General features: G+C 44.8%; 2 protein-coding genes and 1 pseudogene across 4 annotated transcripts; 1 reads left to right on the plus strand and 2 right to left on the minus strand.

Moving 5' to 3' along the window:
* The first annotated feature begins 6,473 nt into the window (after positions 1-6,473).
* On the plus strand, positions 6,474-18,302 carry BRD2 (bromodomain containing 2). 3 transcript variants are annotated; one of them, XM_033098045.1, is made up of 14 exons: positions 8,793-9,051; positions 9,454-10,756; positions 12,317-12,620; positions 12,870-12,961; positions 13,227-13,364; positions 13,853-13,991; positions 14,074-14,288; positions 14,384-14,758; positions 15,275-15,403; positions 15,596-15,841; positions 15,985-16,250; positions 16,883-17,187; positions 17,370-17,492; positions 17,587-18,302. In XM_033098045.1, exons 5-14 carry the CDS (start codon positions 13,254-13,256, stop codon positions 17,721-17,723), a joined length of 2,046 nt encoding a protein of 681 aa, XP_032953936.1. In that variant the 5' UTR covers positions 8,793-9,051; positions 9,454-10,756; positions 12,317-12,620; positions 12,870-12,961; positions 13,227-13,253; the 3' UTR covers positions 17,724-18,302. The 3 variants fall into 3 exon arrangements, with proteins under 3 accessions (XP_032953926.1, XP_032953920.1, XP_032953936.1); XM_033098035.1 differs by lacking the exons at positions 8,793-9,051; positions 12,870-12,961 and adding an exon at positions 6,474-6,918; XM_033098029.1 differs by lacking the exon at positions 12,870-12,961 and having other exon boundaries at positions 8,753-9,051.
* Positions 18,303-34,897: 16,595 nt separating this feature from the next.
* Positions 34,898-38,267, minus strand: LOC117015119 (HLA class II histocompatibility antigen, DO alpha chain). The gene is made up of 5 exons (XM_033093505.1): positions 38,142-38,267; positions 36,451-36,699; positions 35,750-36,031; positions 35,521-35,656; positions 34,898-35,296 (listed from the first exon to the last, which is right to left on the minus strand). Exons 1-5 carry the CDS (start codon positions 38,221-38,223, stop codon positions 35,290-35,292), a joined length of 756 nt encoding a protein of 251 aa, XP_032949396.1. The 5' UTR covers positions 38,224-38,267; the 3' UTR covers positions 34,898-35,289.
* Positions 38,268-52,632: 14,365 nt separating this feature from the next.
* On the minus strand, positions 52,633-53,406 carry LOC117018636 (immunoglobulin alpha Fc receptor-like; annotated as a pseudogene).
* Positions 53,407-64,119: the final 10,713 nt, after the last annotated feature.

Below are 64,119 nucleotides of genomic sequence, written 5' to 3' on the forward strand. Positions count from 1 at the left end.
ATGCTTCGCCTTCAAAGGCCTCCAGCCTCCATCTTTCAAGTTGCACACTGCTGGGAGAGACAACCCGACTGGCTCAGCTGGTATTATTAGGTGTGTAGCTCCAGATCAATTAGCTGTGGCCGGGCACAATATCTCTTCCATGCATTAGAGCTATTTCCAGAGAAGGGAGAATCAGCATGAACCCAAATCCACCTCAGTGCAGGTCTCTTCAACTTACGGCATTCCCGGCAACTACATATTATGCATATTTGGTCACATCTTAGGTACTTTGTATAAAAACCTTCAATGGTTCTCTGTACTCTGCTTTCCTTGGCATGACCCTGAACGATCTGAACGCTACTTAACCTACTTCTATTTTGCTTTGAGATGAAATCTCACCTCTCTCAGGAAGGCTTCTTGGAACTGAGCAGAGGTTAGCACGGAGCCCTTCGGCATACTTCCACAGCACCCGGTGTCTGCCATTACCGTCACTTTTATCATTCTCTGCTATTTATGTGTCTGCTTCACAGTCATCCCATCCCCACTGCGGGGTACTTAAGGGATCACGTCCTGTTCTTTTTTACATTCTCAGCATCCACCAAGAAGGCCTACCAGCAAATGACTGCTCACTGGACAAATAAACGGGCTGCTAGTTAGTGAAGGTGTTGAGGCAGAGCTGGGAAGACTTCAAGCTTTAGATGAATAATACATCATCCCGTCTAACAGATTTCAACAGTAAATCTTACCAAGCATGTCTGTGGGCTACTCTACAAACACCTTCACCCCCACTGCCTGCCCTGTGCACCCCACCACTCTTCCCATTGCATTCTAGGCCCCTCCCTATTACCACCTTCTTCCTACTCCCGGCCACCTCCCACTTCAGAAAGCAACGCCAGCCACCCAGCTCCCACATTTACCCTCATTCCCAGCTCAGTGTGTCTCAACATATCCATACTCATCCTTCCCTTTTAGCTACATTACTAGGATGTAGCAATCCTCTCAACTGCTCTACAAGGTTGGAATTTATTCTCCCACTATATAAACAAGAAAACTGGCTCAAAGAGGTTCATTCATTTACCTGGTGAATATTATTGACCACCCTCTATGTACCTGGCTGTATGCTGGGCACCAGACACCTATCATCATCAAACTTACAATCTAATGAAAATAAAGAGACGTTAAACAAGTAAACATACAAATCTATAAAAGCAAATTATAGAAGATACTATGAAGGAAAGAACTAAGATTTCCTAAGAGAGACTAACTGGAGTTGGGAACCTACTGATATTGAGATGGGATATGAAGAGTGAGAAGTTAGCGAAGCAGAGTGAGAAGAAGAGGGAATAGCATATGTAAGACCCTAAGGCAGGAAAGGGGTGGCTCCTTCAAGGAAGTGAGGGAGACCAGTGTGGCTGGAGCATAATTAGTGAGTAGGAGAGGACACCAGATGCGGCCAGAGGCAGGCAGAAGCAAAACCATGTGGGACCTTGTGGACCACAGAGAGTGCGGGGTTCTCTTCTAAGTGCAATTAGTTCTGATGCTGCCACTATTTTATTTCTTCTCATCTCATGTGTGAATGTGTCCTAAGCTTCTAGCTGACCAGCCTCCAGTCTCGCCAAAGTCAATCCATGGTGCTCACTGTTGCCAAGTAAATCTTCCTACAAAGGAAGCTCTCACTTCTCCAATCACAAAACTTAAGTAGCCCCTCCTTTCCACTATATTTAGTCTGAATTACTTGGGCTGGGTCCCCCATACTGTTGAGTTCCATCCCCTGATGACAGAAACTGCTCTTCGATATGAACAGCGAAACCCCCACACCAACCAGTGAGTGTTTCCCCTTTCCTCATTCTCACACCTACCTGTGGGACCTCACTTCCTCCTCCATCAGAACAGGGATTCTTAACCTGCAGTTCACGTGCCATAAAATTCAAGGATCTATGAACTTGGATGGAATAAAAAAAAAGTGACCTTATTTTCATTAACATCTGACTAACAGAAATTTAGTTTTATGAATGTTAGAAAATAAATCTTTGTAGTACTAGCAGTACCTTACTGTTGTCATCAATAGAAATCATCATCAATTCATATTTTTATACCACATATACAGACATCTCAAAGTATCTCTACAATTATGGGACTTGTTAGACCTGCCAATAAATCATTGTATTTAATGTGTTAGTTAAGAATCACAAGTACGAGGTGGGATCGAAACATATGGTGAATGTTTAAATAAAAATTATTACAGTAAAAGACACATTGCCATTAATCCCCCTCAAAATACTCCCCACCCCCACCCCTGCCTGCTTCCAACACACTTATCCCATCGTTCTTGCCACTTTCTGAAGCAGTTCTGGGAATCCTCTTTTGTGTCTTATTCTCCCACTATATAAATGCTGTCGTGGCTGCCTCAATGTCCTGAATAGATTCAAAACATTTACCTTTCATGGTCATTTTGACTTTGGGGAAGAGCCAGAAGTTGCTCGACACCAGATCGGGTGAATAAGGTGGATGAGGACACACTGTAATATTTTTATTTGACAGAAATTGCTGTACCAGAAGTGATGTGTGACATGGAGCATCGTCATGATGGAGAATGAAACCATTTGCCCATTTCATGTTGCTTGTGACCCATGACTTATGGCACACTTTAAAACACACCTTCTCTGAACTGTAGCTCACACCCAACTGCACAGAACAAGTTGAAACTTGTCACACACTGTTACTAAGGTTTGATGTGCCGCTTCCCATATTGAAAATCCCCACCTTTCCATTGGATGGCACTCAGCCGCAGCAGTCACCGTAACTTTTTTTTATCACACGTCATATTGTATTAATAATGAAACACATATTAGTAGACCATCATACATTTCTTTAAATATTTTGATAATTGTATATTTTGGTTATGCATTTACAAATATGTTGGACAAGGTCCACAGGCACCACCAAACTGCCATTCATTTAACTACCATGTCACTGGAGCTTTCTCTGGTGCTGGCTTACTCATGTTACGTTGTTCTGCTTTTCCTTCTCGTTCGATGCTCTCTGTTGGTTCCACTTCCCATTCTTGCTCTCTGTATGGGGATCTAACCCAAAGCAATCCATGACCCACAACTAAATTGTTTTATACTTCCTCCTTTATAAATAGCACCTCCCTGCATGAATGATTCAAACACTGCCTCAAAGATGACTCCCAAACCTACCTCTCCTAATCTTTTTCACTCCATCTTCAATTCCAGATCTTAAACTACCTGGTGTGCTTAGCAACCAGAATGACATATCATCCAAAGGCAGACTGCCTGGGCTCAAATTCCAGCTTTGGTCACTTACTAAAAGCACGCCCATGGGCAAATTATTTAACATCTCTTGCTCAGTTGCTTCATTTGAAAAATGGCGGTGATAACAGTATCTACTTTGTAGGGTTATGATTAAGAGAGTTAATACATGTAAAGTATTTGTAACAGGGCCTGACACATTTTAAGTACTCAATAAATGTCAGCTATCACCGGCCTCATCTCTTTCCAACCTAACATTTTTATTTGGTGTTTACGAACAGGTACAGTGCTAGCCATTAGGGATATGAAGATGGAGTTCCTATCAAATGACATAATCCTGATCAAGTCATTGTTCAAACACGCTCAGTGGCTCCCCACTGAGCCCAAACTTAACAGTACTAGAAATCCTTCACAACATTGCCCCAAATAAATCCACCTTCCAGTCTCCTCTCCTCTTGCTCTACTTCTTGTAGCTTATATTCTATTCTGGCCAGACTGGACGGCACTGCTCTTTGTAAACATGACCTGTGCTGTTCTGCTTATCCTTTCTCACCACTCCAATGTCTCAGACATGTACTTGACAGCAATGATTGTCTTATTATGGTTATGTCCCCAGTACTATGAATGGTGCTCTGTAAATGTATACATTACAATCTTACCTAAGTCACATACTTACTTAAGCATCAATTTCCTTCAACATTTGCTCGCTTTGTGAGCACCCCCTATTGGCCAGGTACTGTGCCAGGAGCTGGGATACATATTTTTTTAAAAAAGACTACAACTGGGCCCTGTTCTCAAGATCAAAGTCTAATAAGGGAGAGAAACATGTAGTCACATAAGTGCCATTCACTGTGAAATGTGTAATCATAAGAGGGACACCCAGGAGCGAGCAGTCCGCTCAATTTGGGAAGCAAGAGTAGGCTTTTCAGATGATGCTTTGGGAGCTCAGATGGACTGGGGAAAAGTCTATTCCGTGTTAGACTGCAGTATGTGTAAAATACAGAGGCACAATGCAATAGGAACAGTTCATTATGGCTGGATCACAGGACACAAGAAGGGGCTACACAGGCTGGAGGGGTAGGCAGACTCTTCTGTCAAGCACAGGAATTTGGACTTTATCACACAAGCAAGGAGGAATTCACATAAGGCTTAAACAGCAGCACACAGCCAGAGTTGTATTTTGGAAAGCTCACTCCTGACAGTAGTGTGGCAGAGGCAGAGAGGAAAATCTAGAGCAGCAGTGTTCAACAGAACTTTCTGCAATGATGGAATGTGCTGTAATTTGTGCCGTCTAATATGACAGCCATTAGCTATATGTGGCTAACAAGAACTTGAAATGTGGCTAATGCAACTGAGGAACTAAACTTAAAATTGCATTTAATGTTACTTTGAATAGCCACATGTGGCTAGTGGCTACTGTATTGGACAGTGCAGCTTTAGTGATAGGGAATATCAGTTAGGAAGAAGCTGTTGATGTAGCTCAGGTGACAGCACAAGGATTCCAGGCTTTGTCACTGAGTAGCTGCCATTAGCCAGGATAATACAGCAGCAAGTCTAGTGTGCATACATATCAATTTTTTTATATATGAGTCTGTTTGAACCAAACTGACAACATATGCTGGGTAGCCAGATCTCAAATGCTCCCCAGATTGCATCAATTTTGAACAGGTTGAAACGTCTGAGGGTTATCCAAGTGGTAATATTTGCTAGCAAGTTTAGCTCAGGAGAGTTTTCTGAATTAAAGATACAGATTTGAGAGGCTTTGAGTCATTGAGTAAGATTAGTTAGAGAAGATGAACAGAACTAGAGGCAAACTGAGGCAAAATCCTGGAAAACATCAACGCTTAGGAAGGAACTAAAGGAAAGAGCATGAAAGGCACTGGAGAGGAACAGCTGGACTAGTAGGAAGAGAAACAAGTGAGACTGGTCACAGAAATCAAGGGTGTAGAGAATTTCAAGAAGGAAGCGTGATCAAGTGTCAAATGCCTCACAGAGGTCAAATAAAGTGAGAACTGAAAAGCGTTTCCTGCTCTTGCCAATTAGGAGGCCCCTAGTGACATTGGCCAGAACAGTTTCAGTAGTGCAAGAAATGGACTGAGGAGTGGGGATGGGGCAGAGATAGGAAAATTTCATAATTTCAGGTCTTGACTGCACAGTGTAGCTGAGAGGTGAATGCGTCTATAAGGGGATACAGTATTAATAAGGTTTTCTTTCTTTCCTTTTTTTTCTTCCTGGACCAGGAAACTCGTAGAAAGGAGTTAAAAATACCAACTGGTAGAAAATGGAGGATAGCTTCAGAGTATAGATAAGGCTGACCAGGTCAAAAGAAAAAGGATTTCCTTGAACAGAAGAGAGGACTTCTGGTACAACGGTAAAGGGATCCAGACATGGCCCAGTTTATGAGAGAGAAAGCGGAGTGCTGCAAGTTGGCCTTTCTGTTCTGTTCTGATAGCGGGGGGTGGCGGCAGTGGGGGGTTTGTGGACTACAGAATGAAAATTCATACTCTGAGGGTCAAGGGATATTCCTGGCTGCCAAGTAAAAGGTCTGTTTCAGGTGGCAACTTAATCTCCGTAACATCCCTAAGTTAGATCTTTATGGGACTGATTCAAGATCGAGAGAGGGCAAAGCCTTAGGAAAAACGATTAGAATTTTAATTTAAATGGTCCAGCCCGAGTTGAGTAAAGTAAACGTGATCAGAAGGCCGGTAAATTTTGTAGAAAGCCGGAGTCCAGGAACTAGCAGGTCTCAATGAAGTACTGAAATTTGGGTAGTAGGTGCAAGAATTGAGAGGTTGTAAAACTGCTTAAGACAAAGCTGCGAAACAACGCCCACATTCTGCGTCCGCACCTCATCTCCCTGCGCGCGGCAGGCACCAAGAGGGTAATGAACTTCCTCTCCCGTGGTCGAACAACAGTACTAACAGTTCGGTGGTGCACATTTCCGGTGGACCCCAGCCAGAACGTGCAAAGCTGCACCTTACACCTGCGGAAAATGAATACAGTGCACCGCCGTGCGACTCCCCGCGAGACCGCAGACAGCACAGAAAAGGCCACCACAACAGGTCGGCGCACCGCGCCCGCTTCCGCCCCACCCACAGCGCGCGCTCCCGGACGCGCCGCGGGAGGTGAGGTGCCCGCCTGGACGCCTGCGCACTGCTGTTCTGCCCGCGGCCTCCTTTCCCCTCCCCCAATCCGGTCGCACCTTGCGCCTGCGCAGTGCACGTTCCCGGGCTGCGGCAGCCATGCTGAACCCATACGGAGAGGCGAGTTGGGGGGGGACAGGGTCGTTGACAGAGGGATAGGGAGCCGGGATATGGAGAAGCAGCTGAATTAGATTGCTCCGGGTCTCTGGAAATAGGCCTGGGCCAGGCAGTTCCCTTGGCCCCTTGCGCGACCCCCAAGAACCTTCGGAAAACTGGACCCGTTGGGGGGAGGGGGACGGCTGGCACGTGACCCGGGTCAGCCAATCTCGGTGTTGCTGACGTGGCCGCGCGGCCCCGATGATCTCCCCACCCCCCCAGCTCTGTCGAGAAGGGAGGGGCTGGGGGCTACGCCCCCTCCCCCAACACAGTTTCAGTTTCCGGGGGGGTGACACCCCGGATTACATCCTCCCCCCGCACCAAGCCGAGGGGAACATTGGATCCCCCCTGAAGGTTCCACCATCCAGGTAAGAAGGGGACCTTGGACGGGAATGTTGCCAGTCATCCAATGGGGGGGAGCTCGGGAGGGAAATTCTTGGGGTTCAGAGTAGAATCCTGAGGGTGGGTTTGTCCTTCTAATAGTTCACAGCCAATGGGAGCGTGAAGGGGGGCGAGCGGGAGAGGGCACTGCTGATGGGGGAGGGGAATGGCCAACCTCAAGCCTCCATACCAAGTGGAGGGCAAAGGGGCGGGGGCGGTGTGTACCCCCATTCCTTTCGTCCCCTGGGGGGTACAGGAGTCCGGAGCCAGGTGAGGTTTCCATTCGGCGGTCGGAGGGAAGGGTGACTTAGTGGGCTGAGGAGTGGGAATGGTGACTAGTTCCTACTTTTTGGGATGTGATGGTTTAGGGTTGAGTGGACAATCCGGGGTGTGAACTGAGATTGTTCCCTGGTGCCCACTCCCTTTCTCCCCGGACTCTGTCAGGAGCGTTTCTGTGCTTCCTTTGTGTCAGCATTAGGAAGCTCGGTTATCACATGGCATGCTGGAGGTTACTCTTGGAGTCGCTTATCGAATTGGGTGCATTCACGTGGACACGGCCTGTGGAACCTTGTGCACAAAACTTTGTTGCCCCGTTGGGGTCTTAGCTGAGCATGTGCCTACCCCTGGTTGAGGCGGGCTTACAGGCTGAAAGCTAGGGGTAAATTTAAGAGCAGAAACCAGGCCCAAAGTCGGTGCTGGGAGGGCGGTAAAAAGCGTGGTCTGAGACTTGAGGGAGTGAGGCTTAGGATCTGGAATCATTTCGCAAATCACAAGGTTTCGGGTTTCTCCAGGGTGGCGGGTTTCTCCAGGGTGGCGTTTTTTGCCTCCATCCCCTCCCCCATTCCTGAACAGTTCTCTCCTTGTGTACTGCGGGGGAGGGAACGGAAAGGAGGGAAGAGTTACTCTTCCAAATTACTGAGTAGCAGTAGCCTCCTCTGTGACTCATGTGGGGGAAGGGAGGACTGGGAGGGAGAGGGGAGCAGTGACTTTCCGGAATGCAGGGAAATAAGCCAGAGTAATGCCTGGCTGCCCTTTCGCTTTCTAAGGCCCACTATTTTCTAGCCCTCCTAAATTTTTCTTTCCTGGCCGGCCTTTGTGCAGACTTGCAAGGCCCCGGGTGGAGAAAAACAGATTTGGGAGGCTGAGCCACTGGGGAATGCAATGGGGGAGGGGAGAAGGCCCTTGCAAAGTTGCTGTGTCATTGCCCTCCGCGCGGCTGCCCGGCGGACCCGCTTGTACTTTTCGGGCCGCAGCCTGATATCTTGCGGAAGGGGTGGGGTACGAATCTACTTTCCCAGGCGCACTTCCCCCCTGCAGGGTTTGCACGACTAGGGAGGTGGTGGAGACGGGAGAATGACGGCCATTTTAGACGCACTAACCGAGGTTAGGGCTCAAGAGCTATTGAAGGAGGGTGATGTGGTAGGAGCTCGAGGATCTTCTAGGCCCTCACGAGCGCTTCCAGAGGGAGGACGTTCTTATATTCGTTGACTTGCATTAATTTTTTTTCTGATAGGCATAGTATATCTTCCCTTGGTGTCCAGAAAAAAGGAAATGGGGGGGAGCCTCCCGCTGAAACCCGGATGGGGGAAATTCTTTATGTCTCCCATTTGGGGTGGGGGGAAGCCCCAGAGGTGGCTTTAGAGATCCAGACCTTGTGTTCTGGTTCTTCATTCGTAGTTTAACCCTATTCAGATCAGATTGTGGGGAAGACATAGATAAGTGGGTTGGAGGGGAGGGGGCGAAACTGAGCTCCCAAAATGGCTCCTGCCCCTCCTCGGAGGCGGACGGCCCGGGGGGAGGGGAGAAGGGGAGAGAAGGAGGGGGAGGGCTAGTGAGCCGCAGCCGCCGCCTCCTCCGCTCGCCCTCCTCCCTGGCGCTGACCGATGGACCAGCTGCTCCGTGGGGAGGACTCCGGACCCTGGTGGGGGGTGGGGGGTCCCTTCCGCCCCCCACGGTGGAAGGGACCCTGAGGGGGTTGTGGGTATGCCCTCTGGGAGGAGGAGGCGGGGAGCGTGAGGAAAAGTCTGAGCTCTCTTGGTGGGGGGGGGGGGTTGTTCGCCCCTCGCAGTACTTGTTTTTTCCGCTCTGAGCCAGACACCGGAATGAAGTTTGGGGAGAAGGTGGGTTTCAGACACAGGTGTGTTTGGAGATTTTGCTCCCATTTTAAAGGGAAGCCGAGCTTTTGTTGAGCAGACAGATATTTGTATTAATAACTAAAGGTATGAGTGGGGAGAAATTGGAGAGGTCCTTGGTGTGCAAATTTTTGGAACGTCGTTTAGGTTTGGCTATTTTGCTGGTAGAGTTTCGGGGAGTTCAAAGATAGATTCAGAGGACAGTTTTGTCTTTTGGTTGTTTGACCTGGGGAAGGGCGGGGACGATTTTAAGACTCTGGCAAGCCTATATCTTTTATTGTGAAACATAGGGATGTTAGATCCCGTTTTCACTACAGTTGGGAGCCCTTAACTGTCTATCCAGAGAACCAGGCCGCGGCTTTTAAGATGGCGTCTTCTTCCTCGTTTCAGATTCTTCACTGCAGCGGCCTCACTGCCGAGAACCACCACCCTCCGGGCTCCTGCGGCCACACCCTGGCGGGCCGAGGTTGGCTACGCCCACACAGGCCCCTCCAGTCCTGCCGGTTTGGCCAATGGAGGAGCAACGAATGGTACGACCTGCCCGAGCTTGGCAGTCGCCAGTCGCACCCGGCCTGGACTCCTGGGAAGACTTTGTTGGAAGGGGAGTTGGGGAGAGGGTGCTGCGCCCCTGCCAACCTCCTTTCCCTGGAGTCGCGGAACCACAGCGCAGCCAATTGGCTTGGAGATATGGCGGGTTGCCGCTTCCCAATGGGTCTATGCGGCATTCTTCTGCCTGGTGACTGACGCCTTGGAAATGAAGTTTGTGACGTCATCCTTTCGGCTGACCAATAGAAAACGCTCCCGCGGAGAGGCGTACCTCCCCCTTCGACTCGGCATCTTGACGCGCGTGAGCGAGCGTGCGCGCGCGGAAAGGGTGGGGGAAATCTCGAGCACGGTGGCGCGCATGAGCGGCGAAGCTCCTCCCCCCTGCCTATATATAAAGGGCTGGCGCGGGGCTCGGCGGCGCCATTTCGCGCTGGAGTGGAGCAGCCTCTAGAACGGGCTGGAGGATTCTGCCTACCGATACAGCCTTCGGGTCGTCGGGGCCCGCCATTACAATCCACGTCCATCCGCTTGGAAATGGCCTTCGTCTCGGCCTATGACCGGTCCCGGCGGACAGTACAGACCCCGTAGAAGCCCCCGAAGCTCCCCTTTTTCGGGCCCCGCCCAATCCTCGGAATCTGTCCACCCCCTCTACTCCGCCCTCAAGAGGATTTCAAAGATGGAGGCGGCGGCTCCCTAAACCACTTTGCGTGTTCATCCGCCTCCATCGAGATCGAAACGGGACCTCGTCCACTCCGGACGGTCCCAGCAGGAAGAGGGGAGCCTTGCAGACCAACAGCAGGCAATATTGACGACGGTGTCTGGGATTGGGGGCCTTCCTAGGGTTTGAAGAGTCCGTTCCCCCCTTGCTCGCCCTCTTCTGAGGCCGCCGCCATTTTCTCGCTGTCCGCCTCCTGCAGAGCGCGCCAAGCTGCCGGGAGCTTTCCGAGAAGCAGCGGAGGAGACTGCATTCGTGCCAGCCCGGTGGGGGGGTTGTCGCCTGGAGGGCAAGGGCAGCGGGCCCCCCCACTTCCCGGGTTATGCTGGACCGGGCGGTAAGGGGAACCGAGGCCACCCGGACTTTCCGCGGTTGAGGGCAGCGCCGGTTCCCCACGGTCAAGATGCTGCAAAACGTGACTCCCCATAACAAGTACGTCGCCGTGAGTGGGAAAGGGGTGTTGGGGGATAGTGGCACCGGGGTGTAGGACGTTGGGTTCGGAGGGAATACGAAACGACGCGGGCGCGTTGCTGATCGGTGGCGCGACTGTTGGCTCTCGGGGCTCGCGGCAGGGATTGAGCGACGGTTTTGGAATCTTGGTAGCGTCCCAGACACTGCGTATGGAGGGAGTACAGGTTGTCAGTGTCTGTGTTACTTTCCCCGCGGTGGTGCAATTTTAACCGAGCCAGGGAGAGCTAGATCGGTGGCGGAACGTAATGGAGAAGGACGACATTGATTGGGCAGCGGATCCTGTGGGTCTAGTGTTTAAAGACGGTTTGTCATAGTCTTTTGCAGGTTCGTGGTCCTATTTTGTGCTTTATGGGGTTGCCATGGTGATAGAGCTTCAGGGACTGGCAACGGGAATTCCCAGAGTAGGGTAGAGGGATTACTGTTTCAGCCTGTGAGTTCCTACTGTCTAGGGTAGGTCGTTAAACGGCTTGTCTTTCAGTGACTGGATCGGTTTTGTGTTTGGGGGGGAGGGTGATTTGACAGCATTGAGAGTTTTTTTAAGGCGGGAAGGTGGAGCTAAGGATTCTTTCGTTCAGCTCTCTTGGCATGTAAACAATGAGATCTCAGGGTAGTGTCTTTAGTCTTAGGTCCTGGGGAAAACACCTGGTCCTGAGGAGCGCCAGAGAGAATGTAAACTTGAACTACTCTTGGCTTTTGATCTCTAGAGTCGATGCTACAGTGGGAACTGTTGTTGGAATCCTGTTTTTTTGGCAGGATTGGGGGGTGGTCTGTCTAACAAGGAACTTGCTGACCTTGACTGGGCAACTCTATTTTTTGAATCCCTTGGAAAGGAGACTGAATTTGCAGATCGCTTTTGGGGACTGGCAGTGGAGTTATTCCAGGCTGTGAAGTCTGACGTGCTCCTTGTCTGATTTTTTTTTTTTTGAGTTGTTGTGGTTTTCCGTTAGATTTGTTTGGTTTTTGGGTTTTTTTGCGCTTTGAAGTTAACTATGCAGAGCTTATGGATTGTGCTGATCTCTTCTACTCAGAGGGAGTCTTAGGCAGATCATTGGCATTCTACAGAATTCTCCGTTTTGTTCCCTTTTTTCACCTGCTACTCTCAGGCTCATCCACCATGGCAACCACCAAGCCCCTAGTGAGCTCAGGCTTGAGTTTCTCTGCTCCACCCATTTTAGTTAAGTCCCATCCCCATGAGCCTGTGGTTGTCAGATGCTGTGTGCTATAAGAAGCCGTCTTGGGGCTTTTTTTTCCCCCGAATACAAAAATAATAAGAGTTTATCAGACTCTGGAAGGTGGGAGATCTAGGTAGATACACTAAAAATAAACAAAAGCAATGGGAGGGGAGACTATAATAAAAGTTCTGGATGTTTGAATACTGCTTGTAGTTAATAATCCACTTCCATAAACTTGCCCACCTGTCACTAGTTCCCAAGCCTGGATTTATTGGGTGTATAGTGTAAATTGTTCTCTCCCTAATTTTTATGAGCTTACTACATCTAATTTTGTTTCCCGTTTTCACAGGCTCCCTGGGGAGGGGAATGCAGGGTTACTGGGTCTGGGCCCAGAGGCTGCAGCACCAGGGAAAAGGATTCGAAAGCCCTCCTTGTTGTATGAAGGATTTGAAAGCCCCACAATGGCTTCAGTGCCAGCTTTACAACTGACCCCTGCCAACCCACCGCCTCCAGAGGTGTCCAACCCCAAAAAGCCAGGACGGGTTACCAACCAGCTGCAGTACCTGCACAAGGTAGTGATGAAGGCTCTGTGGAAACATCAGTTTGCATGGCCTTTCCGGCAGCCTGTGGATGCCGTCAAACTGGGTCTGCCGGTGAGTAGAGAGGTTGGAGTAGGGGGTGTGGCAACGAACACGAATGTGTGTGAGTGGAGGTGGGTTGTCTATAGTGTAGCTGCTGCGGCCCCTAGGGATTCCCTATCTCTACTTTGTAGGGTAGATAACCACCGGATTTCTGCCTTCTTGGTCCTTTGTGATTAATCCAACCGTTTGCTACCTTGGCATCTCTCATTGTGCCCTCCATGTGTCCTTCCTTAACTTTTGTGCCCTGGCTCCATTTTACAGATTCCCACCCCGGGTTGGGAGAGGACCACGGTGGCCAAAATTCTTAGCTTCTTCCTCTCCCTCATGCAGCCAATGGATAGCCAGCCCCAGAGGTAATGTCACAGGATGGGAAACTTTCCAGAGCTGGGTGGGAGGTGGGTGGTTAGAGAAAGGCAGTAGGGGCCTCCTGCTGGGTGTTAAGAATTCTGTTCCATTTTTTTCTGTCCCGGAGTTTAATTGGGGCCGCAGTTTAGGGGACTGCTTACTCCTTTGACACATAGGGGGGTGTGTGTGTGCGTGAGTGTGTGTTGGGGTTAGTAGTTTGCCTGGGAGAACAGGCATTTTTCAGTGGCTCTGACCTGGTATTTCTTTTTTTAGGATTATCATAAAATTATAAAGCAGCCTATGGACATGGGTACTATTAAGAGGAGACTTGAAAACAACTACTATTGGGCTGCCTCAGAGTGTATGCAGGATTTTAACACCATGTTCACCAACTGTTACATTTACAACAAGGTGAGTTTTTCTGTATGTGTTCCTTAGTAGATGCGGAGAGCCAGTGAGTGCTCCTGTTGTTGCTAGATGTTTTGTCTACACAAAGTTGAAATTTTACTACAGAAGGTGTTCTCAGAGTAGTAAGGATCTAGAAAGTCTGAGCTCCAAAGGGTGCCACTGAACAGTGACGGGGCTTCAGAAATCCAGTGTTAAAGGTTATTTAAGTAGAACACGTTTCATACTTGGGGATGGCCCTGTTTCTCAGAAATTTCCAGAGACCTGAGTAGAACGGGATCTGTTCCCTTATTTTTTAATTTTTCTTGTATTCTGCCTGAGGGACAGAGTTGGAAGAGAAAATGGGGGTTAGTGGCCCAGTGGAGGTAGTTTTTAGTCCGAGGTGGTGGATTTATCTAAGGGAGTGGTGATGGTGCCTAGAGCTAGAAATTGCTTTTAAAAAAAATAGTTCCGTCTATCTTTTACTGACATTTGAACCTTTTTGTTTCTTGTAGCCCACTGATGATATTGTCTTGATGGCACAAACGCTGGAAAAAATATTCCTACAGAAAGTGGCATCGATGCCACAAGAGGAACAAGAGCTTGTGGTGACCATCCCTAAGAATAGCCACAAGAAGGGGGCCAAATTAGCAGGTAGGAAGAGTGGGACTTTTGCTAATGGAGACCAAAAGATGGGAAAGATGATCAAACTAATCTTTTTTTTTCTCTTTCCCAGCGCTCCAGGGCAGTATCACCAGTGCCCATCAGGTGCCTGCTGTCTCTTCCGTGTCTCACACAGCCCTGTATACTCCACCTCCTGAGATACCTACCACTGTCCTCAACATTCCCCACCCATCGGTCATCTCTTCTCCCCTTCTCAAGTCCTTGCATTCCGCCGGCCCCCCGCTCCTTGCCGTCTCTGCAGCTCCTCCAGCCCAGCCCCTTGCCAAGGTACAGATCTGTGGAATTCTTTGGGGCAGTGGGGCAAGAAAGCTTGAATGAAGTGAACCTGGAATAAAAGGCTCCCATCTTGTTTTTCTCTGCAGAAAAAAGGCGTAAAGCGGAAAGCAGATACTACCACCCCTACGCCTACAGCCATCCTGGCTCCTGGTTCCCCAGCTAGCCCCCCCGGGGGTCTCGAGCCCAAGGCAGCACGGCTTCCTCCAATGCGCAGAGAGAGTGGCCGCCCCATCAAGCCCCCACGCAAAGACTTGCCTGACTCTCAGCAACAACACCAGAGCTCCAAGAAAGGGAAGCTATCGGAACAGTTAAAACATTGCAATGGCATTTTGAAGGAGTTACTGTCTAAGAAGCATGCTGCCTATGCCTGGCCTTTCTATAAACCCGTGGACGCTTCTGCCCTTGGCCTGCATGACTACCATGACATCATTAAGCACCCCATGGACCTCAGCACTGTCAAGGTACCCACTGCATGGGGCAGCTGGGCTGCTTAGGCAGTGACTGGAGCCTGGGGAGCAATAAAAGCAGTCATTTCTCCTCGTGGGCACACAGCAGTCTTTGATTGTTGGTATTTTCCTTTTACAAAATAATAGTGGGGCAGGTCAGATGGTCAGGTACTAGTTAAGAGTCCCTAATTCTGGGAGTTTGAAACTATAGGGTTTTGTCTTCAGAGCAACACGACTCATCTACAGTTAAATCCTACTTATTGGGAGTGTTGGGTTTGGGGAGTCAGAGGGTGGGATGATAGTCAGGGCCACCCACCCTCCCTGTCACTTAGAAATGATTTTTTTCCCAAACATAGATATTTCTTCAACCTACCCAAATACCTTTGACTTCAAACTTGAACCTCAGGGCACAGATCCTTAAGGTCACCCCTACTGTGCTCTCAAAAGAGGGCTGCTCTTGCGGTGTCTGGGCTTGGCAGGGAAAGGTGAGTCTCCTGCCTGTGCAGCTTCTGATGCTGCCTCCTTCTGCAGCGGAAGATGGAGAATCGGGATTACCGGGATGCACAGGAGTTCGCTGCTGATGTGCGGCTTATGTTCTCCAACTGCTATAAGTACAACCCCCCAGACCATGATGTTGTGGCCATGGCACGAAAGCTACAGGTGAGTGCCAAGGTCGGAGTCTGAAAAATAAATAGGTCTGGGGAGATTTTTGTCATCTGGCTGTGTGCACAGTCTCAGTGTGAGGCTCTCCTAGGCTTTACAATCGTAAAGGAGCTAAAGCATCAGGTGGCTGGGTGTATGTAATAGGGGCACTGTCCCCCAGCATGGTTTTGAGTCTTGCCCCTCTTTTAGGATGTGTTTGAGTTCCGTTATGCCAAGATGCCAGATGAACCACTGGAACCAGGGCCGCTGCCAGTCTCTACTGCCTTGCCTGCTGGCCTGGCCAAGTCTTCTTCTGAGTCCTCGAGTGAGGAAAGCAGCAGTGAGAGCTCTTCCGAGGAGGAGGAGGAGGAAGAGGAAGACGAAGAGGAAGAAGAGAGTGAAAGCTCTGACTCGGAGGAAGAAAGGGCTCATCGCTTAGCTGAACTACAGGAACAGGTATTCTTTTGTCATTCTTCAGTTTACTGAGCAAGATGTTCGTGCGCTATCTTTGCCGTGACTTTTTTTCTCAGTCTTTTTTTATTAAATTGTCTGTTGATGTGTTTTTCCCATTTCACACCTTGGTTCCTTTTCCTCTCTAGCTTCGGGCAGTACATGAACAACTGGCTGCCCTGTCCCAAGGCCCAATATCTAAGCCCAAGCGGAAGAGAGAAAAAAAAGAAAAGAAGAAGAAACGGAAAGCAGAGAAGCACCGAGGCCGGGCTGGGGTAGATGAAGATGACAAGGGGCCTCGGGCACCCCGCCTCTCTCAGCCCAAGAAATCCAAGAAAGCCAGTGGCACTGGGGCTGGCAGTGCTGCTACACTAGGCCCCACTGGCTTTGGACCTTCTGGAGGAAGTGGCACCAAGTGAGTTCTAACAGGATAGGAAGCAGAGGCGAGCTTGGCTATTTCTGTAGTTTCTTCGGGGAAGGATGCTTTCTACCGTTCCTTGTATGGTTTTCTCTAAGCTAGGGGTTAGTTAGCAAATGTTTCCTTTAAGTGGCCAGGTGACAGACACGGACTTTGAAGACCGTAGGGTCTCAAAGCTGCTCTGTTCTGACAGGACAGTGCAAAAGTAGCCATAGGCAATAAAGATGTGAACGTGAATCTGTTTCAATAAAACTTTATTTACAAAAACAAGTGGTAGGCCAGATGTGGCCTAGGACCATAGTTTGCCCACCCGTTTCTCTAAACCAATCCGTTTTTTGTTTGTTTTTCATAGTGGGGTGGGTTAGTAGTGTTTTAGGAACAAAAAGATGCACTTCTGCCAGCATACCTATATTTAGTTCTTAAAGCCCAAAATAAATGTAAAATGGTTGGCATGTAAGAATCCTCTTCCCTAATAGTGCCCTAATAGCCCATCTTTGGCTCAGTCATTTGGATTTATGAAGAAAGCTCCACACCAAGCAGGAAATCCAAATTACTGGGTTGAACAGTGGGAACATGTTGGGGTGAGGGGTTGAGGATGCTTCTATAATTGAGTTTTCCTTTGCCCATAGACTGCCCAAAAAGACCACCAAGACGGCCCCACCTACCTTGCCTACAGGCTATGACTCAGAGGAGGAAGAAGAAAGCAGGCCCATGAGTTACGATGAGAAGCGGCAGTTGAGCCTAGACATCAACAAACTACCTGGGGAGAAGCTGGGTCGAGTTGTTCACATAATCCAAGCCAGGGAGCCGTCTTTACGTGACTCAAACCCAGAAGAGATTGAGATTGATTTTGAAACTCTCAAGCCATCCACGCTTAGAGAGCTTGAACGCTATGTCCTCTCTTGCCTACGAAAGAAACCTCGGAAGCCCTACAGTAAGTGTGAATGAGGCCCCCCGTGGCTGCAGCAGTCCTCACACCTCAGGACAGTTTAGAGGAGGCTGGTGGGGTGTGCAGACCTGATGCGCTCAGTCTGCAGAACTTGGTGACGCCAGGGTGCAATAAAACTTTCAGGGTGTTTACGGCAATCGCAGTCCTGATGTGTTTTCTTTTTCTAGCCATTAAAAAACCTGTGGGAAAGACAAAGGAGGAACTGGCTTTGGAGAAAAAGCGGGAACTAGAAAAGCGGTTACAGGATGTTAGTGGGCAGCTCAACTCCACCAAAAAGCCCCCCAAGAAAGGTGAGTGTCTTGGACACCACTGCAAATTCACTATCTTTTGCCCTTTTGACTGGCTTGACAAATGACATTTTTAACTTTCAACTTGATTCTGCAGCGAATGAGAAAACAGAGTCGTTGTCAGCACAGCAAGTAGCGGTGTCCCGCCTCAGCGCTTCCAGCTCCAGCTCAGACTCCAGCTCCTCTTCATCCTCTTCCTCCTCTTCAGACACCAGTGATTCCGACTCAGGCTGAGGGGCCAGGCCAGTTGGGGCAGGAGGCTCCGCAGGACCGGACCCTTAGACCGCTTTGCCCCACCCCTCCCCCTTGCTGTGACACTTCCTCATCTCACTCCCTCCCCCCACTGTAGGAGAGCTGGCTCTGCAGGGGGGAGGGATGCAGGGACATTACTGAAGGAGGGACATAATGGACAAAAGAAGATTGAGTTCCCAGCCCCATTGAGAGGGACCTCTTGGGCATAGAGCCCCCATTCAAAATGGGGCAGGGCAGGGGTACAGGGGGAGTGAGCAAAGGCGCCCCGATAGGGAGTTACCCGAGGCCATAGCTGCCCTGTTGACTTGTAAAGGCCCAGTTTTGAGGTTGGTTCTAATTTATTTTAAGCTAGGCAAGGCTGAGGGGTGTGTGGGGCCATGGTCCCCTCGGCCTCCATGGGGAGGGAAGAGGGAGCTCATTTTTTACGTTGACATTTTTTTTTCTACTCTGTTTTCCTTCTCCATTTGGGGCCCCTGGGGGTTTCTGTCATCTCCTCATTTGGTCCCCTGGATTGTCTGTCTTTGTTAATTCTAACTTGTAAATAAAGAAAATATTATTGAAGTTTTGAGTCAATATGTTTCTGTGGTGCTTCAGAAGGAACATGATAGAATTGTCTGAGAATTTTGAGGGAAGTATTCCTGAAGTGAGAAAAAGGCAGAGCCAGCTGAAGTTGGATTGGGTCTTAGCTTTTAAACCCAGTAGGTGGTTGCTATGGTGATAAATGCATCTGCCCCTTGTAAACTGAATTCTTCAAAATAACCTTAAGTTCATGATTTGCTTTGGTTTCGATTAAGCAAACCCCCTGGCTCGTTCATGCCACAAGAGTTTAGTAGGATTCAACATTTGAGATAGCCTCTGCAGTGCTGAGTGGGTGTTGAATACGCTGTGACAGAGGGGAGGCAGCCCACACACAGCCAGTACTCGGCACTGGGCAGCTGCCTTGAGAAGGTAACTAATTGGCTGTTGGGGCTTCAAATTGCAGATGGACAGCGCCCTGCATAGTTCATTAATAGAATGCCAGTTTAGAGCATTCCAGCAATTCTTAACCAAATTCAAATCACAATATCTCCACAAGTCAAACTCCCTTGTATTGCTAAGGAGAGGGGCCTCAGGGAGCTGAGACGGATGGGTTCTGGGATTTGGGGCTTACATATTTACCGTGTTTACCTGAAAAAAAGACATAGCCAGACCATCAGCTCTAATGCGTGTTTTGGAGCAAAATTTAATGTAAGACTCGGTATTGTAAGACTGGGTCTTACATTCATTTTTCCTCCAAAAGACGCGTTAGAGCTGATGGTTTGGTTAGATCTTTTCGGGGAAACACGGTAGCTTAGTATAGTGGGCCACAGAAGGAAGCCTGAAGTTGGAAATAAATGCTTCAAATTAATAACTCAAATAGTTTATTCTGCCATAAATGCTCGAAGAAACAAGGTATAGGGTAGTTCTGGTGGAGATAGTTGTGAAGATTTGAAAGGAGCAATAAATTAGGCTCTCGCAGTGCCTCTCCATCCCTCATTGCATATATGGACTCCCAGCACAGCTTTTAAAAACTGCATTGATTTCTGGATCCTATTGTTTAGGATTCTCAGCAAGTTGGGGCCTGGGCAACAATTATCAAAAGCTCAGGAAATGGTGATACACAGCGAGGTTTTGCAAAGCGCTTCACACTTAGTTGTGAAGGGGAAGAGGCCGGTGATTGGGGTTTTTTACCAATTTTAAGTGTGAAGCTCAGTGAACTCTGAACTGTGGTCCTTTTGAGAAGAGAAAATTTTGAAAACTCACAGGTACTTTACTAATAGTTTTGTTGTCGAGGTGAGATAGGAATTAAGTCTGGAAGGGAAGTACTACGGTTACTCCCTTTAGGTGCATGTCTATGTCTAGTAGTACTTCAGACATGTCATGAGAAGGCAGGGGGTTTTGGAAGAGAATATAATGTTGGGAAGAGAAGAAGGCAGCAGGAAACGGAGACGAAGTATGAGATGGACTGACTCCATAAAGAAGCCATAGGCCTGAGTGTCCAGGAGCTGAACAGGGCTGCTGAGGGAGGGGGGGGACAGGACATGGTTGCCTGGAGTCAGCTGACTCTGGCATATAACAGATCATTTCAGAAGGAATTTAGGTTTGAATTGGATTAGCTTAGGGAGAAGGCTAGTGACAAAATCTTAAATTAGAGCTGCATCCCCTTCTGTTTATATACTCTTTAAGATTTTTAAAAATTGTAGCGGGAAAATAAATTTCAGCCATCAAAAGGTGTGTTTCTGACATTGTGCTTTGGGAGGCACTGCAGAGTTTATAACCTGTACTTGGAACAATCTGAAATACTGTGAGGAGGAGGCCTGGCTCATCCCTGATTGCAGAATAGGCCGAGACTGGGAGTGGCTGGACCTGCGTTACACCTCCCTGCCCCTCCCCGCCCCCCCACCACACATTCGTAGGCAGTTGACATACATACATGGATTTCCTGACCTCCAGTCTTGAGTCCTTGCCCCGTTCCCTGACCCTTGAGGTTTCAGTGTGGGCCAGTCTGTGCTTTGATTAATCTTCTGCCTGAGTCCAAGCCACAGCTCTACCCTAACCCATCCCCTCTGGAGTCAGTGCCATCTTGGTTGGAATTACCTGCTTCCACAGTAACCAGTCCCCAGCACAGCTAGGAGTCCTGTGACTGCGACTCTGGAGCCCTGCCGTGGGCATCATTTCCTCCCATGCTCTTCCCAGCTCTTGGAATCGTGCTCCACTGCCTCTGCCTTTTTTCCCTTCATATGCCATTTGCACCTCTGAATAATTCAGTCAATGTATTTTACTGAGTTCCTTTGATTGCTTTTTATTTTTCAACACTATTAGGTCAATAGACCTAGATACTGCCAAGCTTTGTTAAGTCAGGAGGTGTGGGGATGAAGATAGAGGACGGGCCTCGTCCTCATGAAGCTTGCTTTATCAATAGTCCAATTATTAGCTATCATAGTTGCAGTGATTGTATTGACTGGCTCCAAGATAAACACATGACTTGGTCTACCCAGACTATTCATCCTTATTGAACCCCAATGTGTGGACCCCAGTCCCAGCCCTGCAAACCTTGCTCTTAGATTCTCTCAGGACTATCATTAGAAAGCCCTACTTCCCTGAGGGACCAGCATGAGGGGCTCCCAAGACAAGGACAGAGATTCTCTGGGACTCACCCAAAATAACCTTACCAGAGGTCTCCCTGAGCAACGAGAGAGGGACTGTGATAGAAAGCTGGGAAGGAGATGTGAGAATGGTAGCAGGGAACTGCTCTGATGTTTCCATCAGCTCACATCTTGGCTTCTTTGCCCATAACTGGTGCTGAAGCAGCAAGAATAAAAAGGGGAGTGCTTTCAGATAAAGGCCAGAAAGACAGCTAGAGCAAGGAGAACACTTTAGGCCACAATAAGGCTTTGAATTTTTATCCCAAAGACTTTAATAGTAGTTCACATGTATTGAGCATTTACTATGCCAAGCACTGTACTAAATAAGTAAAGAAATAAACAAACAAACTCTGTTAACTCATTTAATCCTCAAAGTTCTGTGAAGTGTTATTTATCTCCATTTAACAGGTGCAGAAATGAGGCACACAAAGAGGTTAAGGAATTTGCCCAAAGTTGCGACACAGCCAGTGGGTTCTGGAGGTGGGATTTGAACTTAGCCTTCTGTCTCCAGGAACTACTACACTAGAATCCCAATACCGTGGGCTGGAGGGGAGCTGGGAAACAATACTCCGAAGAAATTGCAGTAAGAATCATGTTGGGTTTGTGGGATGCCAAGAATGGATGTAGGGTGATAATTTAGAAAGTAGTTGCAGCGGTGGGTCCCAGCAGGTGGGGATGGTGGTTTGGAATGGAGAGGCAACGAGGTAAATGAAGAGACACAGATTTGAAAACTACGTAGGAGACAAAATTGGTGCGACTATCTGAAAGGTCTTATTTTCTCTCCACACACCAAAGGAAGGGCAGAGTTGTGTATATCTGTGGGATTCCTCAGTCCCAGAGCTTTGCAGTAGTGGACGTTTGATATAGTTTCTTGACTAAACGAGTGCCTTCTGGCTGACGCGCAGGTGTGAATGAAACTCCCGCAAGGCTGGTAGAAGGGGCGGGGTTTTGAAGCGCTAGTTGACGTAAGAGCCACAGAGGGTCTTTGGCGCCACCTGGTGAGCACGTTACCCACGACTTCCTCCTGAATCTATCCTAGGCATTTTTGTGCCCACCCTCCCATCTTTAGTTTCTATTATACTTTCCTTCTTACTTCCTTAAACTTCTACCTTTGAAACATGAGCTTCACTTCTCTGACGCAGAGGGCCTTATCGCCTTTGACCTCTGAAGCATCTCCTGTGCTCCTGGCTCCTCTGACACCACTTGCTCCCAGCTCTCATACTTTTCAGACAGCGCAGCTTAGTCTGCTTCTCAAATGTCTGCCTCAGCCTTCCATGAGCTGTGTTCCGTTGTGTTAACCTTCTTTGGTCCTCTTTTCCTTATTTGCAGTTATTTCTAAGCAATTTTACCCATTCCTCTGAAGGCAACTCCCACCACAAAATCTGTCTCTGTCCAGACCTTGCTCCAAAGTTCCAAGTCTGTTTTTCAGCTGCCTGATGGCAGTGTCCCATAGGCTCCTGGCACGCAGTGCATGTCCAGACAAGATCCTATCTTTTTCCCCAAATATGTCCCTCTGTGACTTATCTGTTTATGTAACAAGCACGCATACAGAACTCGCTAATGTACCAGACACGGATGAGTGCCTGTACAGTCCAGTCTTCACAATAAGGCCATGAGGTTGCCCATTCATCACCCTTTCACAGATGAGGAAACTGAGGCTCAGATATTCAGTAACAGTTCTACTATAGATAAGTGGTGGCAGAGCCAGGATTATTAATGTATCATTATTCTCCCAGTCATTTGGGCCAGAGCCTGGTCTGCCTAGAATCCTGCCCCTCGCCCTCTCACCCCCTCCCTGGTCATCCGTCAAGGCCTGTTGAGATTGCCTCTGTCGCTTCTCTCCTATCAGTGCCCCCCGCCCCCATCGAGCTGCACTGTCACAACTCTCTTCTTAGGAGTCTTCTATCCACCGTCTCATTTGCACCTGATTAATCCACCCCCCACACTGAAGCTGTCAGAGAGATCCTTTCAAAAATAAATCTGATCAATAAATCTTGATCATGTTGCTTATTACCCTTAAGGTTTAAAGTCCTTTGCAAAGCCTACAAGCCTCTGTCTAGCCCTTGTCACCTCTACAACATTATGTCCCTCATTCACCCTTCCCTGAATTCTATGCTCAACTCAGAGCAAAAGATGGGCCTTCTCATATGGCCACTCGGCCTTGGAACATGCTGCTCTCTACCTGGAATATCCTCTTTCTCCTACCAGCAAAGTCTACATAATCCCCAAGAACAGCTAGTTACCCCCACTATAAAGACTTTTCTAACTGTCCTCTATCCTTTGTGACACAGACACACACCTTCCAAGGGACCTCACTGAGCTGCTAACTCTGTACTGGGCCCTCCGTTCAACCACTCCGCTGTCTCCAGACTCCAGAGGAGGCTAGCACTGAGTTAACGTGGCCTCTCTGTCATGGCTGTCCACTCATCAGCCTTGGAGGACTCTCCCAGTGAATAAGTAGACTGAACTTCCATTTTTAGTTCACACTTAAACACTTCCTTCCTCCTCAATGTTGTCCCCTTGTGCATACATGTCTCCCACAGCTCCCTTGTGAGGTAGGGACCGTGTTTTGTTCTTTATAGCCTTAACCTGCCCAGTGCCTGGGGAAACAGTTCAAATATAAGCACAAATGATGGTTACACCACCTCTCAGCATTCGTATCCATCCAGGTACCCCAGCACAGGTTCCAACAGGAGGCTTGCCAGCCTTGCCCGAGGACTGGCAGGTCCGGGAGCTGAGGTTTGGACAGGTGTACCATCGCGATGTGGTAAATGTGGGGCAGCCAGCCATCTCTGGTTTGCCCCGGGCTGAGGCACTTTCCAGGACAAGGGACTTGTAGCAATAAAATCGGGAAAATCCCAGGCAAACTGAGCGAAGTGTTCATCTCATGAATGGGAGACATTGTCATCACTTTGGCCATGTAGGGAGACAGTGAGAACTAACTGTACTCTAGACTCTCACTAAATGTACTCTAGACATGTATTAGTTTCCAGGCCCTGTGCTTGTCACTTTACATATACCATCTCGTGATCATTAGATTCAATTCCTGATCATTAGATTTTATTACACCCACCTTATAGAAGAGGAAACTGAGGCTCACAGAGGTATATTAACTTGGCCTAAATCCAAAGTCCCTGTCTTTCTGCTGTGCCATGTTGTCTCGGGCGCCCATCAACCACCTTCTCTCATGCCCTGCCCCACCCCCACCTGGCCGTCCATAGCCCAAGGTGGCCAAGATAAGAATAACTCCTTGTGCAAGTAAGAGGAACCAATCTTCCGTGCCAAAGCTCATGTATTTTTGTGTCCTTGTATAACAAGTATTTATACATATTTCTCATATGCATTTGCCAAATGAGGGCATTGCTAATCTTGTCAGTTAAGCTAATGTTTGATTTAAGGTTGGAGGAGAAAAGGGATTCTCCGGGGATAAGACTTTCTGCCAGGTGTTCATTTGAAAAGAATATTGCTAAAGTCAGACTTCACAGAGTCCGCTGTTATTATTTCTGAGACTGTGAGAATGTAACTCGAGTCAATCGATGAGTACTTTCTCCTCTTCTGCACCTGCAGTGTGTATGTTGGAACTGGCTTCCCATAAAGGCAGGTTATAGAGACACTGAGAGTTCTTCCGAAAATGGTTATTACCTGTCCGCTTGCCTAATCTGTATTTCTCAGCCAGAGTTGCTGCAAGCTGCAAAAAAGGAGACAGTTTCCCTCATCTTTTTCCTTTTCTCTTTCTTTCTCTCTCTCAAAAAAAAAAAAAAAAAAAAAAAGGCAGCAGTTTTCAAAGTTTTCTAAGTTTGTTTATGTGCTTTCAACTCTAAGTACCCCCAGGGCGATGAAAGCTGAAAAGTGCCTACTAAACAGAGCCATAGTTACAAAGGGCCAGGTAGTCCTGCGTCGCTGTCACAGTGCATCCTCGTGCTCTTTGGTGGGAAGCAGAATGATGGTTGTTCTTCTAGATTCATGGTTCCTGATTTTGAGACAGAACAGCGCTGCCCAATCTCCTTAGGGTTCCTGTATCAGATTTCTGGTTGCACCAGCTGCCTTCTCTAAAGAACTCTCCTTACTTGGCCCCCAGTTCCCTGGGGTCTGGTCAACGACCTGGTGCAGACACTGGCCATGAACCTGTGCTTAGACTTCCCCTTAAAATTCTGCATCGTGTTCTGGACCTGATTCCAACCACAGTGATCCAACCCTCTGATCTGCTCCTCTTGAATCCATCGGCCTCCCCTCAGGCTTACCCCAGTATCTGTTCTGCTTCACTGCCTTTGACCTCACAATCAGACCCTGCACAGCCTCACAGTGATTGAACCAATGATTTGGCCAGGAGACAAAACTGAGTTCAGGAAAGAATGACGAGCCACTGAGGGAGGAGCTTGGGGTGGAGAGGCTACTTCACAGAGCAGGTCTATGAGTGGGAGTGGTGGTGAAGGCTTACTTCAGAGGAGGGTCCAAAACAAAACAGAAAGGACCTTGTTTCCACAGAGTCTGGGGAAGCTGAGAGAGAAGGCGAAAGTCAGGGAAAGGAAACTGAAAAGTACTGCGCTCTTGCTAACTGCCAGGTATTTTTATAGTTATCTCTTTCAGTCCACTCAGCGTCCCTATCACATACACATTACTATTCCTGGTTTAGAGATGAGGAAACTCTGACTTCGTAGAGCTTGTGAGACAGGATAAAGCTGGTTTCAAAGTTTATATTCTTCTATACCAAAAGTTTTTGGTTATGTTCTAGATTTAAGCAAGAAAGGAATTCAGAAATGAAATGTAGAAAAAAATATATTGTTAACTCCACCAAATATTGTTAACTGAACCAAGGAATAAGGCTGGAGACACACACACACACACACACACACACACACACACACACACACACACTTCTATCTATCTACATATTTATCAATCTATACCTTTTTTAGTGTAGCTTCCACCCAAGATTCCTCCATGCTATAGAAAATTTTTTTCCACCAAGCCCAACTAACTGAGATTAGCTGAAGAACTATTAGGAAGTACGAAGACACAAAGAAGAAATGAGACAACTGTTCCCCGATAAGTGAGGGGATTCCCAATTATTGCTTTTGCTGTATGAAGAGAAAGCAGGCTGAGTGGAAATTATTCCTCAGGACTCAGCAATAGCTGAATGGTGCCTATTCATACCTACCTCCCTCCTAACCATCCCTTCAGGTGTGGCTTAGAGACTGGGACCTTTATGAAGGACGAGGACTGCAGGAACCAGGATGATGGAGATGGAGCTGTGACCAGTTGAGTAGGTCCGTGAGGGGAAAGTGGAGTGGGGGTGCTAACTGGGCTGGTATTGGCCATGTAAGAAGGACAAAAAAAGGATGACAAAAATTATAGACCATAAATAAAAATTATAGGACATTTGTAAGATTTTCAAAACTTTGTATCGTCTCCATTTTTACTATTATTTTTTTTTAATTTGTCTGTTTTCTCATTGGGGTTGACAATAAGACCTAAACATGGACAAAAGTACAAAATTACCAACCATCTTAACATTTTTACAGTTGAACTTATTCTTGGTGTTCATGAAATGACTATGGATAGTGTTATGGTAACTTTTGACTGCAGAACACTTTTTTCAAAGGATAAGATGTCACTGAAGTAATTGTAGGACTCCAAGATAAAATGAGACTGTACTTTGAACCCATGGATGAAAAAGTTGCTGGAAAAATGGTCAAATTTTATGTGTGTATTTAATAACCATGTTATGGAGCAAAATGTTAAATGCATTATATCATGCTTATTTTAGTTAAGACAAAATAACAAAATATTAAAATTACTTATATTTAAATTATAAAATATCTATTACAGATAAATAATTCGACTATTCAGTAGGTGACATACATCAGTTCATGGGTTCAAGATTCCAGTGATGTGTCATTTAATCTTCTGCTATTTTCAAGTATGGCATAGCATTACACACACACACACACACACACACACACACACACACACACACACACATTATTATGAAAAGTCCAAACATACAGAAAAGCTGGAAAAAGTACAAAGAATAATTAAATACCCATAATGTAGATTCAACAACTGTCAAGACTTTGATATATATTTTTCAACTGTGTGAGTGTATCTGACTCCATTTCAAAATAAAGACCTCATGGCATTTCATCTCTTAATACATTAGCATAAAGATGTCTTGCCGATATCTTATGGTACCATAGTACCATAATCATACTGAACAAAACTGAAAATAATTTTATAATACCATTGATTCCCTGTCCATGTTTAAATTTTTCCTATTTTTCTAAAAAATGTATTAATATCTTGCTTCCCCCCAAAGACGTTGCCCAAAATCACCCACTAAATTTGATTGTAATGTCTCCTAATTCCATTTTAATCCCTCCCCACCCCACCATTTCTTACACTGCCATTTTAAAGAGAGCAGGCCAGTCATTTTGTTGAATATCTCACACTCTGAATTTGTATGATGTTTCTTCATGATTTCATTTGACGTATTCTCCTATCTAATGTATTCTCTATAAACTAGAACTTTGAACCCAAGCCTTGATTAGATTCAGCTTAAAGATACGTGATGTTGTGTACTTCATTTTTCATCTCCTCAGGAAGCACATGATTACTGTCCCACTGTTGATGAGGCCAAGTTGATCACTGAATTGAGGTGGTGACAGCCAGGTCTCTCTCCTCCGTAAAGGTATTCTCTCCCTTTGGTAAATAGCAAACGATCTCTGGGCGTGAGACTTTTGTATGATGTGGCTCTCTGGTTCCCCATCATCTTTGCTCCTAATGGTTTTAACATCTACGATGCCTTCCCTGAATCAGTGATCACATTAGAGTGCAAAATGTTGATTTTCTAATTCTATTATTTCATGTACATTTATTAGCTGGCAGTCATCTAAACTGAAGAACTTTTCTTGTCAATGGAACTATAGTTCTTTCTGAAATGTCAGGATATATGTTTTCTTTAAGTACTAATTTTCTGTGTTAGGAATTTGAATATAACATCCAGTGGTGACAGTAAAGTTTTGTCGTTGTTGATTGTTTTATCTTTATTTGATTATTATTAGGGATTCATGGATTTTTATCTGTTCAATATGTTCAAGCGGAGTATGATCATTTTTTCTGATGCTCAAATTGTCCCAGATTTGGCCAATGGAAACCCCCTCAAGCTGGCTGCTCTTGTCTTTCGACATGACTCTATTAGTCTCTGAACACGTCCTTCTTTTCTAAAACAAGCTTGCCTTGTATTTTCCCTAACCCAGACCTTAAATCAGTCACTTTTCTAAGAAGCTCCATTTCCTTTTATTGGATAGTGGTATTTAGAAACCACAGTCTGTGCACTAGGGATGCTCATTACTACTGGGTATCACTGTTTCCAGGTTCTTTCTTTCATTGGAGGGCTAGGATACATAATCATTAGTTAAAATTGACATTTGTTTTAATTTACTTCTTTTTTTCTTACCTTTTATACACTGAAGATCTTATATCAGTAATTACTGACTTGCTTTATCCTGTAATATACATAACATAGTTTCAAAACAATATACAATATTACTCTTAACAATGGCTATTAAAACTACTGAATGACATTTTACTTTTTTGGTAGTTGTTTTTGTCCTTGGAAGATATTCCACTAAGGATATACAGAATTGCCTTCTACTATTAGTTAAAACGATTATTTTCTCTGTGTGGTTCACTTGTTTTAAATTTTATGCTTTTTTGTTTAATTTTTATAAAAATTGTAAAGCATCTGTTTGTTTCAAAAGTCAATATTCACTGTTGCCTTAAACCCATTCCCTCAAATGTGTTCTCCTTCCCCCTCATTTTTATCAGTCTTTGGTTTATCTTTCCAGTGTGGCTTTTTACAAATATATCTCTCCCCTCTTTCTTACCCAAAAGTTAGCACATACTATCTACATTCCTCTGTACCTTGCATTTTTCACTCCATCCTAGATCTCCCTCCACATCAATTCAAACAGGTCTTCCTTATTCTTTCGGTCAGCTTTATGTTACTCCATTGTGTGGATGTGCCATAGCTTTTTCAACCATTCTAGTCTTACTGGATATGTTTCCAGTCTTTTGCTATTACAAAAAAATGGCACATCAGTCTTAAAAGGCAGATGATTATTTAATAACAACTACATTAAAAAATATATTCTAGGAGAAAAATATTACTTGTATTGATTTGTTGTTAATTAAGTTATTAACATTCTTCAGAACACTTGAGTTTCATGGAACAATTTAGGAAATCGTAGGTGTGCTTCATGGTGCATGTGCAGACTAGTAAATTTGACAAATGCAAGGTGCTTAGACTAGCGGTTGGACGCACTGGAGGTGCTCAATTAAGTGAGAGATAATAGTAATAATAAAAGCAATAGTGTTAACAACAGCAGACATATTTAAACCTGAATGGACTACATTTTACTCTTTAGTCGGTCAGTTGTTTCAACATTTATTGAGTAATTACCACATTCTAGGCGTTATGGTAAGACCTTGGACCTGGCGCAGAGCAATAGACTGAAGACCTCAAAGGATGAAGGGCAACTGGAAATCCAACCGTGTCTCAGGAGTGGGGTTGGGCTCCAGGGAGGAGGCAGCAGAAAGTTTCCAGGGGCCAGCAATGCTGGGGAGTCCTCTCCTCGGGAGACCCAGGTTTGCTCAGATTTGGAGCCTCTGCAAGAGTGAAACCACAAGATGGAGCCAGATCACTGTTAGTGGCAACTGTGTGAAGATGTGAGGAGAGAAGCGAGAAGTGACTCCGCTCCCCTAAGGGCATGGTCACTTCCAGGAAGGCTCTTCAGGAGGTTAAAAAGTAAAGGAAGTCTGAGAGGACGGGCCCCATTCAAGGTGAGGCATCAGTCTATAAGGATAAATCGGGTAATGTGATAGAGAGACACTGCAGGTAGGCGGTTTACTCAGCGAAGTTTATCAGGAAAGCGTCTCTGAACTTGAACCACATGAGTTGTGAATGGATGATGAGTTGGAGGCATGACATTAAGATCTTGGGCAGTAGGATTCCAAGGAAAGATAGTGAGGCTGTGACTTAATGGAAGAAGGAAGAGTGGAAGGAAGTGAGGTTGGGGAGAGGTTCAAGGCCAGTAAGAGCTTTAGCCAGTAAGGAATGCAGATTGTATTCTAAGTGAGAAAGGAAGTCTGAACATAGGGGAGTGATATAAATGATGCAGGTGGGAAAAGGAAAATCCCTTTAGCAATTCTCCAAACTGGTCTTTCTTCAGCGTCACCTCATTTCTTGCTATCTATTAGAAGCCTCAACAGAAGTTAACTTCAAAAGGGGCTACAACATCCTCCTATGCATTTCCTAGTAACGCTGATCCTGCTCATCCTGCCTCATGTTCCGCAGGCTAGCTTCTGTGTGCTCTGAGTAGCGACAGTGCCATGAAAAGAATTTGGGCTCTGGCATCAGGCAGACCTTCCCAGCCACCTTCTAGCTGTCTGACCTTGCACAAGTTATGTAGTTTGAATCCCAGTTTCCTTCTCTGTGAAATGGGTATGATTACACTTACCTTGCAGGTTGGTTGTAAGGAAGAAATAAAATAATGCGTGGTAGCAGAATAATGCTTTTCTTTCTTCTTTCTCTGTACTTAGGCTTGTGATACAGGGCAATGGCAGATGTCACCTCCAAGACCCTTCTTCTTTTGGCTTTGAATTCCCCAAAGCTTGAAGCACTCTTGACATTATGCTACACGTCTCAGACATGATACTAGAGAAAGCGGGGGGATGTCTTTGAGAGGTAGGAAGGCAAGACAGAGATTGTCCCACACTGTGGAGGGCATAGCGGTCTGTGAGTCATAAGAGAACCCTGTTCTCTTGCAGCACCCAAAGCAAGTGGGGAAGAAAGCTGTCTGTGTGGTACAGCTTTGCAGTCCTATCCCAAAGCAGTGGGGACTACTTCTCATCAAAGTTTCCTTTGCCCCAAGCTTGTTGCAGAAGCCACAGAACAGCCACTCTGAAAGGACCGTCCAGGTTAAGACCTAGGCATCTGGGGGTATCATTCCGGACAGATGCAGGAAGACAGAAGGGGCTGTCCAGTGTTTCTGCACAGCCATGAAAGAGGGAAGCCCCAATTATAATTGAGGTTGAATTTACTACTGGTCTCATGGAGGTAGGAGGTAGGTTTTGAGTCCAGTTTAAGATGCCTTATAGAAATTTACTACTTCTTGCTCTTTGTGCACTGTTTTCTTGATTTTGTGGGCCAAGAGTCAAATCCACTACATATGAAAAGCATTTACCACAAAGCCTGGGACATTCTTTGTATTCAGTAAACAACAGTCAGTGTTACTAAAACCAGCTACAGCACGGTGCAAGCAGGTTTTGAAGCAAGTGAAATGGAATTAAGTAGAATTCTACAAATGTCTTAATGTTCCAGTCAGTATGTTCCAGACAATAGGACAGGTGTTGGAAATGTAAGACACAGACTTTCCTTGGCCTAGAGGAACGGCACAGGAAGATACATACACAGTTAACTCTGACACATGGCAGAGTGTGGCACGTAGTAGTGAGAGAATGGGCAGAGTATCAGGGGCTGGGATAGCGGAGGCTTCACAGAAGCCATATAATCTGGACCGGGCGCAAAACAGGTAAAGCTTTGATTGGTTGACAGAGGAAGGCAGGTTCAGCACCAAGAATAGTATTGCAAGGCAGAGAGGAGTAAACATTTATTGACTATTTTTAGGGGAGGTTTTGGGAATAAAGTAGATTGGGGGCAGTTGGAGAAGCATCTTCACCCTGTAGGTAATGAAACACCTGAAGGAATTTAAAGCTGGAGAAAGAGAAAAAGAAAATATCCTATAAGCATCCAGAGGGAAAAAACAACAGACCTCATGCAAGTTTCAGGACTCTGAATATCTTTTGGCTTTCAAAAATAACACTGGAAACTAAGAGAGTATCAAAAAAGGCCTTAAAAATTCTGATGAAAATTATCCCCAACCTTAAATTTTATACCCAATGAAGTGATCATTCAAATGTGAGAGTAGAATAAATACGTTTTCTGACATATGCAAAGCATTAATGTTTACTTCATATGAACTCTTTCTCAGGAAGCTAAAAGAGGAGTGCCTCTCTAAAATAAGGCAGTAGACCACAAAAGGGTCATTACTGAATGTAAGAAACAGGAGGACAGGCAAATCCTGACAAGGATGATGATGACAGCTGTGTCACTGAGGGCAACTAATTCAGGTCACAGCAGTCTTCTCTGTTAAGAATGAGTTTTACTCAACGATAAAATTGACAGAATACCTTGTGTGTCTGATTGTATTTGAGAATGAATTTTGGGTTAATAAATTTGTGATTCATTAATGATAGGTACATACAAAACCAAGCAAAGAGAAAACATGACAATTATTAACTCCAGGGAAAACAAAAAGTTGTCTAGGAAAGGAAGAGCAAGCATGGTTTACCCTGTGGTTTGGCTGTGAATCATAGCCTTTCCATGATCATAAACATTGGACACCAACCTAGCCAAAATATCAATATAACTATGTTAAAGGAAGGGGATTTGAGAAGGGAGCATGTGTGTAGTGTGAGGATAAAGAATTAAATCCTCCTCTTCCCTAGTGGGAAGTAAAGAGACAAAGCCTAAAGCTGCAAAATCAAACTCATGCTGTAGCAACACAAACATGTAGACATGTGTGGGGGGGTCAATACTAATAGAATTGGTTTTAAACAGTTGAAAGTTATTACCTCTGGGGGTGAAGACGTGGTAGTAGAGGGGGCTGGAGACTGGAATTGGTTTTTTTTAGCAAATCTTACAGAAGTACAAGCATATTTGACGCTTTAAACTACATGTGTAGCATAACTTTGCTAAAAATTAAAAGAGAGTGTGGCCAGGAAGAGGAGGTCTGGAGGCAGCCCAGGCAGCACTGAGCGTGTTCTGGGAGGCGCTCTTGGGGTGGGGAAGTTGGGCTATAGAACAGAGAGGGGATTTGATATCTCATTATATGGGAGAGATGACATGTTCATTATTTGTGGTGGTGGTGGGGGAACCCTGCAAAGAGGAAGAGTTTGAAGTACAGAAGAGGAAGTACCTACTAAGTGTCTATTCTAAAAGAGAGTAACAGGAGCCAGATCAAGAACGCAAGAGGACAATTTTTTTAACGAGAGACTATTTACTCTGAGACTGGAAGTGGAAAAAAATGTGAGTATGAGGGCAGAAACATAAATCTAAAATATTTGAAATTGTTCCTAGAAGTTCCACTGACTTCTGGGTAATATATACCTAGTGAAAAAAGCACACTTCTGGTCAAAAGAAGACAATTTAATGACTTTATTAAACATTAGGCCAGAGATCAGAAAAATGCCTCTCACAGGATGCATTAAGTTAACTTTTAAGCAGAAAGTCAGCAGAGATCAGGGCACGTTACAGACAGACATATCTTGTGGTGTCTTCTGAGACCCAACCTGTTCTTCTTTCTCTGAGAACGACCCGACCCCTCGCTTCAGAGGTGGGCGCTCAGCAGCCATGTTTGTGCTGTGGGAGATTTTCCCCCTGGTCACGGAACATTGGACCGGGATGGACACCTGTCCAAGTTTGACCAGTCATTTATTTTTCCAAGAATTTAAGTTGTGAGTGGGAGACGTAGTCTCAGTGGGTGTCTAGAGCTGAGGTAATATACAAACTCAGGAGTTGCAGGGTGGGCATGTTAGCTGAAAAGGACAGTCCACACACAGAGAGCAATGTGGCTAACAAATCTAGGACGCAGAGAGATCTGGAGAACACAGACCATATGGCCCAAAGAGAGAGCAAGAGGGACTGCTCTAGGTGCTGCTGGATTTTCTGTTCTGAGTTCTGTTCCCTGTGAGGCCTGGCTAAAACCCGCCCTTGGTTTCTGGGCACAACTCCTCTGTCTTTATTGTAAATACCCTCTCTGCCTTTGGCTGTGATCATCCTAAGAGGGTTTCTGTTACTGGAAACAAAACCCTGAGTAGGAGGATCCTCCCCACTTTCATGAGTCTTGATTTCTCCCAACTTATTCTCTCTTGGGAAGTCCACAGAGTCCCTGTAATCTCTTGGTATCTTTCTTTTCCAGGACCAAATGCTCACAATTCAAATCCCCATCTTGCTCCTACTTACTTGTAGCTTGCTGGACTTTTATGCCCTAAAAGACCCAGGCAGCTTCTCCAGAAAGCCTCCTGGACCACCGAAGACCCCAGGGATCCCCTCTTCCAAAGACTGCCAGTCACACCACACTGTCAGTGGGTCCCAGTTACCAGACCACAGACTGGGCCCAGAATAGCTACATCAGCATGATCTGGAACTTATCAAAAATCACAGACTCACTGCTCCACTCCTCCCAATCCTGAGATTCTAATTTAGTAGATCCAGGTGAAGCCTGTGCTTTTTAAACTGCCGACACCCAAGTGATTCTTTTATGTTCATTCTGGTTTGAAAACCACTAATCTATACCACTCACTTGACATAAACTAGTTAGTGTGGTTTCTATTTCTCTGTGTGTATTTTTAATTCTGTTCACAGTAAACCAAAATCTTCCATGCCACGTAGTTAGAGAGCGTTCAAGTGGCTCTCTCTTAGATCTCCCCTCTCACCAGATTCCTTGCTGATCTACTCTGCTACCCTACTTACTGATACAATTGACCCCAGGTTGAGGAAGTAGCCATCTTATCAAGCCTCAGACCACTCTTGCCATGCATAGGGAATGTAGAAAAAAGAAGATGACATCATAGATTATAGCTAGAAACCAATGGCCTCTTCATTACAGAGTAAATCTGGACAAAAGTAGAATTCTCATGAACCTTTCCTCTCCAGTGCCCTCAGAACTGTTTTTGTTTGCAGGGACTTATAATGAACAAGATACTCTGCATCTCTTTCAGGAAAAATCTGAATTCAGAAGGCAAATTTCTTGAAGTCCTTGTGAAGTAGCCCATTCTTAAGTAACACACAGCGGAGTTGATGAGTCAAATGGAGGAAGACATAGCTGGATCAGCCTAAGGATAACTGCCAATCCCCAGTACCGGGTGGTCATCACCCAGAATCCCCTCTTCCAAGTCCCAGCATCTCTTATACCCTGGGTGAATCGGCCAAGAACTGGTACAAGTGCAAACACCACTAATGAATTTACTGCTGCTAGCCAGAGCTTTGGGTAAAGCAAGAAAGTGTGTTTGTGTGTGTGTGTGTGTGTGTGTGTGTGTGTGTGTGTGTGTGTTGAGGGTGAGAAGGATTGCTACTACAAGTGCCCTACAAGTCCTGCCATGAGTACCGAGGCCAAAAAGGAGGAGAGCTATAAGACAGAGGTTGATCCCATTCAAAGTCAGCACAGTGGGGACGAAATTAGTAGACCATGGCACTGAGCATGCAAGAGCTGCCAGCAAGGAATCCATAGGATGTCTCCCACAATCCATTTCTCTCAGAAGGGTCAGTACCTAAAGGAGCAAAAACCATATGACCATGGTTGTTGGGATCCTATCTCTGACTGCCACCTCCCCCAACCTCACCCCCTCACCTCACCCCTGCTCTTCTATTCCCTGCCCACCACTTGTCTATGTCTCCTTCTCTGCCCCATTAACTCCCTACAGAATTTCAGATTTTCCACCCTCATCCTGTCCAGAGTCATCACTTTCCTCCCCAGCGCCCGGGGCCTCTGCACCTGGGGGTGCTGGACAAGCATGTGCCTGTGATGATGAGAACGGTGCCCACGAGGGAGCCCACCACGCCGATGGCCAGGCCCGCAGCACAGACCAGAGTCTCTGTGGTGTCGGGCAGCAGGGAAGGTACCTGGGGCTCTGGGAGAGAAAGGAAGGTCAAAGGGTGCAGAAACGGGATTCTAGAGTACAGGGAACACGGCATGAGGAGTGGGCTGGGAGGGGGCTCCATACCCCAGTGCCTGAGGAGCGGCTCGTCCAGGCCCCAGTGTTCCACCCGGCAGTCATAGACGTCGTCTGCTGAGGGCACGAAGGTCAGGTAGTGGAACTTGCGGAACAGATGGTCGGGCTGGGAATAGAAGCTGGTCTGCGCCACCCCCTCGGTGACTGTTTGACCATTGCGCAGCCAGGTGATATTGATCACAGGGGGGAAGATGTTGTCCACGATGCAGATGAGGATGTTGGGCTGGCCCAGCTCCACTCGAGACTTGGGGAGTACGGTCACCCTTGGAGGCACTAGGAGACATGAGGCCCTGAGTCCCAAAGGATCATCCCTACAGCTGGGCCTTAGAGGCCTGGGACTGAGGGAGCTTTCCTCCTGCTTAGCCATGTGCGGGCAGGTAACCTCGGGCAGGAGTGGGGGACAGAGGGCGAAAAGACGGAGCATGGCAATGGGGGCACCCGGGGCTCCTATAACTGACAGGACCCTGAAGGGGAGTCCAGGTGGGGAGTTCCTTCCTCAGGAAGGAATGGGGGTTGAACGGGTCTGGAAAGATCTAGAGCCTCCTGGGAAAGAAAGGGCTGAGCACCACAGTCGCATGTTCTGAGAGCGGTGTGCCAGAGCCGACAGGGCCTGGGAGGTGGGGAAGAGGCTTCTCTGGGCCTCCCCTGCCTGACTGAGGGGTGTGGGGTCAGAGGAAGGGCCAGGAACCTACTGTTGACGGCTCTGGTGCGGTTGGAGCGTTCCACGAGGACGTCCAGATGAGCTTTAATCACCGCAATGCTGGCCAGCCCACCCTGCGGGTCAAAGTGGGTGAAGTCGCCAAACTCAGGCAGACGCCACACAGCCTCCCTCTTCTTCAGCTCCACAGAGAACAGCTGTTCCCCGTCAAACTCGTGGGTGAACTGACCCGAGGCACCATAGGACTGGTAGAAAGCTGGTCCGTAGGAACCCATGTGGTCAGCTGTGTCGGGTGAGTTCAGGACCCGGGAGAAAGAAGAAAATACGTCAGTCTCAGCCACAGCACGTGCTGTTGAGTCTGAACCTGTGCCACATCCTGGGTTCTGAGGGGCACAGAGTCCAGTTCTGACCTGAGCTGGTCCTTGGAGAGTGGAAGGGCTGCTGGGGGGTGGAAGGGAGAGGACAGAGGGAAACAGGCATATGCCCAACACACCAGCCAACAATATAGGTGAGGCCTGGCACATCAGTCTGGGAAGAGGAGAGGCTGCCTACAATCGTGTCCGGGATTCCCAAGTTTAGATCTTGGCTATAGTCATCTGCTCTAAGTGTGCTTCAGGCCCTGTGTGTGAGATGGGCGTGGAGGGCGCAGGGTGAGGAGAAAAATAAGGATAGGAGTATAAGATGGAGCTTGGGGCACAGAGATGCAGAGTGGATGGATGTGAGGGAAAACGGGTGATGGCTGGTAGGAGTAAGATTTGTGACACAGAGGGGCAGCCAGATGGCTCAGCTGGTTAGAGCGTGAGCTCTCAACAACAAGGCTGCCAGTTCAATTCCCGCATGGGATGGTGGGCTGCACCCCCAGCAACAAAGATTGAAAACAGCAACTGGACTTGGAGCTGAGCTGCGCCCTCCACAACTAGATTGAAGGACAACGACTTGGAGCTCATGGGCCCTGGAGAAGCACGCTGTTTCCCAGTATTCCCCAATAAAAAATTAAAATTAAAAAAAAAAAGATTTGTGACACAGAGACCAAAGGGATAGAAGAAGGTGACCCGAGGGATGGCCCCAGGTATTGCCGAGAACACTGGAAAGGACATAATTGAGGGTTCGTGTCCCAGCTCTTCTATCTCACAGCATTATGATTCAATGTGCCTCTTCCCATAACTGCAGCTCAGTTTTCTGGAAATTAGGGGTTAGGTTTTCATTGGTAAAATTCCTTTTGTATTCTAGGAAATTGTTTGTTCAGTCGTGGTTGAAGGACTACTGTGTGCCCAGCCCGACGCCAGGCCCCCAGGAAATACAGACGAACCACACACAAGGAGCTCACGTCTGGGGCAGGATAACGACAGGTGAATTGGTAACTAGTGACATGGTGATAAATACCGCAAGAGAACTGGACTTGAATGGGTGCACTCCAAGCCGGGAAATGGCAGAGAAATCAGGATGCTGGGAGGCAGTAGGATGGAGGGTTGGGTTTCAGAAAGGAGAAGGGAATTGGGGAGGTAGCTGAACCTGAAAGAGCCTGAGCAAGACACTGGCATGGCTGGGCTAAGCTGTACCTGTATTCTAGGTCCAGGACAGACATGAGAGGTGAGAGGGTTGGGGATCTCTTGGTAAAGGAAGTTGCCCATAAACCAGAGGGAGAGGAGAAGTTCATGCTTTGTACCATCGCTTACGTAAGCTGACACCCCAAATCTCTCCTCACCCAGTCACCACAGCACTCACCCTTGATGGCCCCAGCTTCCTGGGGGCTCAGGAGGGTCATCAAGGTGTGGAGTCCCAGGACCAGCCCCTCACTGAGGACCATTGCCCTCTGATAGTCTTGATAGGTCGGTGTTGGGGGTAAAGGAACAGGAAGAGGTAAAGAGGAAGAAAACAGATCTAGGATGGGGGAGACCCCTGCTGTATTCAGCCAATCAGAGAAATCCTCTGAGGTAATATAGCTGTTGCTGGGCAAAGAAGTAAAGAGCCTGGGTGAGAAGATGGGAGGATTCACTAGGCCCATGTACACCAGGGAGGCTCCCTCCACAGGAGAGTCAAAAGAAAGTTTCTTTGTTGGGGAATAGGAGGGGCTTAGATCGACAGTTATCCATCCTCCAAAGGAGGCACCCTCTGAAGGGGGAGAAAAGGCCCCCAGACACCACACAGCTGAGCTCGAACAAATCCTCTCAACCTTGATCCGTGGTGTAGAGACTCACTCTCCCTGTAAGTTTCTGCAGACAAGTTTGGGGTTAAAAATAGAAATTTTAGCAGGACACTTGAAACTGGAAACAGTGGATATTCAGTAGAATAAAAATCCTTTAAACCTTTAAATCACTTTAGAAAATATTACTTTATTTCATTATGTGAGAAAAAAATGTGTTAATTGTTGCAGATGTTTAGTCTAAAGAAGAGCTGTAAGGAGCTCCAGTGGGCTGTTCAGAGGAGGGCAGAGGGTACCGTGTACCCTCCACTTGTCCCCCAGCTTCCCTGGGCACCCTTTACGCTGCCTGGAGCCTGACCCGAATCATCACCCTTGCCTTAGGCTTCTGGTTGGGCTCAGCCAGTAGGAGGCACTGGCAGAATTTTGTCCAATATAAAAAGTATGTATCTAGTTAACTGTCCATTCAGGTAGAAAGAAGTTTACCCAAATATCTGAAGACCATTTGTCAAAGATCATGAAATAAATGATTTTCAACTTGGAAGGAATCTAAGAAATCATCCGAGACGTGGTTCCAAACCTGGCTGCACAAGCGAATCACCTGTAGAGTTTGTTAAAAATATAGATTCCTGGGTCCCATCCTGACCTGAGTTAAATCAGCCTTTCCGACGGTAGGGCCAGGGGACCTGTGTGTTTAGCATTCTCCCTAGGTGAATCTTGGACTCATTCCTGGCAAAACAAGCAAACAAACAAGCAAACTTCTCTGATGCTCTGTCCTCGGTGAATAAGGGATCCCTGCACTGAGTGAAGCAGATCGTGATCATGGCTTCTGACTTTAAGTTAACCAAATTACAACCTGTAACAGACTTGGGTGGCACCATTTATGGGAACTCTAACTTTAGGACTTTCTGTTTCCATCCCCAACACAGCACATAGCGGGTGCTCAATAGATATTTGTACCAGAACAAATGGTCCTGCTCTGGTTGGGTCCCTCACCACCTTTCTCCTTTGGGGTGGGAGCTGGAGCCACACGACAATGACATAATAGATCTGTAAATCATGGAAAGCTCACAATAGAGAATGTTGCTTGTTTAGTAACAGTTGGGTATTGAGTGTTTTTATTTCAGAATACTTGGGGATTTTTTTAAATGTATGGGTTTTTTTTTTTGCTATGAACTTCTAATTTGGTTGTATTATAATCCAAGAATCTTATCAGTATGATGCAGCTTAGAAATTTATTGAGACTTGCTTTATAGTTTGGAATGTGGCCAATATTTGTAAATACTTCACATGTGCTCTAAATGTTGGATGGAGAATTTTATAAATATTTCTTGGATCAAGTGTGTAGATTTTTTCATTCTAATCTATCATATCTTTCCTTATATTTGGACTGACCTGTAAATAACTAAGAGTAGTGTATTTAAATCTCCACTTATGACTGTAGATTTTTCTATTTGTTTCTATTTTTTCAATCAATTGTTGCCCGCTATGCTAGTAGGTGCTTGCTTTTTGACATTATCATAGTCTCAGTGAGTTGAGCCTTTTCCCATTTGTACTGATAGTCTTGCTGTCTTAAAGTCTGTTCTGTCTGATATTAATACAGCTACACAGCTTTCTTTTTGTTAGTATTTGTTTGATATATGCACTTCTATGCACCGGTGCTTTACACGTAGCTGTTGTAAATATTGTGAAGATAGATTTTGGTTTTGATTCAATCGGACAATCCCTGTGTTCAATCCATGTATTAGTCAAAGTGAGCGAACTTGCTTCTGCAACAGATAAACACTGAAACCTCATGTTTTGACAAACCACAGGTTTATTTTTCACCTATGTGCAGCTCAAGGCAGGCTGTACACCCTCTGTAGTTCTTCTCCAGAAGGTGACTCATGAACCCAGCCTAGCTTCATCTTGCATCTCCACTACTGAAAAGAACTTTGCTTCCAGCTTTGCAGACAGAAGAGAGAGCCTAGGGACGGCACATCTGTTCTTATGGCTTTGGACCAGAAACTACATGCCATCTCTGCTCCCATTCCATTGGCAAGAATCAAACCATGTCCCTGCCCAAGTTGAGAAAATGTAGTTTAGTTGTGTATTCAGGAAAATGTGATAGTTTGGTGACCATGTGGCACCATCTTTGCCCCATCCAAACTATATTTATTTTGATTATTGATATATTTGGACTCGTTTCTAATGCCTTATTTATTTCAATACTTCTGTTTTTTTACGTTTCCTTTTTCATCATTTAAAAAAAATTTTTTTTTTTATTGGGGAATATTAGGGAACAGTGTGTTTTTTCCAGGACCCATTTGCTCCAAATGAAGTCATTGTTTTCAATCTAGTTGTGGAGGGCGCAGCTCACTGGCCCATGTGGGAATCAAACTCGTGACCTTGGTGTTATGAGCACTGCACTCTAACCAGAGAAAACCAGCCACCCCCCCGCCCCCGTCTTCATTTTTAAAAAAGTGTTTCTATACCTTTCCTATCTTTTCTCTAACCGGATAAGAACCTTAGTATGCTTTCAAATCCATTTATATATTTTTCTTTCTTTACCAGTGTTTGATCAACTTATTTCCAATATCTTTTGACACCTCCTGAAATTTTTTCTCTTATTGGAATACTTTGTCCAAAATTATTTTAAATGTGGGTATTTGTATGACCAACCTTCTGAAGCTTTGTGTGCTTGAGAAAAAAATTATTATACCATGACTTTTGAATAAAGTTTAGCTGTATATTAAATTCTAAGTTTGAAGTTTTCTCTCTTTAACATTTTAAATAATACCATCCGAATGTCTTTTTGCATCCAGTGTTGCAGTTAGGAAATCTGATGTCAGTCTTGCTTTCTGGAATCTTTCAGAATTTTCTCATTGTTTTGGTATTTTTAAATTTTATTTTATTGTATCTAAAACGAGTTTTTCCTTCTCTTGGTGAGGGCATTATGGGTCCTCTGTATCTTTTAATTCTGGAAATTCATCTTTTGTATTTCTATAACTCTTTCTCCTATTTTTTCCTCTATGAAATTCATATTATACATATTTGGGCACTTCTCTCCATGTCTTTTGAATTTTCTTCTCTATATTCAACTGTTTTATTTTTCAATTGCAGTTGACATTCAATATTATATCAATTTCAGGTATACAGCATAGTGGTTAGACTTCTATAACATTTATGAAATGATCCCCCTGATTAGTCTAGTACCCACTTGGCACCATACATAGTTATTACCTTATTATTGACTATATTCTTTATGCTGCACTTTTCATCCCCATGACTATCTTGCACCTGCCAATTTGTGCTTATTAATCCCTTCATCTTTTTCACCCAGTCCCCCAACTCTCCTCCCATCTGGCAACCATCAGTTTGTTCTCTGTATCTATGAGTTTGTTTCTGTTTTGTTTGTTCATTTATTTTGTTTTTTAGATTCCACATGTCAGTGAAATCATATGGTATTTGTCTTTGTCTGACTTTATATCAATTTCTTTATCCTTCCATCTTTTATTCTAGGAGAGTTCTTCAGTGTAGCCCTCCAACTTACTGTTTTTCAGTTGTATCTATCCCACTATTTATTCCCATTAATGTTGTTTTATTTTGACTATCATATTTTTTACACCTCAAAATTCTGTATAGATTTCCCTATATTCCCTATGTTTTTTCATATTATAATAGCTTCTCCTACTTTTTAAGTGCATTTTCAAGCTCATTTTAAGTGGCTGGCTCTATATTTTCTAATACTCCTTCTTTAAGGACACACATGTGCCTGTTCGTTGTTTTTTTGAGGTGGTGGTGCTCTTTACAGGGAGGGAGTAATTATTGTGGCCTGTGAGTGTCCATCTGTGTCAGTATCATGAATGTAAAGAGAGGAAAGGTCCAGAGGCCTAGGACAGCCTGAAACCACAGTTACTACCCTTTTGGTGTCACCTTACCAAGTGACACTTCAGGTCAAGGCTTTAGACCTCTGTCTTCTGGAAAGAAACTGAAAAATGTTAAGCTAAAATCATTCATCCTTTGTATCTGTAGATAGTTCGAAATTTACACATTAATACTCGTGTGAAAAAAAGTATCTTTTAAAAAATACATAACTGGTTTCATTACACTCTGGAGTAAAAATTCCAAATGGTGGTAGGAAAACCCCTAAATTCGCCATTTAAAAGTACAGATGTACCTCTTCTTGTTTAAAGGAAATATTATTGAAAAAACTCATCTCTCTTTGGGAAAGGCCAGGTTCCTGTTTCTCAACATCTACGCCAACACTTGTTTTCTGCTTTTTGGTACGAGTCATCCTAATGGGCTTGAAGTGGTAATTCATTGTGGTTTGGATAAGCCCTGCCCTAGTGATTAGTGATGCTGAGCATCTTTTCATGTCCTTATTGAATATTTCTATACCTTTTTTAGAGAAATGATTATTCAAGTTCTTAGCCCATTTTTTAATTGAATTGTTTTTGTTGTTGTTATTGTTGTTGAGTTGTAGTTCACTATACGAAGTCAGACAATTAAGTTTGCGAACTCATCCTAGAAAAAGTGCTACATACCTCATAGCCGAATATCATGCGGTCCCCTTCGAAGTACTCCCCTTGGGAAGCTATGCACTGATGCCAGCGCCTAGTCGACCCTTCAAAGCAATTTTGGAACTCTTTTTCTGGAATGGCCATCAGAGTCGTCGTCATATTATCCTTGAGGTCCTTAATGTCATCAATATGTCTTCCTTTCAATATTTCTTTTATCTTCGGGTAAAGAAAGAAGTCATTGGGGGCCAGATCAGGTGAGTTGGAAGGGTGTTCCGATACAGTTATTTGTTTACTGGCTAAAAACTCCCTCACAGACAGTGCTGTGTGAGCTGGTACATTGTCGTGATGCAAGAGTGACGAATTGTTAGTGAAAAGTTCATGTCATCTCACTTTTTCACACAGCCTTTTCAGCACTTCCAATTAGTAAACTTGGCTACTGTTTGTCCAGTTGGTACAAATTCATAATGAATAATCCCTCTGATATCAAAAAAAGATTAGCAACATTGTTGCAACAAGATCGTGAACTTAATTGTCAAAACTCGTATATTCTGAATTTTAATCCCCTCTCAGATATATGATTTTAAAATATTTTCTCTCATTTGGTGAGTTGACTTTTTACTCTGTTGATAGTATTCTTTGATAAACAAAAGCTTTTAATTTTGATGAAGTCTGATTCATCCATTTCTTCTTTTGTTTACCTGTGTATTGATGCTATACCCAAAAAAATAATTTCAAATTTAATATCTTGAACCTTTTTCCTGTTTTTTCCTAAGAGTTCTATAGATTTTATTCCTACATTTAAATCTTTGGGTTAACTTTTGTGTTAGGTAAGGGCCCAACTTCATTCTTTTGGACCTGGACATCCAGTTTTCTCAGCATAATTTATTGAAAAATTGTCCTTTCCCCCATTGAATAGTCTTGACATTCTTGTTGAAAATCATTTGACCATATAGGCAGGAGCTTATTTGGGGGTACTCTATTTTACTTTATTCGTCTATGTATCTGTCCTTATGCCAGTACCACACTGTTTCAATTACTGTAGCTTTGTAGTAAATGTTCAAATGAGAAAGCCTTCTAACTTTTTTTTCTTTTTCAAGATTGTTTTAGCAATTTGGGGTCCTTTGAGATTTCATATGAATTTTAGGATGGATACTTTTATTTCTGAAGAAAACATCATTAGGATTTTGATAGGGATTGCACTGAATTTGTAGATTGCTTTGGATAGTATTGACATTTTAATAATATTAAGTCTTCCAATGAATTAACATGGAATGTCTGTATTTATTTATATCTTCTTTAATTTCTCTCACAATGTTTTGTAGTTTTCATGCACACAGCATTCACCTCCTTGGTTAATTCCTAAGTTATTTTTTTAATGCTTTTATATATGAAACTGTTTTTTTTTGTTTTTTTTGTTTTTTTGTATCATGATGCCACTTTATTAGTTAAGCCCAAAATGTGTTAGATTTCCAATATGAAACTGGTTTTTTAATTTTTTTGTATTGTTTACTGTTAGTGTATAGAAACACAATTGATTCTGTATATTGAATGTGTATCTTGCTACTTTGCTGAATTCATTTATTCATTCTAACAAGTTGAGTGTATTTGTGTGTGTGTGTGTGTGTAATCTTTATGGTTTTCTACTTATAAGACTATCATCTGTGAGCAGAGCTCATTTTACTTCTTCCTTTCCAATTTGGATGCCTTTTATTTCTTTTTCTTGCTTAATTGCTCTGGCTAGAATTTCTAATACTATTTTGAATAGATGTGCCAAATACAGGCATCTTTGTCTTCTTCCTGAATTATAGTAAAAGCTTTCTGTCTTTCACCATTAACTGTGATGTCAGCTGTGGATTTTTCATATATGGCTTTTCTTATGTTGAGGTAGTTTCCTTCTACTCCTAGTTTGCTAAGTGCTTTTACCATTAAACAGTGTTGGATTTTGTCAAATGCTTTTTCTGTATCTATTGAAATGATCATTTGGATTTTTTCCTTCATTCTCTTAATGTGGTATATAACATTGATCCATTTTCATATGTTGACCTCATTTAGCGTACAATGGTTTTAACATGCTACTAGATTCAGTTTGCTAGTATTTTGTTGATTTTTGCATCAATGTTTATAAGGATATTGGTCTGTAGTTTTCTTTTCTTGTAGAGTCTTTTCTTTGTCTGACTTTAGTATCAGGGCAATGCTAGCTTCATAGAATGAGTTAGGATATGTTCTCTCCTTTTCAATTCTTTGGAAGAATCTGAGGAGGGGTGGTATGTGTTCTTTAATGGTTAGTAGAATTCACCAGTGAAGCCATCAGCCCCAGGTCTTTTCTTTGTCAGAAGGTTTTTGATTACTGATTCAATCTTCTTATTAGTTACAGGTCTACTCAGATTTTCTATTTCTTGTTTATTCAGTCTTGATAGGTTTTGTGTTTCTAGGAATTCGTCCATTCCATCTAGGTTATCCAATTTTTCAGTTATCCGATTATTCACAGTACTCTCTTTTAATCCTTTTTACTTCTGTGGAATCAGTAGTAGTGTCCCTTCCCCATTTCTAACTTTAGTAATTTGAATCTATTCCTTTTGTCCTTAGTCAAGCTATGTAATTGTTTCTCAATTTTGTTAATCTTTTCAAAGAACCAATGTTTTGTTTCATTTATTTTCACTATTATTTCTCTATTCTCTGTTTTATTTATCGCTGCTGTAATCTTTATCATTTCCTTTCATCGACTAGTTTTGGGTTTAATTCTCCTTTTGCTAGTTCTTAAAGTTGTAAAGTAGGTAATTGATTTGAGGTCTTCTTTTTTGATATAGCATTTACAGCTATAATTCTCCCCCTTAGCATTGTTTTCACTGCATCCTGTTAGAGTATTAGGGTGGATTGAGATTTGTAAGAAGAATGAGATGAGAATGTGTAGGTACATAGATGGGATTGAGGGTGGGTTGTAAGAAAGCCAAGGAAGGAGTAACTAAGGGAAAGACCTCTTCTTTGTGCTGCCTCCCTATGAGTAATTTAATATGAGGGCTTCTAGGATCATATGTTTATTACTCAGAAGGTTTCTTAACTTCCTAGTTCAAATTTTTATACCCAACACAGTGAGAAGAAGGGCTATAAACTAGGCATTCTTATTTTTCCAGTAACTTCTACCTTCTCTTTCATGGATCTTTCTTCTTTTAGACTCCTCCACACCCCCTTCTAGAATACACCTAAGATATACTGTCTTCATTTTGCTTCCTCAATTTCCAGGAGTAACAGCTGTTAAATCTCCTGAGTGCAGCCCGTCACACCCCAAGGCCCTATTCTATTGGGACCATTTGCTAGAATAAGAGGGAGAACTTGCAGTTGTTAATCACACATAGGTGTTGGGAACTATCTAGCAGGGCAGCTCAGTTGTGGAGCCTGTGTCTTCAGAATCCTGGGAATTGGAGAGAGATACAGCTGGGAAAAGAGGAAGCTATAGCAGTGTTTGGATGATACTGAATAATATCCAGCAGGAAGGGTGGGGAGGCAGTGCCAGGATCCCATAAGAAAAGCTGTTCTGTGGGATAATGGACAGTGGTGACATTTGTCAAGAACCCCAGACATGGGGTAAACAGAGAGCAAAGGGAGCATGTAATGGGGTGGAGGGGCAAGAGGTGGATTGAGATTTGTAAGAATGAGATAAGAATGTGTAGGTGTGTAGAGAGATGAGGGTAGTTACCAGCACACCATGCACAGCACAAATGTCCAATAAGAACTTGCTAGCAGAGGAGCTAGAGTCATGGGAGGATGTGGGAAGAGTAGGCAGGGCAGATTCGACAATTCCTTTCATATTCTTCCAACTCCACCCCCAACCTCAAACAGGACAGAAGAGAAAAGGCCTGAAAGGGCAGGGTTTGGCCTAAGTGGGAGGGCGACAGCCCTAGCGAGCACGAGGTGAGGCAGCAGATGGTCTTGAAGAAACCAGACCTATGGAGATGACACCCTTTTAGCTCTGACACTTTTAAATGAGCTTTCCTGAATGGGGTTCCTCCTTCACCACACTCACTACCCCAGAGTTTTCAGGCCACACTCCCAACTACCCCACCACCACCTGGGCAGGTGCAGAAAATGATTGTGGATTTGAGTCTTTGTCTACCTACTCTTTTGTCATTCTTATCTCCCAAGTAAATAAAACCACTAGGAAAAATGGGAGGTGGGAAGATTTAACCTGCAAACAGTCAACAAAAACTTCAGCCATTAAGGTCTGGTCCAGGTGGCAACTGCTCTTGAGATTTTCGTGTGGCCCGTGGGCTACACTGGTCCATCTCTCCTATAAGTTTCTTTAGCATTTTGCACATATGAAAACAGGTCACATATTGAAAGGGGGAAGGGAACTACGATGTACTGAGCAGTGCTAGATGACAGAATGCTACATATTTTATACATGTCAACTTACCTAATTCTCAGTTAGTTCGTCAAGGTAAACAGTGTTATTACTAGTTTACATGTCAAGAAATGGAAACTTAGAAAGGTTCTTCCTGCTCAAGGTCACAGAGCTACTAAGTAGTAGGGCTAGGACTTGAGCCCATAGTTGTAACATGCCTCTATTATATCCCCTTATAAATATTTTTTTTTAAATATTCTGTTCTGAATAAGAGACAACTTCACCTGGATCAATAGTTTTCAAACTATTTTGGGTAACCCAGAATTGCTTCAGGGGTTCCACAAATAGTATAAAATTTTTCATATACAAAAAAAAAGATTTTAAATTGCCCGAAGAACTCATTTATCACAGTCTACTTTGCAGTAAAATTCCATTTAAAAATGATAAATATTGCCCCCAAAAGTTTCAAAATTATTTTTCTAAACTGACAAATGTTCCCTCATTGATAAATGTGGAGGAGAAACAAGGACTGATTGATTAAAAACACAGGAAACACATTCTAAACTAGAGCAGCTGGGTGGAGAGAGGCATGTGGGTGGCAGAATGAGAAAGACTTCTGGACTGAAGGGGCTGTGGGCTCAGGGTACTGGGGCACAAGACACCAGGAGAGGAGGCAGCTCAGTATATCTGAGCCAAGAAGTGGGATCTGCCCTTAGCAATGACACTGGACTAAAGGCTTTGATGGTGGCCCCTTAGGTTACCCTGCCCTTTCTCCCCTGTCGTCTGCCTCCAGCTGCGCAGATTCTAGTACGCAGTGAGGCAGGACAGAAGTAACCAGATGAACCGAAGGTATTCTGGCCATCACTACAATGACAGACATAGCAGTCAGATTACCCCTAAAACAGCCCCCTTCTTGCTCCTCAAACCTCCTTCCTATTTTCTTTTACCCTCAGGAAGGTTCTCCTATAATTAGGACTGGAACTGCAGCACATCTTCATCTGGGGATTTACACTTCTCATGTTTGGCTTCACCCCTTCCCAGCTCTCCTCATCCTCCCCCTGACATGGTGAAAAACAGGTGAGCACCCTACTTAAAAACACATTTGCAGCCCACCACACTTGTAATTAAATGATATCTCAGCAGTTTCGTGATACATTAGATCTACTGTTTACATTTGAGGTATTCTTTCTAATGAGGTAACAGAGATGGCTATATAAAAAACACATGTAATAAACATTTTAGAGTTCCCTCTTATGTTCCAACTTCATTTTATTTATCGGTTCATTCAATCACTAATGTACAAATATTTACTAAGCACTATGTTAGACAGTCAATAAGAAAAAAAGACCATAGGTGTATAACTTGATAATTAACTTGAAGAGAATGAAACAGATATGCAAAACAATCACACCACCTTGATTCCCTGATATGACCAAGAACAGATCAGGCCCAGAGAGACAAGGACAGAAGCAAACAGAAATGTGCTAATTCATTGTCACTTCTGTGTAGACGGCACCTGCCAGAACTTTGTTGGTGGCAATCCCTAGGAAGAGCAGTGTGATAAAGGCTGCCTCTTTTTTTTTTTTTTTTTGGTAATAAACCTTTAACTTTTTTTATTTTATTTAATTGAGGAATATTGGGGAACAGTGTGATTCTCCAGGGCCCATCAGCTCCAAGTCGTCGTCCTTCAGTCTAGTTGTGGAGGGCGCAGCTCAGCTCCAAGTCCAGTTGCCGTTTTCAATCTTTAGTTGCAGGGGGCGAGCCCACCGTCCCATGTGGGAATTGAACCGGCAAACTTGTTGTTGAGAGCTCGTGCTCTAACCAACTGAGCCATCTGGCTGCCCCTCTGGAAGCTCAGCAGCAGCTCCTTGTCTTCAATCTAGTTGTGGAGGGCGCAGCTCACTGGCCCATGTGGGAATCGAACCAGAAACTCTATTGTTCAGAGCTCACTCTCTAACTAACTGAGCCATCTGACTGCCCAAGGATGCCTCATTGTTATATGAAAAATGACATCATCAGTGCCTCCAGGAACATGGCATCCACCTCCACAGGTCTCTGGAGGTTGTGATGACTTTCATTGATCAAGGTACATTCCATACATTTTGAACTCAAGTCTCACTACATTCATGTTTAAAAAGTGAAAAGATACATTAGCTTTCAAGCAAGGAAGCCTTTCTTATACCAAGCTTTAAGAAATTTATTTCCACATTTCTAGTAACACAACACAACAAAATTGAGGTATATTCAAGATGTAATACTGGCACAGAAGAGAGAGCACCTAACTGGGGAAAAAAGAGAAATAAGGGAAAGTTTCATGGAGGAGATGACATTTGAGCCAAGAGTGTCACCAAGATGCCAAGGGCAGGAAGGGAGTCAGAACAGCACCACTCTCCATTTCCCCAGCTCCTTCTGTCCCAGCTGTGCCTCTGACTGAAGCCTGTCCCTGCTGGTGACATTCTACTCCTCCCCCAGGCCCCACCTGAAACATCACCTCCCTCTGAAGCCTTCCTGTCCCACCACCTCCAGCTGCCAGCAGAACTGGTTGCTTTCTCAACATCGCGTTCTAAAAGATCACTGAATCGCCACGTAGCATCGAGTCACATTTTGTATATTTATGTATATGTGTGCATGTTTGTTTATTTACTTACTAACTTCTTTTCCCTGTGAATGGCCTTTCTATTATTCAAAGCTGGGAAGGACTTCAGAAATCTGTTACTTAAATCCCCTTCTTTCAGAGGTGAGAACATGGAGACTTAGAAACTTTCTATGATCTGCCGACAATTCCCCTAACTCGCTGTTAAAAGCGATGGTATTTAAAGTTCCAGCCTTGAAGTAGCAAATATGAGGGAGGGTAATTAGAACCTTATACATTAGATACAACATATCTCTCAATAAATGCGAGACGGAGACACAGGGCAAGCTGGACGCACACAAAGCCCAGCTGACAGGTCCGGCGGCCCTAAGACCACGCGGCGCGGGGTCAGGGCTCTCAGGCCCTCAGTGCCGGGCGCCGGGGGTTGGAGTCCTGGCGGGGGCGCACCACAGAGCCGGGGAGCGGATGGGATGGGCCGCGGCGGGAGGACGCGGGACTGTAGCTGCTGCTCTGCTTGGCCCCCTGGGGAGCTCGGAGGCTGTGCGGGTCCCCTGAGAGAGCATGGCAGAGACTTTTTCAGTGCCAGGCATCTAACGGGACGCAGCGCCGGTCGCACAGACATCTACAACCGAGAGGAGTTCCTGAGCTTGGAAAGCGACCTTGGGGGCACCGGCGGCGACCGCAGTGGGGCTGCCCATAGCCAAGGACCGGAAAGGGCAGAAAAGCAGGTCCTGGAGCGGCCGCCGTGTGCAGACACAACCATGAGCTGAACGAAGGCTTAGTGTTGAAAGCGCCCAGGTGAGGGCTGCAGGCTGGGGCTCACGGACAGCCGCAGGGGCCCGGCCCAGAGAGCAGGGGCGACCGGGCCCACCTAACCGCCTGCAAGCTGTCTCATGGAGAGGAAGGGGGTCTTTGAGGCTGGAGATTGCTGGGGGAGGGAGCGAGTCCGAGGACCAGAACGAATCTGAGCATGAAATGAGATGAGATCGGCAGGAGTATATCAGGTCTGGCCACTGCCTGGATGTAGGGGTGAAGGGGTAACTTCCAGGTGTGTACTGTGGGAGACGGAGCAGGCACTGGAAAGGAGAAACACTTGGAAGGGGGCAGCGTTTGGGTTTCAGCTGCTTGAGGGACGACGCCATTGGCCTGTCAGATGGACAGTTACAATAAAGGGCCCGGAGCTGAGGAGAAGGCTCTGGGTTAGAGGACATCCAGTGAGAAGAGAGCGGAGAGCGCAAAGCACTGACTCCTAGGAACGTGGACAATTGTGATGCTGGCTAAAGAGAAAAGCCTGTAAAGGTTCCAGAAAGTAAAGAGAGGGCATTAGGAGCATCAGGCAGAAAAGTGTCAGACAAGCTGAGGTTGAGCAAAGCCGTGAACCTTATCACAGAGACAAGGCCCCTGTCACAGAAACAAAGGAAAGGGTGAGGGGTGGGAGAAGGGACAGGCTGTGGGAGCTCACATTTTTTGTTTCTTACTTTCTTGCAAAGTGGAAGGCAAGGTCATCTGCGGCGAGTGAGACGGTGGACAAAGTGGGTAGGAGTTAAGAGCGACATGTATTTCGGCAGTTGCTAAGGTGAGACGAATGCCCAAGGACAAGACATAGGAGTGGCAAAATTGTCATCGGGGTCACCAAGACTTTGTAAGGTCACAGATCTACATGGCATCATCTTCTCTAGCAGTAATCAGCGGCCAGACTGCAGAGAGCCCTGGATGCCATCCTAAGGAACTTGGGCGTATCTTCTCGGCCAACTGGTCCCAGACCAGCTCTGCTCTCCAAAATCTCCTGGGAGCTTCTTTAAAGTACAAATTCCCCAGAATCACTACCCAGAGATTCAGATTCGGTGGGTAGTGAGGTCTGGAAATCTATATTTTCATTATTATATTATTTATTTATTTTTAAATTAATTTTTATTAAATTTATTGAAAAAACAAATTTATTGGCGTGACATTGGTTAGTAAAATTATATAGGTTTCAAGTGTACAATTCTATAATCCATCATCTATATATCGCATTGTGTGTTCACCACCCAGAGTCAGTTCTCCTTTTTAACAATGGGGAAAGCTTGTGTTAATACACAATTTTTAGAGTAGGGAAACTAGAAGCACACATGTCATGGAATATATGGTATGTTTAGCGAACAGTATTAATAATTAATGTATTATTAGTACTAATAATTAATGGAATTCTAAGTGTTAAGGCCTTATAAAGGAGGATGTAAGGATATTTGGCTTTGCTGATGAAGTCAAGACAAACTGAAGTTATGAACTAGAACTCATACAGAGGAAGGGTGAAAAACAGTCTGCAAGGAGAAGTGAGAATGATTTGCATTATTTTTATCACAGGAAGTGAGTTAAACCAAGACTATAGTGAGCGTTTTATCACCAACGTCCAGGAAGGTGCGGTGCACATATATCAGACCCATATAAGAAAATACCGTCTGGTTGGCTTGGAAATGGACCCAAGCTTCTTAGTGCCTCTTTCTCCCTTGTGTTCTCCAAGCAGCTTTGCAGGACCTCACAAGTGCCGACTCATTTCCACTTGCAGCACCAAGTGTCTACCTGGTGGTCATTAGGGGGTATTCCAAAGGTCTATTCTGTCTGACATTTCTGTGTACTTGAGGTCCGTTCAGGTAAGTCTTCTAAGTGTGCTTTGTGTGGAACCTATGGCTGTGGCAGTTTTCAGCCAGTATGGCCAAGAGAGCCACAAGGACCAGCCCTGCCACTCCCATTCGGATCTAATTCTCCACCGTGTAAGCTTGGTTCATGGTATCTGTGACCACAAGCTCCAGGGCATCACTGGGGGCTGACCACACATAAGGGCTGCCACCGTGCTAACCATAGCACCTGTAGTTCCCTGAGAAGCTGAGGTTCACAGGACCCAGAGTGAAATTGCCTTGGTGTTCCCCATTTTGGTGCTGTGGCAAGGCAGCTGCTCTTTCTTTGGTCAGTAAAAATCTATCAAGTGGGATGTGTGCTGAACCACACTGGAGGGAAATATTCTCTCCGCTCATCACCACAAGGCCCTGATGAGTGGAGAGGAAGGATTTGTCATTCAAGCCTGTCACCACCAGCTCCAGGGCTTCACTATGCTTTGACCAGCTGAGTGTTTTCCTGTGTCGGCACTGATAACGCCCTGCAGTGTTTGTATCCATGTGCTTAATGATGAATTCGGCTACCTTCTGAAATCCCCATCTCCTCGCCACCACTTTGGATGTGGAGATTTGCAGGATCTCCTGTTGATACAGGTAAGACTCAGGTATTCCACAGCACTGAATCTTCACAGACTCATTCCAGGGCATCACAGAACTGGGCACAGCAGATGTCTTAGGAATGGGACATTCCCCTTCCAGTGCCTGAATCTTCTGGATCAGACAGGGCACGAGACAGGGGAGGGAGCTATCTCTGGGGGCCATAATTCTGACACAGCCTCAGTCCAGTGTGCCTCTTGTTAGTACACATTAGCACATGACAGACTCTTGCAAGACATTAAGATCCACAGGAAGCATGCGGTCAAAACCTAATGTCAGAAATTGTCTACATGTATTGCCCCACAAGGGTTGGTTCATGGAAATCTATATTTTTAATTAGCTCCCTGGTGATTCCCATTTAGCCAGGTAAGTGTTGGCAGACCCTGAACTTGTTTTACTCCCAGCTTTATTGAGGTACAATTGATGAATAGGAGTTATACGTATTTAAGGTGTACAACTCAACATTTTGATATATGTATACATTGTGAAATGAGTGCCACAATCAAGGTAATCCATCACTTCACATAGCAACCATTTTCTTTCTGTGTGTGTGTGTGCATGGCGAGAACACTTAAGATCTACCCTCTTAACAAATTTCAAGTATTGTTCACTATAATCACCATGCTGTACAGAGATCTGCAGAAATTACTCATCTTACATAACTGAAACTTTGTACCCTTTGCCAGTATCTCCCCATTTCCACCGCCCCCTAGCCTCTAGTAACCACTATTCTACTCTTTGTTTATGTGAATTTGACTATCTTAGATTCCATAGATAAGTGAGATGATGCAGTATTTGTCTTTCTGTGTCTGGCTTATTTCACGTAGCATAATGTCCTCCAGGTTCATCCATGTTATCACAAATAGCAGGATTTCCTTCTTTTAAAGGCTGGATAATATTCTATTGTGTATGTGTATATCACATTTTCTTTATCCATTTATCCATCAATGAGCATTTATGTTGTTTTTGTGTCTTGGCTATCGTGAATAATGCTACAATGAACATGGAAGTCTAGACAGCTCTTCAAAAATTCAGACTTCATTTCCTTTGGATGTATTCTAAGAAGTGGGATTGCTGGATCATATGGCAGGTCTATTTTTAATTTTTTAGGAACTTTCATACCATTTTCCATAGTGGCTGCACCAATTTCCATTCTCACCGATAATGTACAAAGATTCCCTTTTCTCTACATTCTCACCAACACTTATCTTGTGTATTTTGATACTATTATGACCAGTGTGACGTGATCTCTCTTCTCATTGTGGTTTTAATTTACATTTCCCTGACGATTAATGATGTGGAACAACTTTTCACATACTTACTGGTCAGAAATGTCTACAAGCCCTTTGCCCATTTTATCATCAAGAGACTTGTACTTTTGCTGCTGAGTTGTATGAGTTCCTTATATATTTTGGATATTAACCCCTTATCAGATATGTGGTTTGCAAATATTTTCTCCCATTTCTTGTATTGCCTTTTTAACTCTGTTGTCTGTTCCCTTTGCTGTGAAAAGCTTTTTAATGTGATACAATCCAATATCTCTATTTTTTGCTTTTGTTGCCTGTGCTTTTGTTGTCATATAAAAAAAATTTGCCAAAACCAATGTCAAGGAAGTTTTCCCCTATGTATTCTTCAAGGAATTTTATGGTTTCAGAACTTACGTTTAAGTATTTAATCCATTTTAGTTCCATTTTTAGAAAATTTGAAACTTCCTTTCTGATTTTGATGCCTTTTATTTCTTTTTCTTGTTTAATTGCTCTGGCTAGGATTTCCAGTAGTATGCTGAATAGAAGTAGTGAGAGTGGGCATTCTTGCCTTGTTCCAGATCTTAAAAGCAAAGCTTTCATGTTTTCTCCACTAAGTTTGATGTTAGCTGTGCGCTTTTCATATATGACTTTCATTGTGTTGCAGTAACTTTCTCTGTTCTTATTTTGGTCTTAGCAGCCCCCAGGATTCTAGAGTGTGACGAGTCCTGTCAGTGACCAAAGACAGGTGAGGTAGAAGCCAGTTGGGGCACTACGTGTGTGGTCCGATTCCTTCCCTCCTCGGGAAGAAGCTGCTCACTCTGCACTGATCCAGGGAGAGGAGCTGTGGCATATGCCTGCATTCCCATTCAAACACTCTTTTATACCGTTGCTTTGCTCTCCAGAAAATGCCAGGCTCTGTCTCAGAGACAGGAGAATTAGAAGCCAATCCCTCCAGTAGCAACTGGAAATGTTGGAAGGCCAGATGTATAATCCAACTCCTTCCAGGGAGAAGCTGGAGGCTTGGTTTTATTGCTGGAGCCACCCAGGGGGGAGGCTCCACACACCCAGTCAAACTCCCCAGAGGACTAGTAGTGATCAGCTGCCCCATCAGCTCCCAGAGACAAGAGGGTTAGAAGCCAGACTCTTGGGCAGCAAAGGGAAAAGTCAAGACACTAGATGTGCAGTCTGACTCCTTCTAGAAAAAATCTGGGAGCTGGGCTTTAATCAATGGAGCAAGGGGAGGTGGGAAGGAACCCACAGGCCCATTCAAAACCATCCTTTGTTCTTTGTAATCGCCAGGAGACTAGGGAATTCCAAGCCCCCTGCCAAGGACAGGTGAATTAGAAGCCAGACCCTCAGTCAGCAGCTGGAGAAGTTAGCGTATTAGATGTTCTCCTCCCTTCCCAGGAAAATCTGGGAGCTGGGCTTTACCACTTGCTCTCTCTGTGTTGATCCAGAGAGAGGAGCTCCAGGAAGTGCTCACACCCCCATTCAAAACTGCCTCTTCATTCTCTGTGTCCCTTGAAAACTAGCAGATACCGGGCCTGCTAGTTCTCCAAGACAGATGAGGTAGAAACCAGACCCTCAGGTAGCACCAGAAAAGTTAGGGTGCTAGATGTGCAGTCCAAACTCTTTGCTCCTTAAAGAAAAGCTGAGAACTGGGGTTTTCCTCCTGATTGTATGGTGCTGTGCTGGGCACATGGTTTACGGCAAGTTTTTCCTATCAGTTTTGTTGTAGGTATTTTATCACTTTCCTGGTATGCAAGACTCTTTTGAACCATTTCTGGATTTCTCGCAAAGGGAATTGATCCATGTGTAACTATTGATTTAATGTGTCTGCGGGGGAGGGGAGTCCAGAACCTCCTCTTTCACCACCTTGCTGATAGCACTCACCCCTGAGGATTTTTTTTTAAATGGAAAATGACAAGATCAGAGCTGTGTTTTCAGAGAAATGTGAAGTGGATTGGGGAGAATAGAAACTGGAATCAGGAAGATGGGGTAAGAAATTATTATTGTTATTATTTAGAGATATGTAATGACAGCATAAATTAGAATGATGAGGAAAACAGGGGTGAAGGGAGAAGGGGGAATTGTGGGAATTCTCATGTGGATGCCTAACAAAAGTTGAGAATTAGTTGAGCTGTTCTGTGGGCATTCAACAGGCAGACCTGTGAGCTGCATGTCACATTTCAGAGATGTAACCACTGGGCCTCTTGACTTAGCTCCAGCAGCTCCTAGCCCAGGCAGAGTACCTAAGCATGGAATGTTCTGGGACCTTGAAATTGACATCCAGGTGTATGTCTCCTGGTTTGCATGGTGCTCAGATGTTCGATGGGAGAGGAATTGAACCTAATCCACACCTGGGATTCAAACATGGGTTGAGCTGACTGTGAATTACAAAAGTGGTGGAAGTAGGGTTAGATTGAAAAAAAAGTGTCCCTAAATGAAAATCACTTTGAATGAAGAAGGCTGACAGTTGGATAAGTCTGAGCACAAGGCAAAACTATCACAGGGGTAATGGGTGCAGGTATAGTTCCCGTACCTTTACCTAACCCAGCCCCACCCTAAGGTGCTTGTGTACAAAGACAGTATAAAGGAAAGAACTAAATCATGAAGGACCTAGAAGCTCTGATTTGGGACATTCCTCTGAATAGCCTGTTCTCTAGGGGCACGTGGGCATTTTCTGCCCTCTGGAGGGAAGAGGTACGAGAGGCAGATTTCCAAAAGAAATAAGTGTGCTGGGTGTCTGGAGATCCCAGGAAGCAGGCAGCAGCTTGGAAGTTGATCTCTGAGCAGCACAGAAGATGGACAAGGAGAAGAAGGGACATCAAATAGAGAGATGCAGAGGTGTGATAACCTTTGATCATTTGTGGGATCCCTCAGGGACCTGAGAGGACATACTGCAGAGGAGGAACTTGAGAAAGGACTGGAATTCCTACTAATCAAACATGAGGGCTCAGAATATTGGGTTTGGAGATAGTGTAAATATGAAGATTTGGGGGTTTTGTACAGGAGCCCAGAAAATTTTTAAGTTATTTTAAAAATAAGTTATGTCAAACTTGCTTCATTTGCTGTAAGGACCTGGCCCACAGTCACATATGCTGCAGGCAGTCAGGGTCTCCCGGCTCCTTGGAACACTGTGTGCACGAGAGCAGACCTGCAGGACCAGCCAGATGGTTTCAGTCACGGGATGTGCTTTGTTTGCGGTACCTGTATAACTTTGCTTCTTCTCTGCTTGCAGGCAGAACACTACCACTCTGGCGGGCCACCACCAGAGACTCCCCAGTCATAAGTCTCAACGAACCTATGTCCCGCACTCAGCCACCTGGTGTGTTCTTTGGGCTTGCGGCTTCTCAGGCACAAATTTTGGAACAACTCTGACTCAGTCTGCATATTTTCTTTATATTTTTTAATAAAATAAAGTTATTAGATTGATATGACAAGAGAATGCCATTGTCTGTATATTTAATTTTTTTAATTAATTAATTATTAAATTAATTTTGCATTGAGAAGATAGGTAGTTTCACAGCTGGTTAAACATTTTTTTTGTCCAGTGTTTATTAATCAATGACTTATAAAGTTTCTACTAAATGTGCCACAAAGTGCTGCCGTTGTCTCTTTCCCATTCTTCTCAATCCTGAATGTAATTCAAGGTCATGCATATTCCATTTGAAGATCTACTTCCATCTTTTCAGTACCTAATTAAAGTATTTATATTTTAAATATCTAGAAATCAGTTCTATAATAAAAATGTCTGTGAAATAATAATCTCAAAGGCCATTACCTTTTTAAAAATTCCCCACCCTAGTTAAACCTAAAGTGAACGTGTCCCCCTCCAAGAAGGTTGCATCTCCCCAACATGCTTGTCTGCCACGTGACAGATTTCTATCCACGTGATATTCAAGTCCCCTGGTTCATGAATGTCCACAGCTGGGGTTGTATCCACCAACCCGATCCATAACGGAGACTGGATCTTCCAGATCCTGGTGATGCTGGAAATGACCCCCCGGCGGGGAGACGTCTACACCTGCCAAGTGGAGCACCCAGCTTGGACAGTCCTGTCACTGTAGAGTGGAGTGAGTTACTCCCTGATGACCATCCGGACTCCACATTCTGAAGAGCAGGGATGCTTTGGTTCTGGGGTCCACTAATCTTGCCTTATGGGTTTATATGCTGGGGTCATATCTGCCCCCAACCTTTTTCTTACACAAGCCCCTGAGAATAGTTCAGAGCTGGAGGCAATGGAGACTTGCCCATCCCTGACCCAGGGGGTGCTAAGGATTCATAGATCTCCGCACTCGTCAGAAAATCTAGGAAACTCAGGCACCTTCCTGAATTGCCCTCACACCTGGGAACTGTTCTCTTCCTTCAGCCTCTTAGCCATTTCTGAATCAGCAGAATCAGCATGTGTGCTGTTTCTGAGGCCACACCCGAAGTCCCAGGACTTGGGGGTCCTTTCTACATTTACTCCTTCTCCAAGGTGTGTATCTCTCGTGGTTCACATGCTGGTATTCTACATCAGGCTCCAGAATCTCAGACAGTACCTGAGGGGGTCAGCAGGTGGTGGTGAGACTGACCCTGGGGTCCATTCGGCCCAGAGCAAGATGTTGGCTGGACCTTAGGCTTTGAGGGGGGCTCATCTTCCTGTAGAGGGCATCTCTGTGCATCTAAGGAGCAAGAAAGATGAGAAAGCCTGAGAGATGACTGAAGTTTGCCTTTCCCCTGACTTATTCACCCATCTTCCATGGTAAGGGACTGACACAGAAAAAGAATGCCAGAGAGTTCTGGAGGCCACTGAAATTAAATTATCAGGGAAAAAAGACAGCGTATAGGAAGAGAGAAATCCTGTGGGGAGCGGGCTGTGAGCTGACAAAGGCCTTGTTGCAAGGCCACAAATCCCTAGGCTGGTCCATTATCCCAGTCAAATGCATGAGGTCTCCAGGGGCTCAGGTTTATGCAGGGGGTTCATTTAGTCTTCACACAGCCCCCGCCTGAACTCCCAGTGATAGGATCATTAGATGAGATGGAGAAGTTTATCTAGTTGTCTAAGGTAGTATTAATGGCTGAATACATTTTCTCTTTCCTCCTTTAACTTTAGTTCCACAACGCCCTTGAAAAACAGGTAATATTCCTGCCTTGTTTTTCTTAAGGAGGTGGGGTTGCAGATGCACGTAAGTCTTTTCATTGCATTGTGACTCTGGGGCACTTACTGGGAAGAGTCTTAGGCCTGAACTTGTCTTTCAATCTCAGCCCTTGGGTGAGTGTGAGAAATGAACATTATTACTTTGCTCCATTGATGAAGGAAGCCCAGAAAAACTCTTGGTTTTCATCAGGCTAACTCAGTCTCTCACTATAGTTTTTATTTCTTGGGACTCAGAGGAAGAAGGGTCAGCAACCTAGGATAACTTCTTCTTTTACCTCCACCTTTCTTTTACCTCCACCTAATCTGACTCAAAAGACTGTACGTGTCTTGGAACCAGTGTTTTTCTGGGTTTCTTCAGTCTCAGAGCATGGGACAGACCCCCAGCTTCCCAAGAGGATGTTAATGCCAAGTAATTGCTCTAAAACTAGTTTCTATAGTTCTTCTCTTTAATTCCACACAAAATTTCTCTCACAAGGCCTCCATCCAAGTTCCCTTCTTTTTAACTCCACAAATAATAAAAATTCAATGTCAGTGTCGGCTTTCTCTTAAGAATCTGAACCAAGTCATCTCTGCCATTGCTTTTCGTTTTTGAGGATTTTGGTAAACAGTAAGAGTTAATGAAGAAATTCATTATTGTTTATCCATAGGCAAGAAGAAAAACATGACGAGAGGGGATATCCTGGCTATTGGGTAAGGTGGCAAATCGGACGGGGGCCCGTGAAATTGCTGTACATTGTTGGTAGCAAACATGAAGCTACTTCATCCAGGTAGGTTGGGGACCACTATTCTTAGTGATTCAAGGATGAGCAGACCATGACTGCTGGGTTATGCAACCCATATTCACACAGCACTGATTCAACATATAACTTATTAAGAGCATGTTTTATCATTACCATTTAGATATCAAATTAAGATCAGAATTTAAAATTAGAAATATAATGCAATAAACGTAAACGTTTTTCTTTGCGTACAATAATGAATGATCCTTGACAAAAAAAAAAAAAAAAGGCTAAGCTTTTAATGCACCGACATATGGAAGATACAGACTTAAACTCTAGGTCTGTATGCATCAGATCCCCCCAGACCTCCTGTCTTAGTAATTCACACAAGGGGACATGCATCCTGTTGTTTAAAAGGCTCAAAGCAATATGTGCAGCACTCTGTCTCAAGCATAGGCCTGCTTTTAAATCCAAACTGATGGTAGGTTTTGTTTTCCATATTAAATTATCCTAAGGTCAAGATAGGGGACGTGTTTGGTCAAAGTGTTTCTGTCACACAGAGTATAAAGTGTTATCTCCCAAGGCACGTGCTGAGAGCTCAGATCTCTGATGGGCTGAGTGGATGCTTCTCTCTCCCTGCGTCCTTAGGAGCAGCGCCTGCATCTTGTTTCCCCAACCCCTGCACTGGTCAGTTCCCAGGGCTGTACTCCCCTCACGTAGCTCCTCTCCCAAATAGCTCTGCATCTTGGACCAGCTCCCCCATTTCCAAGAGAGGTGGAGGCTGAAGGTGCAGACTGGGTGTGACTGACCCAGAAGTAAGTACAGGGGGGCCTGCAGAAAAGATAGATTAAGTGAAGGAGTCCAGGAAGAGAAGCCCCGGATGTGGCACATCAACCATGACTCCTGTAACCAAGTGCATGTACGGCTTCATTTAATCCTCATAACTCAAGGACGAGGACACAGTTTTGTTTTCTTTTCCTTATCTATTTCAGGTGCATCTGCAGTGGCCGCTGTGAACCAGACACCCAGCAGTAAACAAAGCGGAGCAGAGCAGTGGGAAGATGAATCCTGGACTTATTTCCCCACCCCTGTTGGGGGAGAAGGGGTGGAGGTGAAACAGCTTGATGGGGCTCTGCCAACCCAAAAACTTCAGGAAGGGCATCTCTGTTGCTGGGGAAGAAGATGCTAGAATGGCTGGGAGAGGAAGTGGGACAACTGTCAGGACTGACATGGCTCAGAAAGATCCAACCTACGTGGAACTGGGGCTAAGAGGAGGAAAACTAAAATGGAGACATCATAATTACCTACCTTTTAATGGGGTTATTTAGAAATGTGTCATTGAAGTTGAGCCTTGAGTATTTTTCATTTGTAGTGATTTTTCTGAATGGATCATTTTTTTCATAATTTCATGTTAATTCTTAGTATCAACAGGAATTAATTTGATTGTTATCAAGTGACATGATATTTACTCTTTCATATCTTTGATAATTTTGGAGGAATATGATAATAATTTGATGTTTCCAGACATATAATCAGAATGTAAAATTTTATTTATTTCATTTGTAATTATTTTTATTTTTATTTCTTCTTGAAATTTTTATCTTCTTTATAAGATAAAATTATTAGTTTTATAAGAGAAAAGTATTAGTTTCCCTAACATTTTCCCAGAATGTAAAATTTACTCTTTGCTTTATAAATTCTTTGTTTTATTGTAAATTTGTGTAGAACTGTAGTAAAAGCCACTGGTACTTATTAAGAAAATGATAGAACTTATTAAAATTAATTGTGTTATATTCAATTGTTGTTTTTCTGTTTTAAACCGTCTTGCATTATAATAATTAACATTTCTTGATACCTTGCTATGCGCAAGACTCTGTTTTATGAGATTCACAAATACTGAGTATTATCCTAATTAGATTTATAAATAAACCAATGACATAGGCTCCACAATAATCTCCATTCTACATGAGAGAAAACTAAGTCACAGCTGGTTAAAAACTTGTCCACAGTCAGAAAGCCAGGAAGTAGCAAGAAAGGGGCTTCACAGCCAAGAAATTTCACTCTAAACCTGTGTCTGATCACCTTGCTACAATGAATCCTCACTCAAATAGAACCTCAAGTTAAATAATTTTAAATGCTTTTGTTTAATTTACCCGCATTTTATTTAAGTACTTAACATTTTTGTTGGAAACATATTCATTGTGTCAGTTTGTCTCTTAGGTTTTGTGTTTAGGCAAGAGCATATTTACCACATATCAGGAACCATCTATAAATTTGTTTGGGGGGATTTATTTGGTATTTAAAAATTATTTTAAAAAATAATATTGAAATGCAAAGAAAAGATGGCCCTCAGAATTTTGAGGTAGGGAGTCTAATCCCCCTAGACCTTTAACACATGGCTTAGGACTTGTTTATTCCCAAAACTTGTCCATGCAAGGGAGGTGGGCGCCCCAATCACTGTGTAGTGGGAATGAGATTCCTTGGCACCCATTCCAGAGCGAGGAAAACATTAAAAACAAAACAAACAAACAAAAACCACAAGCCTTATGACTCACCCAGTGGTTCAAAATGAGGATCCCTTTTCTTATACCGTCTCTGATGAATCTTATGCCTTGAAGTATCTTACCAAAGTTTGGCTTTACACAAAATCTCTGCCCGGAGAGTGACAATTCCTACTAATTGGCCCCTTTTTCAGAATCTGGCCTCACCGTGAGGCTGTCCTGACTCATCATCTCTAATATTTTAGGAGCGAGGCCCATTGAGTGAGAGCTACTCTGACTGTGATTCTCTCGGCCCCCGCCTTTCCCGGGCTCCAGGATGGTGGTCCTGCCGGTCACTGGGGCGCTCTGGATTGCATCTCTGACGGTGTCCTTGGCAATGCTGTGCTCCCCTGTGGCTCAGGGCACAGACATCCCAGGTAAGTGCAGAGCTGTTGCTCTTAGAGGGCCCAGCTCAGGAAAATGACCTTAGGGGGCTTTCCATGTGGGCCCACTCCACAGAAAGGCTTTGGGGGTCCAACATTGCCCGGGGACAGCTATTGCCACCAGAGAGAGAAGGAAATCAGTGTGTGTGTCTGTAGGGCACAATGGTACCTGGTGGTCTGGAATGACTTTGGAGGGACAAGGTTCTCACAGAGGGGTCATCAAGATGACATTTCAGGTGTACAACATAATGATTCGATATTTGTTTATATTGCAAAATGATCACCATAATAAGTCTAATCAATATCCATCACTGTACATAGTTACAATTTTTTTCTCGTAATGAGAACTTTTAAGAATTACTCTCTTAGCAACTCCTGAAACTAATATAATGTTGCATGTCAATTATACCTCAAAAAAACAAAACAAAACAAAAAAAACGTAGAACAAAATAATGCAACAAAAAGACATTTCAATATCAAAGATTGGGAAGGGAAACCATGGTTAGCCTGCAGTGTCCGGGACCCAAGATCACGCTGTAGAATCAGTGATCAGGTGGAGGCCCCTGCCACAGAACCAGGCAGGAGCCCCACCCTCTGACCAGTGGTGGCCAGAGGAGCAGAGGAGGATAATGGTGACAAGCTGTGGTTAAGGCCAGCAGGATACCCGCTGCAGCTGACTGTCCCCACGTCTCCACGTCCAGAACTCCCACGTCCAGCACATTAGGACAGGGCCAGAAAGGGAGTGAGAAACAGGAAATGGCCTCCTCTTCAAGCTGCCCCTTTTGCAAAACTTAAAATTATGACTTCTAGGTTCCTCCTTGCACTTCTTAATTTCTAGTTCCAGTT

This window comes from Rhinolophus ferrumequinum, chromosome 3 (genome assembly GCF_004115265.2).
Source record: "Rhinolophus ferrumequinum isolate MPI-CBG mRhiFer1 chromosome 3, mRhiFer1_v1.p, whole genome shotgun sequence".
In the NCBI taxonomy this organism is placed as follows: Eukaryota; Metazoa; Chordata; class Mammalia; order Chiroptera; family Rhinolophidae; genus Rhinolophus; species Rhinolophus ferrumequinum.

Excerpts from the sequence above, each read along its gene's own strand:
- BRD2 (XM_033098035.1), top strand. The coding sequence starts at position 10,728 with ATGCTGCAAAACGTGACTCCCCATAACAA. Across the intron at positions 16,251-16,882 it reads TCTGGAGGAAGTGGCACCAA|ACTGCCCAAAAAGACCACCA; the intron begins GTGAGTTCTAAC and ends CTTTGCCCATAG. Across the intron at positions 17,188-17,369 it reads GAAACCTCGGAAGCCCTACA|CCATTAAAAAACCTGTGGGA; the intron begins GTAAGTGTGAAT and ends TTCTTTTTCTAG.
- LOC117015119 (XM_033093505.1), bottom strand. The coding sequence starts at position 38,223 with ATGGTCCTCAGTGAGGGGCTGGTCCTGGGACTCCACACCTTGATGACC. Across the intron at positions 36,032-36,450 it reads CCGCACCAGAGCCGTCAACA|TGCCTCCAAGGGTGACCGTA; the intron begins GTAGGTTCCTGG and ends CATGTCTCCTAG. Across the intron at positions 35,657-35,749 it reads GCCGCTCCTCAGGCACTGGG|AGCCCCAGGTACCTTCCCTG; the intron begins GTATGGAGCCCC and ends TTTCTCTCCCAG.